Source organism: Buteo buteo, unplaced genomic scaffold (genome assembly GCF_964188355.1).
Source record: "Buteo buteo unplaced genomic scaffold, bButBut1.hap1.1 HAP1_SCAFFOLD_58, whole genome shotgun sequence".
NCBI classification, from domain to species: domain Eukaryota; kingdom Metazoa; phylum Chordata; class Aves; order Accipitriformes; family Accipitridae; genus Buteo; species Buteo buteo.
In genome coordinates, this window is record NW_027439224.1 from 335,517 (window position 1) to 404,624 (window position 69,108).

General features: G+C 52.4%; 3 protein-coding genes and 1 pseudogene across 3 annotated transcripts; 1 reads left to right on the forward strand and 3 right to left on the reverse strand.

Annotated features, from left to right (window-relative positions):
- Positions 1-19,313: 19,313 nt before the first annotated feature.
- Positions 19,314-20,578, reverse strand: LOC142027812 (olfactory receptor 2A2-like; annotated as a pseudogene).
- A 4,265-nt stretch (positions 20,579-24,843) lies between these two features.
- Positions 24,844-45,535, reverse strand: LOC142027802 (electroneutral sodium bicarbonate exchanger 1-like). Its single transcript, XM_075022008.1, has 22 exons — positions 45,525-45,535; positions 44,594-44,639; positions 37,018-37,213; positions 36,164-36,310; positions 35,572-35,707; positions 35,196-35,356; positions 34,076-34,261; positions 33,879-33,967; positions 33,589-33,746; positions 33,123-33,210; positions 32,471-32,617; positions 32,222-32,313; positions 31,714-31,888; positions 31,444-31,577; positions 30,656-30,901; positions 30,446-30,551; positions 28,509-28,622; positions 28,009-28,170; positions 27,139-27,390; positions 26,264-26,332; positions 25,549-25,722; positions 24,844-25,449 (listed from the first exon to the last, which is right to left on the reverse strand). The coding sequence occupies exons 1-22, from the start codon at positions 45,533-45,535 to the stop codon at positions 25,264-25,266; spliced, it is 3,075 nt and encodes a 1,024-aa protein (XP_074878109.1). The 3' UTR covers positions 24,844-25,263.
- Positions 45,536-48,099: 2,564 nt separating this feature from the next.
- Positions 48,100-50,182, reverse strand: LOC142027803 (T-cell activation Rho GTPase-activating protein-like). Its single transcript, XM_075022009.1, has 6 exons — positions 49,963-50,182; positions 49,568-49,729; positions 49,374-49,483; positions 48,832-49,027; positions 48,487-48,604; positions 48,100-48,329 (listed from the first exon to the last, which is right to left on the reverse strand). The coding sequence occupies exons 1-6, from the start codon at positions 50,110-50,112 to the stop codon at positions 48,100-48,102; spliced, it is 966 nt and encodes a 321-aa protein (XP_074878110.1). The 5' UTR covers positions 50,113-50,182.
- Positions 50,183-62,199: 12,017 nt separating this feature from the next.
- On the forward strand, positions 62,200-63,885 carry LOC142027804 (proline-rich protein 22-like). Its single transcript, XM_075022011.1, has 2 exons — positions 62,200-62,302; positions 62,777-63,885. Exons 1-2 carry the CDS (start codon positions 62,200-62,202, stop codon positions 63,883-63,885), a joined length of 1,212 nt encoding a protein of 403 aa, XP_074878112.1.
- Positions 63,886-69,108: the final 5,223 nt, after the last annotated feature.

Here is a 69,108-nt window from a genome sequence, read left to right on the forward strand (position 1 = left end):
CTCATCTCGGCTGGGCTGGGCTCGGCTCGGCTCCCTTCGGCTGGGCTGGGCTCGGCTCATCTCGGCTGGGCTCGGCTCCCTTCGGCTGGGCTGGGCTCGGCTCCCCTCGGCTGGGCTGGGCTCGGCTCCCCTCGGCTGGGCTGGGCTCGGCTCCCCTCGGCTGGGCTGGGCTCGGCTCCCTTCGGCTGGGCTGGGCTCGGCTCATCTCGGCTGGGCTGGGCTCGGCTCCCCTCGGCTGGGCTGGGCTCGGCTCCCTTCGGCTGGGCTGGGCTCGGCTCCCTTCGGCTGGGCTGGGCTCGGCTCCCTTCGGCTGGGCTCGGCTCCCTTCGGCTGGGCTCGGCTCGGCTCCCCTCGGCTGGGCTCGGCTCGGCTCGGCTGGGCTGGGCTCGGCTCCCCTCGGCTGGGCTGGGCTCGGCTCCCTTCGGCTGGGCTGGGCTCGGCTCCCCTCGGCTGGGCTGGGCTCGGCTCCCTTCGGCTGGGCTGGGCTCGGCTCATCTCGGCTGGTCTGGGCTCGGCTCCCTTCGGCTGGGCTCGGCTCAGCTCCCTTCGGCTGGGCTCGGCTCGGCTCATCTCGGCTGGGCTCGGCTCCCTTCGGCTGGGCTGGGCTCGGCTCCCCTCGGCTGGGCTGGGCTCGGCTCCCCTCGGCTGGGCTCGGCTCCCTTCGGCTGGGCTGGGCTCGGCTCATCTCGGCTGGGCTCGGCTTCCCTCGGCTCGGTTCGGCTCATGTCGTTGCGGCGGCGCTCGCCTCCCCTCGGCTCCGCTCGGCTCGGTTCGGCTCATCTCGTTTGGGCTCGGCTGCCCTCGGCTCCGCTCCGGCCGCAGCCCCGGCCCGGCCCCGCCTGAGGCAAGGGCGGGCGGCGGGCGCGGCGGGGCCGGTGGCCGTGGCGGGGGCTCCTCCCCGTCCGTGGAGCGGTGGGCTGCCCGGCGGTCGCCAGCGCCGGGGCTGCCCGGGGGCCTCGCAGGCCGGCAGCGGGGCTGAGGCGGCGGCGGCGGTGGCGGCATCTCCCCTCGCGGCAGGCCGGGGCGCCGGGACCCGGCCTTCCCCCCGCAGGCCCGGCCAGCCCCGGCCCCTCCCTGCCGCCCCCGGGGCTGCGGGGGCAGCAGGGGACTGCCTGCCGCTGGTGGCTGTCCGGCGGAGGCCGGCGGGCACCGCGGAGACGTGCGGCTGTGGAGAGAAAGGGGTTTCTGCCGGCTGTCCCCGCGGGGACCCGCAGCCGGCGGGGGTGTCCGTCCCTCCCTCACAGCCTGGCGTCGGTGGCGGGCTGCGACGCAGTCCTGCCCGGGCGTTCTTGGCAGCCCCCGGGGCAAGAGGCCTGTCAAGCTTCAGGGAGGTCGGCAGCGGCGTTTCCAGAGCAGTCGCGTCCCGTTGGCTCTCCTGCTTCCTTCCCTAGGCCGGGAGAAAGGAGGACGTCCTCGAAAGCAGGTACCTGTCGGTCGCCTGAAACCAGGTTTCTTCATGCAGGCAGGCGTGTGTACGGACTTAAAATCGGCAGGTGAGCGTGTTGAAGCTACAGCCTGCGGTTTGGGGCCTGCCGGTAGCAGTGAGTTCCTAGGAGACCCTAAATTCGGACGGGGGGGGCTGCTCTTTTCCTGCCTTCTTTCACTGACCGTGAAAGCGGTCACTTCCGAGGGGCTACTGCGCTTGCACGGGCTGAGCATCGAGTAATGGGAGCTGTAAAAAGCGCTCCTGTTTCACTGCCGCGCGTGGATTTCGTGCTTCAGTGGGAAAAGAGGCTGGTTTTACTGACGGTAGTTTGAAATTTTGCTTCAAGCGTTCAGCTGAGAAGCTCTAGAGCCTTTGTGTGTGAAGCCAGGACTGTTTTTCCCCACGTGCGCCACTTTGTACCTCTCTGCCATTTTATTGCTCCACGACCGAGTCTTGTAAGACCTTTCTATGGTTCTTTGCTACCTGCCCTTCTCCCTGTGTCAGTAATCTTGTAGGATTTGCAAGCTTTCTCACCTTGCTGCTCATGCCCCTTTCCCTGTCACGTCACGCTGTTTTTCTCTTTAACTGCTTGTTGGGCTTCCTAGAAAAGCAGAAAGCCTAATACTGGAGTGAGTGCCTATTGTCATTTTTTAGATGAGACTTTGAAACATGAGTACAAATACAGATTAAGGGTACCTGTCTTGTTGGCTTAGAGGGAGGTACTAAAACTCTGCTTTCTAATGAAATACTTGAGCAGCCATTTACAAGATTGCTTCCTTTTTGTGACTTTTGGTAAACTCAGTTCTTACCCGTTTGACTTATTTTCAGAACTGGAGCCGAGCGCGTTTGCCATACGAGTAAAGCAAAGCATGGATTTGAAACGATAAGCTACAGAATATTCAGAGACAACAGCATCTGTTTAGTCCTAGGTTCTTAAAGTGGCAAGCATAAAAATGCCTTCAGGTAACTTTTTTTCCCTTTTCACCTGCATCACCTGCATGGAGACATTTGTGATTCCTGCTCATCAAACTTAGCCACGGGGTGAGTTTTACCGGGAACCAACACAGGCTTTTCTGACTGTGAAGCTACAAGCTCTAGGGGTGAACTTAGCCTCTCGCAGCTGAACCTGAAGGTTGCCCTGCCTTGTCCTCAAGAGACTCCAGTCCTCTTTTACCTCACATGCTCCTTTGTGCAGAACTCCATGAAGGGCCAACAGTGGGTGCTGACACCTTGACGCTGGCTTCGGTGCGAGTACTTGCCACTCCTCAGCAGTGTCCTTTCTCTGTGCAGATGGCCTTGCAGGCATCTCCCTCTTCTTGAAACAGTGTCATGTTTTTTTCTCGCTATGTCCTCAGAAGGCAGATTTACGACAGGATTGTCCCAGAGGGATTGGCAGTTGCTTTCTAAACCCACTGTTCTCCAGAGAGCTTGTCAGGAGGGCAAGATTCTTCCTCTTGTAGCCCACAAGCTAAAAGGCTGCTCTGACAGAGCTGCTGTTAGGCACACCCTTTAGGTAAGAGGGTCTTCCCTCACCCCCCTGTTCTCCTCCTCTTGGCTGTTGCCCATCCTCCCAGTGCATTTCATCCATTTTCTGGATCCTGATAGCCATTCTGCATTTAATTCAAACCCCTGCCACACTATTGCCTTCCTGGCCACCTTACCTCTCCAGCTCTTTGGAGAGAGTCTTCTCAAAGGAGGCAAACTCATTCCTCTTGGGGTTGTCCACAAAGGAAGTTGCCTGGTGGTATAAAAGGAACAGCTTCTTCTCCCACTGTTCCTTGGGAGGGGAAGAGTTGCATCAGATGCCCAGGTTTCTGCGTGTTTCTGCATGATGACGTGCTGCCCCCATTTCAGAAACCTTTTGGACCTCTCCACAACTGGCTGAGCCTTTACGCAAATATCGTCTGTGGGCTTGGTGCCTGCTGGCCAGGGCATGCTGCCTGCTTGCTGCTGTAGGACTAGTTTCAAAGGGCCAATCTTTGGGGCATAATTGCTCAGCAGGGATCCCCTGCATGTACAGTGGCCTGCAATTTCAGGTGCTGCTAGCTGCATGGTTACCTTCAGCCTGCCCAGGTAAACTCCTGTATTGAAAGAGCCCTCACCTTGTTGTAAGCCCAAAACTTTCTTTCAGAAGAGGGGTTTTTGACAGGTTTGTTGGATTTTCAAGATAGGAAGGAGACTGTCTGGTAACTCCTCAGGAGCCTTCAGTACAGAACTTCTCTAAAACAAGTAGGCTGATTTGTCTCCAAAACCTGTATCCCTTTTTTTCCCTTCAGCTTACCTTTGCAGGATTAGCGACAGGTCTCTCTACGCGTGCCCTTTCTGGCTTCTTTCCTCAGGTGCTCCAAACACTCTGTTGGTGGGATAAGGGTCATCCTCTGAAAGATGCTTTTTTTTATTCCCCGCTTTGCCATAACTGCTGTCCCCAGAATGCCTCCGCTCCTTGTACAGTGGCTGAATTTCCCAAACATTAGGGTCCTTGGAAGCTGGAGCTCCGGGTTAGAATGTTGGACCCTGAGAAATGATGTGGTAGGTGGCAGACATCACCGTAACCTCCTATTGTGTTAACTGATGTGGGAGGACATGTCCTGAGCTCTTTCCAGGTAATCTGGAACTATGATGAGTGAATCATCAAGTCGGCAAATACCAGTTCAGGTGAGAAGAACCTTCTCCAGAAGAGATGCTTGTGCCACCATGACTCGTACCTGCAATTTGCACTAGTCAGGGCACTGTTACGCTGAGAGGGAGCTCCAGACACAAACTGGTGTCTTTATGAATACCAGACCAGATGTCAGGAGCACCGCATGGAATCCTGAGCAGATGACCTCTCCCTCGTGTGCTTTCTTAGGAGATCAGGGCCAGGTGCTTCTGTGACACGCCTTCCGTTTGGTTTGCTTTCCATTTGTTTTCTTTTGGTATTCAGGATGAGAAGAAAGATCAGGTTTAGGAAAAACCATCTCAGTAGCGCCTGTGCTTTCTCAGGATTCTTCTGGTCATTCCTCCAGGGCTCTTGTTCAGTTTATGAGCAGTGTATGACTTTGGATCCAAATCCAGCTGGTGTTTTAGAGTGCATCTCGAAAAGGGAAGGCTCTCGTTAAAACATGAAGGAAATCTGTCTGCTTAGTACGCGTAGGACTGACTTTACAGCATCGGCAGTCGATTCAGAAGGAGGAGCGTGGGAGTGCTGCAGTTGCATGGCTTTTAAACAGATTGCATTTTCAGCTCTCATCCAAATGCCTTCCAGGCCTGTGATTTTGACAGGAGGCTGTCTGGTCAGGGTGACTGGAGTTGAGCCTGTGCATCTTTCTGCTTACCAAGAGCACCAGTAGAAGTCCAAGGAAGAAAGAACTGGGAGACGCTCAGCCTGTCACTGCAGATAATTTTCCTACCTTAGTTAATGCTCTGAGACTAAACTGCAAAGATCTCTGGCCATCTAAAGTCTGGAATTTCAGGTGAACCTGAGCTTAGTGCAAGAGAAGCACCATCAGGGAGGGATCTATTCTTTGCTTATCTTATCTCTGTGACAGAGTTGTTTCACTTTCTCCTAAAGAAGCTTACGGGGTGGTTTTGTTGTTTGTGGTCCTTTGTATTGCTGATAGCCTTGTGAATGGGTATTGCTGGCTCACCTCTTGCTTCTGGCACTTTTCACTTTTGTCCCTGCCCTGTTACTCTGCTTCCTATGAGTGTGTCTTAGCAGGGCTGATGTCTAGGGGCCTGTATTGTCCAGCGGCTGTTATTTCCCACAGCACCTCTGTCGATGTTTTTTAAAATGTCTGTCTGTGCCGTAGCTGGTGTCCCGCTTTCACTATCTGCTATATTAAAGTCTAGTCAATGAATTCCAGCTTTATGTTAGGCCTGGGAACGTCCTGAGGAGGGAGGGGCAGAAAGATATTGGTGAAGAAGGTCCTCATAGTAGCAGGAAAGAAAATACAGTCACAGAACAAGAGAGCAGACCCTGCCTTTTAGTTCTTCAAGCAAGCAAGCAAAGAAACAAAGATCTCCTGTAGAACAGAATTTTACATGGTGTGAAAGTTCTTGGGTTCCTTTTCCTTTCAGAATTCCTCCAAAGAAGATGAGCGTGAGTTTAGTCCAGCATCCCTTACTGTGGGCTGTAACCGGGTGAGTTTGTGTAAGTAAGGAATTCCTGGCTTGTTTCATTCGAATTGGTCATATGAAGTCAAAAGCCGCAAGGATGACATTGGTAATAGTTTTCCTTTAAAAGTGGTGTTTGGTATTTTCCAGCACGTGAGACTAGGAATTAGAACCACCAAAGAGCAGTAGGTCAGCAATGATTTTGGCTGTAAGCAATTCCCACCCACAGAGCCAGGCTACGTAGCTCTTTCAGAGCCGGGCTGTGAGATGGGAGCCTACCTCCAACCAGTCTGCACTGTGATTGCTTTGAAAGCTCCCAGGCGTGATGTCAGTCAGAGTCTGGACCGACCTCTCGGTTTCAGGGTCTGCCGTTGGGTGTGCAGGGAGTGTGGAGAGAGCGAGCTTGTGTTTTTGTTCTTGCTGCTGTTTCTGACAGGGGCGCCTGTGGGATCGAACCTTGAACAAAGAACAGGAACCGGTCAGGCTGAGGGTGCGGTGCAGCTACTGCAGCAACTGGACCAAACGGTAAACAAAGGAAACGTGGAGTCAGAAGGAAGAGGTCTGTCCAGGTTCTGGAGAAGGTACAAATACTGCAGCTACGAGCAGATGCAGTCCTGGCTCTGTCCGAGCCTGTGCCTGATTCTGGCAGTTCAGGTGATTCTACGTTCTCTTGAAGAATGGGTCCCTCTTTTCTGTGGTTAAACAAAAAAGTCTGCCAAGGCAAAGGAGCATTCAGGGGTGTCCTTTTGTCTTGTGGTAAGGTGCAGCATTCCCAGGAAACGTTCCTCTTCTGGGCTGTCTTTGGGGAAAAAACTCCTCATGGGGGGCTGGGGTTGGGGAGATGGGGGGGTGTTACTGACCTCAGTCACAGCCCTCATAGGATGTGGCTTTTATCAGCTGCGGAGTGCCGTCTCCAGCCCGGTTTCTAAAGGACTTTTACACACTGCCCCTTCTCGAGGGGCCTTCCTGGGAGGGACCTTCAGTCCCCTTAAGGCAAGTATGGCCTTTATTTGCCCGCTTAGCAACTGTGGCCTTTGTAACTGACTCCCAAAGACACCATTTTAAACTGAAATGAAAGTAGCCCCGCCAGCAGTTGCTGGGCATTGCTGACTAAAGGAGTGCTCTAAAGCTGTCGAAACAAGAGTGGTCTGTTCACTGCACAGCCCGTGTTGAACGTTGGCAGTAACTGTTTGATAGGTGGGTTGGTTTTGGAAGGAATAAAACTCCTTGTTAATCATAATGTATGCCAGTCCCCTTAACTATTGAGACTAGACTGTTATGGCACAGGTTGTTCTCTATGTTTCCTCTACATTTTTGGTCTTCCTCTGTATTATTTTGTGCTGGGGATGTGTCTTTCTGGTGGACAGAAATTACCTTGTTGTTACAATTGTCAGAGAAGTATTTTAGGTACAGCGTGGTGGGGTTTTGTTGTTGTTGTTTCCCCAGCATAATCTTCTCGCCACTACAGCATCTCTTTGTTGGAAAGAACTGACCTGGAAGTACTACTGGTTGTGGAAAGGTAAACTTGTAGCATGAATGTCGGGTTGTATTGTTTCTTTTGTAATTCAGCTTTACACATGGCTTGTCTCCGCTATTAAATGCTTTAAAATGAAATTCTACTTTGTTTACGTTTTCAAATTAACATACTGAAGATGTTGGGTTAGAATGTCTTTTTCTTCACAACCTAGAGGTTTTGGAAAAAAGAGCGACAAGCTTTACGATGTTGATCCTTGAGTGTCATAAATGGGGAATTTTACATTTGAAAATCATTGTATGAGACTCTAATAAAACAAGCATCGGCTTGGCACTGTGTGTTACTTTAATCAGTCTTACCCTGGCAGAAAGCACTCCTTCCCTCCAAGAAGAAGAAGTAGAGGTTTCTTGTCTTGGATGGACTGCTGCCCTATGCTTCACAGCATTAAAAAGGTCAAAATTGGTGAAAATGTTTTGGATTAGCTTTTGCCACTCTGCTACAAGTTGTGTAATTATTTATGCCTTTGATAGGTAGTGGGATGAGGCTGGGAGTTAAGATTTCAGACGCGCCTAGGGCATGCTGAGGCAGCTTTTTGCCATCACGCTAGCGCATTTGCAATAAACCGTCATTCTTCAGCCCTCTCCCGAGCTGAGGCACCGTCAGCACCTACACGCACAATGCTGGTCTAACACATAACACCGTGTTACTGGTGGTTACTTTAGCAGTAGCGACGTGTGGCCGTCTGATGGGGTAACGTGTCTGGCAGAATGAGGCGATGTTCTAAAAGAGTCAGATGATAACGCAACACGGGGTCTGTTTGGCTTGTTCCCACCATGATGCACGGATTATCCACCCTATATGCCTCTGTATTCATTCCCGGGCTCCCATCAGCAGTGAAAGAATGCTTTCCCTCCAAGAAGAAATGGGGTTGAGAAACTGGTTCCATTTACGGCGTTCTCCTCAGTCCTGTCCCACAAACCGTGGTACAGGCGGAGTGCACCAGGTTTCGGTCCCTTCTGCTGGGGGGCTGTACAATGAGATGGACAGCGGTGAGGACCAGGGAATGGCTAGAGAGTTGACCAGATGGAGAACAAGCCATAAATAAGGGAAGATATCCATGAGTTGATCTTCTTTAGCACTGGTTCTGTCAGGAGCAGGAGGATGTCCCACTTCCCTGATCTTAGATGCAGCTGCATAAGAAAGGGCCTTTACCCTGCAAGAGCTGGGCTGGCTGAGGCTACAACCTACACACAAAGACATTTTGATGTCTCAGTCCGGAAAATGCCATTACAGAATTACGGGCAAGATGCGCATCCATTTTGGAAAATCATTTTAGACGATAAAGAACATGGGTTAATGAAATCTAAACAAAAATGGTTTTTATTTTAACTGGGATAGGCATTCTTTTAACTTTGAGAAAGCACCTTGTTCTTTAAAGCAGTGGCCGCCTTCTAAAAGGAAAGGGAAAGGTACTTAAAGAAGAACAAGCAGAAACAAGCAAGCTCTTCCCTCTCTTCCCCTTGGCATCCCATAAACCCTGGAAAAAGCCACATGCTTGCTTCTGTTGTCCTAAAAGCGGATTTGGTACACGGTGTGCAAGAGAGCAATCTCACACAGGCGGAAGAGATACTGTTTTATTCTGCGCAGGGTGCTCCGTGGACTTTGCACAAATCAAGCAGGGCGGATTCATCAGTTGTGTCCCTTTTATACGGTAACAATTGCATCTAATTTATTAAACTACTCCTACCTAATACATATTCAAACTATCTGGTGCATGTGCCTAGCATTGTGTAACCCTGACGCATCAGACGCCCTCTCCGCACGCGCGGGGGTCTCGGCTGGCCTTCGGTGGTCTTTTGAGGAGGTGTCCCCTCCTCGCTTTGACCGCTCAGTCGCTCTGTATCGGGTCAGCGGTCCGTTTTCCTGCCAAGAGGGACGCGCCATCCATGAGGAAGAGCAGAAGGGATCGGCACTGGTGCTCCAGGTGAGGCACCGTTAAACAGGAAGACTAGAACCGATCGGACTGGTCTTGGCTAACTGACTGAATTTAAACCAGGACTTTCTCACCTACCACAGGGTTTTCTGTATTTGACATCACTTCCAGCGGTACCTGGGCTGGTGGCACCGGTCCCGTATTGCTGGCACTGGTGACTGTGGACCTTGATGCTCCTAGCTGCTGAAGTCAGCGTGATCAGGCTGGAGAGCTCGTGGGTGAGGAGGGAAGTCGGAACTGGGAAAGGCTTCTCCGTTTTTCCTCCTCCCGCAGGACATTTTTGTGCTACTTACCCGCTCCTTCCCCAAAAGGGGGATCTCCTCTGCCCCGGTGCTGCTTGTCCTGCTGCTGGCTTTGCTTTATTAGCGATTTACTTTCTTGGGGAGGATAAGTTTGTATGAAAATACTACACAGACACCCGGTGCTCCTCCGATTGATGGTTGCTGTTACGGCTTGTTGGCAATTACAGTTGCACTAGAGAGAGGGCGAGAGCTACCTCGCTAGATGCACAGCGTCCGTGTCCCCCCGGTCCCCCCCCCGCACACACACACAGACACACAGACACACACACACACCCCTGAGGCAATCCGTGGCAGAGCGGAGCGGTGCAGGGGAGGAAGCCCCCATGGCCGTGTGTCGCAGGGGAGGCGAGGGACCCCCCTTTGTCTGCCGCCTCGCCCCCCCCCCCCGCCGGGGCAGCTCCCCAGGGCTTTGTGCAGCGTGACGCCGCTGTCAGTCAGTCCCCCCCCGCTGTGAGGGCAGCGCTGTCAGTCAGTCCCGGGGCGGACCAAAGGGGGTCCTCCCGTGCCCCCGCCACAGGGGGGTCGCCGCCAGGACAGAGCCGGCCCCGGCCCCGGCCCCGGCCCCGGCCCCGGCCCCGGCCCAGCCCTGGGGCTCTCCCGCTGCCCTTCCCGGGCACCAGCGCAGCCTGCCGGGACAAGGGGACCCGAGGACGGACGGACGGACGGACGGACGGACGGACGGAGCGGCGGGTGGCTCCCGGCGGAGAGAGCTTCCTCCAGAGGAGAGCCCTCGTCTCCGGGAGCTTCCTTGGAGCAGCCTGGGGCCGCTGCCCGGCTGTCACTGCGGCTGGCAGTCGGTCGCCGAGGCGAGCTGCCCCGGAGCCGGCCCGGCCCGCAGCGGAGCGGAGCGGAGCGGAGCAGAGCGGCAGGTCTCGGCCCGGGGGCCGCGCTGTTGCCGAAATCCGGAATAAAACTCCTTGACGGCAATGAGAAGTTAAGAAGCAGGCACTCCTTTATTGCAGCGCTGGGCACACAGGGGATCACTGCACCTCGTGTGTGCACCCGTCTGGTTTGACCATGCAGGTTAAATACACACCTGTTATACATATTCGCTAGATGCCTGGGAAATGTCATACATAATCATCAACTGTCCGACAAATCATTAGCATATGTAAACGTCCCTTTACACAGGCGTGGTGAAGTCTCTGGTGGTCTTCAGGAGCCCTCTGGTGGTCTTCCGTAGTCGTCTTCACTTTGTCCGAGAGTTGACCTCTCTTATGGGATTCTGCGCAGTACGATTTTCGCCATCATGTGTTAGATTGACATAAAAAGGACATTCAATGTTAATTCTTGACTTTAACGTTTCTAGTGATTGGCCCTCAGTCACACCACCTTATCAATATTCTTATACTAAAACATTCATTGGTTAATCTTACTTAATGCCACTAACTGGAACCTTGATCAAAGTGGGGCTTCTAAGCAACAGAACTAAGGTCCACAACGATCTCTCTTAGTTTCTTAGGACAAAACACTACAAACTAACCAATCGGTCGAAGTTTCTATGGTTAACCAATCTTAGACACTACTTATTTCTTATGACTGTATACAGCACATTTTGTACGTTCCTAAGTTTCGACGACTACATTGCGAGCTTCAAACCCCTGTATTCTACAGTCTTCACCTTTTGATCGAACCCACTTTATATAAAATTTTAACTTACCAGATTATTTGTAACAGCGCCACCCCCACCCCTTTCCGAAGCGGCCTGGGGAGCGCCGCGGCCAGAGCGGGCAAAGAGAGCCGGGGGCGGCAGTTGGCGGGGAAGGGCGGCGTGCCCCTGCCCGCTCCAGAGGGGAGTTCGGCCGGGGGAAGGAGCCAGGCGACGGTAGCAGAAAGCCACGTCCTCTGCGCTCGCCAGCAGGGATGTGGCGACCCAGAGAGAGCTCCCACGCAGCCTCAGGGCGTGCCAGAGCCTGGCCCTGGGAAGGGCTGGCAGGAGCGGGACCAGCCCTGAGAGGTGGGACCGAGGGGACGACCTGCTCAGCTCAGCTCAGCTCAGCTCAGCTCAGCCCAGCTCAGCCCAGCTCAGCTCAGCCCAGCTCAGCCCAGCTCAGCTCAGCCCAGCTCAGCTCAGCTCAGCCCAGCTCAGCCCAGCTCAGCCCAGCTCAGCTCAGCTCAGCCCAGCCCGCCGGCAGAGCTCCGGGAGGCAGCAGGAAGGGGAAGGCGCACCCGGGACTCTGAGAGCCTCTGGCTGCTGGAACCGTGCTCTGCCCTCCCCGAGGCAGAAACGGGCGCCAGAAAGCACCCGAGAGCCGGGGGACCGGGAAAGGGAAAGGGAAAAAAGGGAAAAGGAAAGGGAAAAAAGGGAAAAGGAAGGGGGAAAGGAAAAAAGGGAAAAGGAAAGGGAAAGGGAAAGGGAAAAGGAAAGGGAAAGTGAAAGGGAATGGGAATGGGAAAGGGAAAAGGAAAGAAAAAAAGAAAGGGGAAAGGAAAAAGGAAAAAGGAAAGGAAAAAGGAAAGGGAAAAGTAAAGGAAAGGAAAAAAGGGAAAAGGAAAGGGAAAGGGAAAGGGAAAGGAAAAAGGAAAAGGAAAAGGAAAGAAAAAAAGAAAGGGGAAAGGAAAAAGAAAAGAGGAAAGGGAAAAGGAAAGGGAAAAGGAAAGGAAAGGGAAAAGGAAAGGGAAAGGAAAGGGAAGAGGAAAAAGGAAAAAAGAAAAAGGAGGCCAGGCTGGGGGCAGCAGGCAAACCCCCTCCTCACCTTCCCAGGTGCCTCTCAACAAGAGCTGTGAGGCTCCGGAGGTGGAAGGCCAGTCCAGGGAGGATGTGGAGCTCGGGCCAGCTGCGCCAGAGGTGTTGCCACGGTCAGAAAGGCCTACCCCCGTATCACGACCGCCTCCCCGAGGAAGCCAAGACAGCTTAGGGGTGTGGGTGACTCCCTTCTGAGGGGAACAGAGGGGCCGAGATGCCGGACAGAGCCTCCTCTTAGGGAAGCCTGCTGCCTCCCAGGGGCCCAGGTTCAGGGCAGCACTGGGAAACTTCCCAGCCTGGGACAGCCCACGGGCTATTGCCCACTACTGCTCTTCCGTCTGGGTGGCGACGAAGCTGCAATGCGTGGTCCAAGGGCGATCGAAAGAGACTTCGGGGCCTTGGGATGGTTGGGAGGGGAATCTGGAACACGGCTTATTTTTCCCTCTCTCCTTCCAGCTGCGGGCAGCAACACTGGAAGAAAGAGACGGACCCGGTCTGTTAATACGTGGGTCGCGGCTGGTGTCACTGCCAGAGTTTTGGGTTTTTCAATAATGGGGTGGCCGGCACGGCCCCAGGCCTGCTGGTGTCAGATGGGATTCGCCTTTCTCAAAGGGGGAAGGGGGTCTTGGCTCACGAGCTAACGGGGCTCATTGGCAGAGCTTTAACCTACACTCGAAGGGATGTTATGGAGGCACACACAGTCAAATCCAACAGGTGTTAAAGCTCAGCTTTATTCTTTCGTAAAAAGTTAGTTAGAACTCCAGTAACATTTTGTAAACCACAGGCTCAGTGATGTAAGGGGAATTAATACTACACAGCCGACTTAAGAATTTAAAATGATGACTCAAAATGCACGTATCACTCACCTAAAAGTTGAGGGCTCTCTACCTTGAGGAGTTACCTCGGGCGGCGTCCCGACCCAAGGGGGAGTCCCTGACTGCAGATCCGCTGCTCTTGGGAGGACTGATTCCAAAATGTCCTCCGGCGGGACCCTCTTTACACCCTTGTTGAATCTGATCTGTGATCTCCGGTACTGAAAGCAGAGGTCAAAAGACTGGGAGATGCCTGGGAGTCACAGGTGGATCCCGGAGGGGAGAGCTTCCTCCAAAAAAGAAAAAATCCTCAAGGGTAGCTTACTTGGAGGATTCTGGGGCTGATACCTGAGATCTTAGGTAGGTAAAGCAGAGGACAAAAGCCTCTGGGAGATGACTGGGAGGAGGCTCAGGCAGCTGCCGGAGCTGAGCTGTATCTAAAGGAGAAAAAAAATACCTGGAGTAACGTACTTGGAGGAGTCTGGGGCTGCTACCTGGGATCTCTGGTCCTGAAAGCAGAGGTCAAAAGACTCTGGGAGATACCTGGGAGAAGTCTCAGGTGGCTGGCAGAGTTGAGAGATTTATCTAAAGGAGAAAAAAATATTTCGAGTAACTTACTTGGAGGAGTCTGAGGCAGGTAGCTGCAATCTCCGGTACTGAAAGCAGAGGTCGGAAGACTCTGAGAGAGAACTGGGAGGAGTCTTGGGTTGATCCCAGAGGAGACAGTTTCCTGCAAAAGAGAAAAATCATCTTGTGTACCTGCCTTGGAGAATCCAGGGCTGCTACCTGGGATCTGAGGTCCCTATAAGAAAAGGCCAAAAGACTCTGGGAGATGCCTCCGGGGAGCCTCAGGTGGACCCTGGAGGAAAGAGCTTCCTCCAAAGGAGAAAAATCATCTTGGGTGGGTGCCTTGGGGAAGTCTGGGGCTGCTACCCGGGATCTCAGGTGCCTAAAAGGGAGGTTAAAAGCCTCTCGTGGTTGCTGGGAGGAGTCACAGGTGGATCCTGGAGGGGAGAGCTTCCTCCGAAAAAGAAAAAAAAATCTCAAGGATATCTTCCTTGGAGGAGGCTGCGGCTGCTACCTAGGATCTGATGTCCCTGTAAGAAAAGGAGAAGGGTGAATGTTAAATTTCCCTGAGCAGAACTAGCACAACAGTTTAGGGGGAAAAAAAAAAAATCAAAACTGGGACTATAATGGTGTAGGAGACTGAGCTGTTTGTCAGACAGGGCTCTGAAATTTAATAGAAGCCATTAGGGCATGTGGAGAACTAGGGGTAAATTGGTAAACTGAACTAAAAGTACAAGAATGCAGGCAGAGACCTGATGAGTGTCCCAGTGATTTTGGGGGACTCAGACAAGCTCTGCTAACAAAATTTTAATGATGCACTTGCAATTAGTGTCCTTGTGGGTCAAATGGCCCCTGATAGCAGAAACAAAACAAACAAAAAAACAAAAAAAAAAAACAAAAAAAAAAGAAAAAGAAAGAGAGAAAAAAGAAGAGGAGCAAAGCAACAAGAGGCTGATTTATTGGCAGTCGCTTTTGCAAAGAGTTTACAAGTGAGATAAGGATTAGGAAGAAAGATGATCAGGTGCAGGGTCTGAACTAAGACCTAGAAAAAGAGAAGGAGAATGTGAAGGAACACTAGAAGAAAATGTTACTCTTGTGGAAATCTGGGATATGTGCACCAATAAAAATATTTTTCTAAACATGTCCCTGAATGACCAGGGAAGTTAATGGATGAGGTAGTGTGTTTGGCTACAGTGGTCAAGAAGAGGAAAGGGTTAAGGAAGAGGGATGTTAAAGGAAAGAGGAATCAAGTGTATTTGTGGCTGTGCTGAGAGAAGCCTTTGGAGTAAGCAGGGGGAGAGGACTGATGGGGACCAGAGCAACCTCTCCCAGCAGAACCTCTGGTTAAAGCAAAGCTGGGAGATGAGGAAACAGAATTTTTAGTCAACACTGGGGCTACGTATTCAGTCTTAAATACACTAGAAGGAAATTTAAGTAACAAAAGCATAAATGTCATTGGTGCGACAGGGACTCGTGAGACCTGGCCATTTTTCAAATCCCTGAAATTTAAACTTGGAAAACAATGGGTTACTCACCGGTTTTATATTTGCCAAATTCTCTGAAAACTTTACTGGGTAGAGATTTACTTGAAAAGGTAGAAGCTGAAATCAGATTCAAGGATGGGGAAGTTGAAATTTTAATCCCAGAATCTAAATATGTCGAAGCCATAGCCTTGTTGTTACAGGATACAAACCCCAAAAGGGACAAGATACCTTGAGAAATAGAAGATGCAGCGATCCCCATCGTTTGGGCAGGAGAAGGTCCAAGAAGGTCTAAGAGAGCGGAACCAGTAAGAATTGATCTAAATCTAGGATCGTCACCGGTAAGAATTAAACAATACCCTTTAAAATTAGAAGCGAGAACTGGCTTGGTACCAATAGTTCAAAAATTCTGAAAATATAAGTTGCTAACAGAATGTGAGTCAAAATATAATACACCTATCTCACCAGTAAAGAAAGCTAACGGAAAAGATTACCGTTTAGTCCAGGATCTTAGAGCAATAAATCAGAGAGTACAAGATATACATCCAGTTGTTGCAAACCTGTGTACGTTACTAACTACCCTCACCAGTGAACAAAACTTTTTGCTTTTGAGTGGGAAAATCCTGAACCAGGGCAAAAGACACAATATACTTGGACAGTTCTACCACAAGGCTTCAAGAATAGCCCAACTATTTTTGGAAATCAGCTGGTGAATGAATTAGAGATTTGGAGAAAAGAAAATGGACAGGGAACTGTATTACAATATGTAGATGACATCTTAATTGCAGCGGGATCTCGGGAAATTACTGTGTGTGTACCACATACGGTAGTCACAGTTTCGGAACAAAAAGGGGGGCATTGGTTGTCCCTCAGCCGTACACTGAAATACCAAGTAGTACTACTAGAACAAGATGACATCGATCTCAAGACCACTTCAGTTACAAATCCTGCAGTGTTCCTCTCCACTGATTGAGCGGAGAGTTCACCAGAACACAATTGCTTACAAACTGTAGAGGAAATATATGCTAGCCGTCCGGATCTTAAAGATGTTCTGTTAGAAAATCCAGACTGGGAGTTATATACTGACGGCGGTGGTTTTGTTCACGATGGGAAGAGACTGTCAGGATACGCTGTGATGACCTTAGATGGCATAGTAGAGGCACGAGCCTTACCTCCCAAAACATCAGCCCGAAAGGCAGAACTAATAGCCTTAACTCAAGCATTGAACTGAGTGAAGGGAGAAAGGTTAATATCTGGACAGAGTCTAAGTATGCTTTTGGAGTTGTACATGCCCATGGAGCCATCTGGAAAGAGAGAGGACTACTATCAGCACAAGGAACTGAAATCAAGCGTGCTGCACAAATTCAAGAACTATTACAGAGCATTCAAAAGCCGACGGCAGTAGCAATAATGCATTGCAAAGCCCACCAAACAGGAAAAAACCCACCAGAAATAGGTAACCAATTGGCACACGAAGCTGCCAAAGAGGCTGCAGAAACAGGCATCATGGCATTATTACCAGAAAAAGAAATAACTTTACCAGAAACACCACCTACATATGATAGTAAAGATGCTAGCTTAATAAAGGCCTTACAGGCACAAGAACAAACAGATGGGTGGGCTGTCACGCCCACAGGGCAAATAATAATCCCACCCTCATTAATGAGAGAAATTGCTAAACCAGAACATTGCTAAATAAAGAACATTGGGGAACTGAAAATTTAGTAAAACATCTTCAAAAGATAGTTATAAGCCGAGCGATGACAGAAATTATCCGATCTATCATGGAAAAATGTGAAATTTGTTGTAAAAATAACCCAAATACCAGTAATAAATTAATATTGGGGGTTACAAAAGGAGGAAATTCCCCAGGAGACTATTGGCAAATGGATTTTACAGAACTGCCTAGAAAAGGGGGATATGGATACATTCTTCTTCTAGTTGATACTTTTACTGGATGGCCAGAAGCTTTTCCCTGTCACACAAATTAAGCTAGAGAAGTAACTAAAATCTTGTTGAAAGAAATTATCCCAAGGTTCATGTGGTCCTCTGCCTGAGGACATTCCTAAAGGGATACATTTTGTTGCTGAAGTTATAAAACAGTTGAGTAAAAACTTAGCCATAACATGAGATCTCCATACCCCTTATAGGCCACAATGAAGTGGAAAAGTAGAAAGAATGAACCATACACTTACATTGCAGATCGGGAAAATATGTCAGGAAGCATCAATGACTTGGATACAAGCGCTACCTTGAGCGCTGTTAAGAATTGGAATATAACCTCGTGGTAAAACCAGCTTGAGCCCTTGCAACTTACTTTCTGGAAGGCCTTACCAGGCCCCACATATACCAGGAACAATTCACATTAAAGGGGAAATGGACTTTAATTACTTAATGTCCTTGGGAAAGACTGTACAGGAATTGCACAAGTACGTGACGACAAGCAGGCCCTTGGAACTGGATACACCAGCCCATCCATTTCAACCTGGAAACTTGGTCTACATCAAGTCGTGGAATTTGGAGCAGCTAACTGAGAAGTGGAAGGGGCCATTCCAGGTGTTCCTGACTACTCATACAGCTGTCAAGGTCCAAGGGAAAGGCCCGTGGATTCATTATTCCAAGATTAAAAGGGCTCCAACCTCATGGACAGTTGAACAAGAGTCTCCCCTTAAACTGAAATTGATAAAGTTACGACTGATTTTTATGATTTGTTTGTATCAATTACGGTAGCAATGAGTCAAGTGTGCCAGATACCATCTTGGGATCGGAACCTCCATTTAATCTTAACACAGAATATAGCTCGAATATTCCGCAAAAGTGATTGTTGGATTTCTACCCAAATGCCAGCCTCTGGACAAAGCTAAGTCCTACCCTTGATAGGGGTGCCACTGCCAATAAATGTATCATTATTTAACAATCCACAATATGGTAAAGGACATCCAGACAATGCATGGTGGCCAGGTCTCTCTGGGAAAAGACAAGAAGGAAGGTTACAAGTTACCATCAAAAAAGATAACCTATAAAAGATAAGCCCTTCCCTGCAGCCCAGGCACCCCAGGCCCCACCAGCAGGTATGGCACCCCAGTCTGCTCTGGCACCTTCGCCATCCCCATCACACCCGTTCCCCCGGCACTTTTCGCATGGGGGTTCAGCAAGCCCGCGGGAGCATCCCCCCAGGGCCGAGTCACCACCAGCGGGGCAGGCAACGGTGGGGCGGGACGCGGACGACTCCCCTCTCCCCTTCCCCAGGGGGAGCAGCCCTTTGGTGGGGAAGCCAGGACAGACAGGTCCCTGCAGGACTCACGGACACGGCCCCACGCAGAAAGCAGCACAGAGCCCCTGCGACAACGACAGACCTTGGGGGCCGGGGGGGACGCGGGCACACACGACAGCAAGGGCTGCAAGGCCTTCGTCTTGAACACCACCAGCGTCCCCTCCAGCGGGGACGGGGCTCGCTGCAAAGCCCTTCAAAGCCTCAAGACCGTCACGGCCTTCCTCGGGTCCCACTGACCTCAGCCCCGGAGAGCCCAGCTTTGCCTCACTGACACAGCAAAATAACCCCAAATCACCCCAAGAATGGCGAGGGAGGGAGCTGCAGGCCAGGCAGGGACCCTCCTCCCCTTCTCTGGCTGCACCTTGGGCAGCCACAAGACCGGGAAGTGGCGGGGGGAGCGGAAATCAGAAGGAAAAAAACCCCAACCAACCCCCCAAAAAACCCCAAATCACTGCACCGGCCAGAAAGTGCCTGGAAACTTCATCCCTCTTTATTGCCCATTTCCCAAGCGAGCTCCACGACCTGGGAGCAACGCAGCCAACGGCATCTTTGAGAACCAGACTCACAACCTGCTGCAGCTGACCCTGCTTGAGCAGCCGAGGTGGGCTGGATGATCTCTAGAGGTCCCTTTCAGCATCCATTCTGTGCTGCTGTGACTCTGTCTCCGTCGTGGTTTAACCCCAGCCAGCAACTAAGCACCACGCAGCCGCTCACTCACTCCCCCCCCTCCAGTGGGATGGGGGAGAAAATCGGGAAAAAGAAGTAAAACTCCTGGGTTGAGATAAGAACGGTTTAATAGAACAGAAAAGGAGAAACTAATAATGATAATGATAACACTACTAAAATGACAACAGCAATAATAAAAGGATTGGAATGTACAAATGATGCGCAGTGCAATTGCTCACCACCCGCCCATCGACACCCAGCTAGTCCCCGAGCAGCGATTTCCCGCCCCCCACTCCCCAGTTCCTATAGTAGATGGGACGTCGCATGGTATGGAATACCCTGTTGGCCAGTTTGGGTCAGCTGCCCTGGCTGTGTCCTGTGCCTACTTCTTGTGCCCTGGCTGGGCAGGAGAAGCTGAAAAATCCTTGACTTTAGTCTAAACGCTACTTAGCAACAACTGCAAACATCAGTGTTATCAAGGTTCTTTGCAAACTGAACTCAAAACATAGCACTGTACCAGCTACTAGGAAGACAGTGAACTCTATCCCAGCTGAAACCAGGACACTTTTAACCACTTAACATTCCCTGAGAAATTCCCCAAGAGCTCAAGAAGAAAGAGCAGAAAGACAGGAGACAGGTGAAAGCCTAGAGCGCCAGCTAGACGGAATGAAAGACCCTCTTCCTTCTCTGAAGCTTCAGCAAGGCTTCCTTCACCTGCTTGTTCCTCCGACTGTAAATGACGGGCTTCAAACTGGGGCTGACGAGAGTGTAGAAAAGGGAAAGAACTGTCTCCCTCCCAGAGGACTTACCGCTCCCGGGCCCCGCGTACATGAAGATGGCGTTTCCATAAAAGACACCCACCACGGTCGGGTGAGAGCCACATGTGGACAAGGTTTCGTGCCATCCTGGCACAGAGCGGATGCGCAGATCGGTGGCTGGGATGTCCAGGGAGGAAATCAGGATTAAGGCTAAAGGGAAGAGGAAGAAGCACACACAAACAGCAAAGATCAGGACTTTATTGGCAGGAGCGGCAGTGCAGGCCAGCTTTAAGACAGCAAGAATTTCACAGGAGAAGTGGACAGCCTCGCAGGGGCCACAGAAAGGCAGGTGTAAAGCCAGAGAGGCTTGCAGTGTACCAAATACGAACGCCAAAGCCCACAAAACTGTGGCAAGGGTGAGGCGCAGCCTCCAGATCATGATGAGGGCACAGCAGAGGGGACGGCAGATTGCCACGTAGCGAACATGAGACATCACGGCCAGCAGCACGCACGCTGTAAGTGCAAAGATTAAATAAAGATGGATCTGTGCCCCACACCCAGCAACGGAGAGGGTTCTGCCTTGTCCAAGGAGGCTCCTTAGCATACGGGGACATTGCTGGAGGCGTAGCAGATGTCCGCGATGGAGAGGTGGCAGAGGAAGAAGTACCTGGGGCTGTGGAGGCAGTAGTCCAGGCAGATACGCAGAAAGACAAGTGTGTTTCCCATCCGAGTGGCAGAGCAGAGGGCAGAGAAAAGGCCAAAGAGGCAGCGCTGCAGGGCTGGGGTGCTGCAGAACCCCAGGAAGACGAATTCTGTGACAGTCTTTTCATTCTGCACGCTGTGCTGGAGGTGAGGCAGCACAAACTGCGACCACGGAGATCTGGAAGCGAAGGAGCAAGGAAAAGGAAAGAAAAAGGAGAGTTTTCCTAAGAATGTTGTGTCCTTTACTCTTTACGCTGCAGCTCCCTTCTCCCTGTTTTTCCCTCTGACTCCAGTGAAAGGTGCGTACTACCCTCCCCACGCTGAGCGACGTACATCTGAATTGCAAGCTCCAATCTCCCTGCAAACTTTGAGCAGTTTGACCAATCTCGCACAACTTTGCTGCCTAGCTTGCCCTTGAAGTCTTTCTTTTCCTGGGTTGGTTTTGGTTTTTTTTTGCAGGGGGTGGGGAGGGGCAGGGTGTGGTGTCGCTGTTGGAGAAGATAAGATGATGAAGATTGCAGGTGTCGATTAAGGTGAAGCCAGAACAACTTCAAAGCAGCCGTTTTAAATTAAGTCCATATTAAAAGGAATGCACAGTTCACAGAATAATTCCAGTTTTACCATTAAACCAACCAGCATTTCCAAGCCACTGCTGTGTCCTCTTTACCTTGGTGAAATGCATTCCTATTGAATCCTGCAGTTGCTTGAGCCAACTCCCCTATCCCAGCAGGGAGGCTACTGCAGGTCCAGGAAGGTCAGGCAGAACATCACCTTGGTTCCTGCTGTGCAGCTGCTCGCCGTTACCAGTTTCGCAGGGTGCTGGTCAAGGTCCCTGGGCATCCCCTGGCACTTGTCTCCACGCAGCTCTCTGGTCTCCAAGATCTTCCGCCACTTCCAGGATACTTCCTCCAGCCAGGATCTTCACCTTTTCCTTCCTGGGTCCCCTCCTTCTCTTCAAGATCCCTTCTTCTTTCTGGGAACCCTTCTTTTTGCCACCACCTCTTCTTTCTGGAACCCCACGCCCCCAGTGTTCCCAATCTAAGTTGTCTATGGGAGCAGTACAATGCCTGATCAGCCTCCGAATTAAGGCTTCTCTCTCCTAGCTCGTTATTAACTGTAGGATTCGGGACATGCCACTTTTGCTTATTCCAGGTGTTACCCAAATTTACAACCAGCCCACGCTGGCTGCGTGTAGCGAGAAGCAGGCTTCTGCTTGACAGCTCAGAATCCAGTTTCAGACATTCACATGCACAGACCTTGCCACACACGTGCACCCAGTCACGTCTTGCCTGGTAACCTTCACAGTTTGAGCCAGTTTTTTGTCTACGGCCGGGCTTCAGAGGCAGGGCATGGCCACAGAAGCGCATTCCCCCCGTCAGTCTGTGAGGTGAGCAAGGGAGAGTCAATACTTGTCTGGTGAGCCTCATACCCAGACAAGCTGGGCGATCCCTCTCCTGCGACAGCCCTGGGAAAAGCCACAGCAGGGTGCTCCCTTGCCTCTGCCTAGGTCCCTGGGGTTCCCCTGCCTGCCATTGCTCCTTTGTCCTCCTCTGTGTTTGTGGAGATGAACCTTTAACCACACAACCTAACACCTACAACATCGGGAAAAAGAGAGGCTGCAGAGGGTCCAGCGGGGAAGGTCGCCGATGTCAAATGCTCTTTGTGAGAGGCAGCACACCCAGCTCACCTCCTTGCTCCTGAGCTGCTCTATCGGAAGCACTGCGTGCAGGACGCTCTGTTCAACAGGCTGTGTCTGTATCTGACTGCCTTGTCCTCGCTACAGCACCGTGTGCTGGGGGAATGCCACGGAGAGCAAGGAGGACGCTCTTTCCCCAGGAGCAACGGAGGGTGCTCAGCTGAGTGCTGCTGCAGGGGCCACAGTGGGGCAGGCAGGCAGGGAGGGGAAGGCAGGAACGAGGGAGCTGGGAGTCACCGGCCAGTCTGGGAGATGCCCCCCGAGAGGCTCGAGAACCCTGGAAGCACAGGACGAGCTTAGAGGAGGTTCAACGTGAGGCCCTGTGGTTAACCATCCCCTCCAGATCTGGATCTTCTCTGGTTCCCAAGTTACCGTGCAGTTTAACAGCCTGCTGCAGAGATCCTGACTGGGAGATCACTGTACCTCCAGGAGTTGGGGATCCACCTAACAGTTCACCGGAGCGGGTGCAGGTCTGTGCTGCACCGTACGTACGGCGTGGCCTTCAGGCTGTGTCCCTACACATGGCCCTTGGCCGCAGGATAAACGGAGCTGGTTGACTGTGACAGAGGAGCCTCCAGGCAGCTCCTGCTTGGTACCAGCGATTACGCCACCTGCGCGGCCCTGCCGTTATCTAAAGTGCAGCAAGAAGTCCGCGCGTGAACATCCTTTACGCATAGAGTTGTTTTCTTCTAAGAAAAGTTGTATAACACCGTGAATGACCAAAAGGAGGAACTTCTCCACAGGCAGGATCTGTACAGTGTGCCAAGGGAAAATCCATCTGGGGTCTGCCCAATGCTGCATGAACGCAGGGTCCCCAGCATCTGAAGGGACCTAAGATTTACTTGCTACCGAGATGCCTCTTCTTGCTGCCTGTATGCCTTCTTCCTGGCTACGTTGCCTCCCAAGATCTTGCCCACCCCCAGCCTACTGGGGAGGGGGGGAATGTTAGAGAGACAGCCTTGATGCTGTGCCAGCACTGCTCAGCCATGGCCAAAACACTGCTGTGTTATCAACAGCTTTCTAGCTACCAGTACAGAGCACAGCACTACGAGGGCTGCTATGGGGTAAAAGAACTCCAACTCAGCCAGACCCAATACAGAAGGAAAGTGGAGGAACAACAGAGGGGGCAGCCCAGGGACACAGAGCCCCCCCCAGGTCTCATCTGGCCGCTCCTGTGACCATACGGTGTACTCAAAATCAAATACCTGAAGTGCTCCCTTAGATGCAGTGTACAGCCAGGGGACAAGAAGGTGGCAGTTCTGCATTTTGCAGCTCCCAGGCTGATGGCAGAGCCAAAGCAAAAAAACCAAAACCAAAACCAAACCAAGCAAGAGAGGTAAAACTGAAGCGCAGGGAGCAAATGCTTCTCTTTCACCTTAGGCCAACTGCTCGGACGCTCTCTATGCTGCCCTGCCACAGAGGGCATCCCTCTCGTACCAGTAAGAGACAGAAGAGTGAATTAAAGCCAGGACCCCAAACCAGACCAAAAACCCGGTCGTGATGAAGAAGAAAGTGGAGAATGCATCAAATATAACAGAAAATTATTTTGGACATTCCCAGTTTACATTTGGAAAAAAGAGGAAAAAAAAAAAAGCGGAGGAATTAGGTATTAAAAGAAGAGCACTGAATGATAAAGCAGTAGCAGTCCCTCTACCACTACAAACCCACACCCCCACACGCACACGTACGCACACAGACTTAACACCACCAAACTCCCATTGACTGTGACGTTCACCTCAGCTTGCTGGTCTAGAGATACTGAATGCCTGAAGCACACCAAGGATAACTGAAAACATCTGCATGGCTTTAATGGGAATCCTCCAACTGAAACAAAGCGCTTTCTCCCTCTGTCTGCGTTGGCACATCCCCGAGTCACGCTCTCGCTCCTCTCCTTCCAAGTCAAGATTCCTAAACGTGAAAAGCGGGAGTGGGGAAAGGCAAAGGGAAGAGAAAAAGAGGGAGAGCATCATCAGTGGAAGACCTGCCAGCTGCTGCTGATTCAGCCCTGTTTGGGGGACCACCCCAGCAGAGAGGAGCTGGTTTGCATGCCACGGTCCTCACTGCCTGTTCCCAGGGACAGGCTGTTTGCTCAGCCTTGCCGGCCAAAGCGTGGGAAAAGCGTAGGCGTGCACCGTCGCCTGCAGAGGAGCACGGACACGTTCGTGTGCAATCCTTTACCTTTTTCCTCCCTGGATTCAAAGGGTTTCTGTCTTCAAAGTGAGAGCCTTCCATACGGTCGTTTGTGACATTTCATCCAGGATAATAATCTCAGAAGGATCAGTCCTGCAATAAATATTTTACACAGCAATCCGTGATTATGGGAACTGATGCCACCAAGGGCATTAGCATCAGCAAGAGGAACAGCGGAGCCCCGAGAATCAAAGCTGCGCATAAGCATGGGAGGTTTTGCTGGATGAGGAGTTTTGGGAGGCAAGCTGGGGAGCTGCAGAGCAACAGCTCTGTGCAAAGGCTCTTGCTGGGGTTTAGCCCTGGTCCGGGTTCCTAAGCCACTGCTGGTACAGATCACGCCTGCAACTCCTCATGTGTAAGTATGAGGAACTCCAGCTACCGTAAAGGCGCTGATGATGCAAGGTTTGGGGGTCAAACGCGAGTGCTGCAGCCACTCTGCTTGGGGTCAGAGCCCTGCGATCACCTCCTGCAGCCCTGCCCCCGAATTTGATTTTCCCACCAAGCTGCCTGCTGGTTTCTGTGGGATGCCCCACAAAGAGGCAAGTGGAGAAAACTCTGCCAAACCCCTTCAAGCTAATCTTGCCAGGGGTCCTAGCGCTTGGTGGGGCTTTACCTGTCACTGCCTTGCTTTGGGATATCCATGTCACTGGTCTTCCCCACGTTCAGCTGAACTGAACTTGCAGCAGCAGCAGCTTCCATCGCCCTCCTGGACTCCTGAGGTAAAAAAGGGACAAATCACGTTCTCTGTCTTTGGTCAAAGTGGAGATAAGCTGAATGCCCAGCACAAAGTTAGCAGTCTGCCCTCCCCTTCTGCCCCTTGGCAGCTATAGGTATTAGTGCAGCAGGGTAGAAACCGTTCACTCCAAAGGTTTTGGGGCAGGGGGATTGGGTGTTCAAAACACGATTATGAGCAAATCTTGCCAGCAGCAGCAGCAGCACCTTCTAATAATAATCATCGTAATGATAATGACCTTTGTGAAAAACGACTCGTTTTAAAAATTACACCTGTATTCAAGCGTTCAGCTCACTGCTACTTGAGGAAACAAAGGTTACAACGTGGGATCCAGGCTATTGGGATCTATTTCGATTGAGTGCTGATCTTCCCCCAACGTTTCCAGACAAGCTGTAAGAGAAACAGGCAACCTCACAGCCCGACGGAGGTGTCCAGCCCCGAGGACCCAGCAAGCCTTACCTCTTCTTCTTCTCTGGCTTCATTTCTGGCATTGTCCAACTTCTTCTTCCTTTCTGGCATAAGGTCATCCAGAAAGCTGAGCTCGCGCTTTGAGAAGCAGAAATCCATCGCTTTCCGGACAAAGACGAGAGCCAAAACCTTCACGAATAAGAGGGAAGATGCGGTGAGCTCAGAGACGATGCCACCTCTCACTCCAACGCTGCAAACACCCCGCTGCTGAGCGGCGGCAGCTCTTACCATCATGGGAAAGATGATGGCGGCACGGGACACCTTGATGGTCCAGAGCAGGACGAGGCAGGTCAGCTGGATCACCGTGAACAAATGCACCTTTTGCAAGGGCACGTGCCGCAGGTAGATGAAATCCGGCTGGTGTTTCGCTGGCATCCAAAACAGCTTCAAGCGATCAAAGAACTGCAAAATAAAAGGGAAAGTTGCCGCCTTGGGACTGCGGCAAGTTTCTGGCCCTCTCGAGACGTGGAGGCGGTTTGCAGCATCTCGCTTGCCGTCAGAAATCCTGGATCCCACCGCGTTCCTCCTGGGAGCAGCACCCATTTTCCCTTCGCTCCATCTATCAACCGGCTTGCCCCTGAGAGCTGCCCACCAAACGGCAACTATTCCGTGCCATTCCATTATTAGCATTTCTCGGCCCACTGAATCCCCCAGCGAGGATTTCCACCAGTGGCAGAAACTGCCTTCCCTTTGCACTGAATTCCCCCGCTTTCACGTAACCAAACACTGACCTGCCCTAAACCCTGAAACAGAGAGCGCTGAACTTGCCTGGTCCTCCCAGCCCTATATACCTCCTGTGCCTCCACCAATCTTTTTCTTACACAAAAGAGTTTCATTGCTTGCTCTGCAAGAAGTTTTTCCCATGCCACTGCTTTTTTCCCTGCTGCTACGGAGACAAAATACCAGGGAAACGACATGCCGCACGCTGTAAAAGAGTCCGTACCTGAATTCCTCTGAGCGACGACACACCCATGTAGAGAAAGACGCCATAAAGCACAGGCATTGGTATAAACTGGGGGGGAAAAGAGAAAAAAAAAAAAGAATGCAATCGTTTCTTTCTCCATATTGCATTTTCAGTATTACCACCCTCTTCCACAGGCACTGCCTAAAATTGCTTGAAGCCTTCCAGCTTCCATTCAGGCTTACAGATGGGTCAGGTTTTAACCATTAAAGATTTTGTGCGCACGAGTGAGCTAAGGCTCTGCTTTAGGCTGAACTTTGGAGTTACCTCTCCTCAGAATACTCCTATTTTCCAGAAAGGTTGGAGGAAAATAGGCGATTTCACCCGTGCTACCCTATGCCGCATTCTGTGGCGGTAGAAAAACACTTCTGCCTAATCTTGGGGCAACAGGCAAAGGCCACAGGCCTCCTTTTAGCCTAGAGACGAGATTACTTTGTGGGAGGAACGTGCAAGGAAGCCCACGGGGATGACCTCAGTGTGTTTAGCTCCTGGGAACAGCTGCTCCGGGGCATTTGGGGAGCAAATTGCAGCCCGTAAAGGGCTGCCTGTTTGAAAGAGAGCAGACGTGCTGGTCTGAATATGCTCAGCTGTAACCCATAAACATGGGCGGGCCTGAAAGACACCCGAAAATTCAAGCAGTTGCGTTGCTCGCTTGCCTCGAGCACACCAAACGGGGGCCCGAAGGGCTGCAAAGCCTAACCGAGGCTGGTTCCCACCGTGGGTCAAGCCCCAAGGGTTGGGATCACCCCCTCCTCCTCCGCTCCACAACTAACTACTCAGGCCTGCAGAGAGGGGACTGTTTTTCTGTAACCTCCAACAAGCTCGCGGTTGTCGGGTGGTTTGCATTTTCCTCTCACCTTTAACACGGAAGTGAAGAAGACGGAGCAGCCCATGAGCCCAAAGATCAGCAAGCCAGTGACTCTCTGCTCTCGTATCCCCAGAAACTTGGGTTGTTCTCCTGGAGCTGAGCAGTCAGACTCTACTTTGAGGCTATTCACGTGGGTGATGGACAGGACGGTCGCAGCCACAAACCAGGGCAGCCCCATCACCGAGCACACCCCCAGCATCACGGCCACCACGAAAAGGTCCAGGTGGTACCCGCATCCTTTCTGCAGGCAGGAAAACAAGAAACAGAGCATCCCATAGCACAAGAGCAAGGATAACGTCGCAAGTCAGACTCAAACCCTGCTCGAGCACAGGTCAACTTCTTCAGAATTTAAAACAAGAAATGGAAGCAAGTAAGGGTGTACGCAGGCTTTGCACAAGCACCTGGCATGAAAATCTGGCAGGAGTTCAGACACAAGGGATATGGGGAGCTTGTGCGATACATACTTCTCCAAAAAAAACCCACCCACAACCCAAAACCACCAAACCGTTTTTTTCACTCACAAAGAAAATTCTACCACTTGCGAGGAATGTGTGACTCTGAGTTATCCCTGGCAGCGCATCAAAACAATGCATTCCCCGCACCTGCTGCCGCTGCCGTTTCAAAACAAAAACGCGCTTCCATATTGCTCCAAGATTAATTTGCTCCTCCAAAAGGTTGCTCATCTGAACTGCCCTGTCACTTGCTCCCTGCATCATCGTTAATCCAGGAGAGCATCCTGCCACGCAGCCTGACCTTGTCCCAAACCAATGCCTTCAGAAAGCATCGGCAATAAGAGCTTCTCCCCAGACCTGCAGCCCAGAAGGGGCTGGGGCCGGGGTCATCTCTCGCAGGCCCTTACCTTCAGCTTGTGCTCCTTCCTGTTCACAATAACGGCACTGATCTGCTGGTCCATGAATATCAAGATGGTGCAGAGCAGAGCTGGGACGAGCGCAGCCAACACCGTCCACCAAGGGTTGGGTCCTATGGGGTTGATGAACCACCCGCGGTCGTCTCTGGTAGGCTGCAACAAAGCCCACACATCAGCATCGTCTCCCAGCCCAGGCACTCCACTGGCTTTCCTTTTCCCCTCCCTCCCTGTGTCAGAGCACCTCCCAGCCCTGGCTTCATGTCCCCCTCTCCCGTGGGCTTCAGCAGTGCCAGTCTCCTCTTTGCAAGCACCTCTAGGTACTTCTCCTGTAGGTATCTAGTTTTGGGGCCATCTTCTCGTTGCCAGGAGGAAGCAAGGCACTTGGAGGTGGAAGAGGAGATGGTCACACCACCAGCATCTCCTCCAGACTCAGCCCTGCCCTGCCCCGGCATCACCTTGTGGCACCCCCACGTGCCAAAACACCCCATTACCTTGAACGTGTGGGGGACCTGGAGCTTTGGCGATGGGATCCCAACCACAAAGTCAAGGAGCACCATGATGGCGATGGTGAGGAAAACAGCAAAGTCGCTCACCGTGGACCGTACCTGGGGCGAGAAACCAGAGGTGAAAGGGGCATGGCAAACAGGGCCGTAACGTGAGATGCAAGAGTTGCGGACATCCACAACATTCAGGCTGGTTAACCAAATCCCACCACCCCTCTGAGCACATGCAGCCTGATCCCTTGCTTAGATACTGTTGCTGTGTTTGTCCCCGTGAGATCTGGTGTCAGATAATAAAAAAAGCTTAATTAGGCGGACAAGGGTTGGTTTAAGTCAAAACCTAAAAATAATAATAATAATATTAAAAATAAGAAAAGAGATGTCTGCCACTACAGCTACACTCACAGCTACAACGGCAACAAGGCACTGAGGCATCCTTTAGTCCTCAAAAGGAACCTCCTCATTCGAATCTACTTTCCGCTCGAGCACATAATGCGCAGAAGGTAGGGAAAAAAACCCACAACCCCAACCCCCAAAACTTTGGGAAACCTGACTTCCTACTACCTGAGGAGGGGGAAAAAAAAAAAAATTAAAAAAAATCAAACCCCAAAAATCTTCAATCTGGGGCAGATCGCGAGGCAGGTGGGAAATGCTACGATGATTTTGCACTCACGGAAATGAGTGCGGGACATCCAAGCTCTTGGAGAGCTTGGCCTGCAAGGCCAACGTTTCCCAGCTTGACCATGGCGGGGCTAATACTGCTTAGTGCTCCAGGAAAGCCATTTTGGGAAACGAGTGTGGAGATGGACGCTGGCCACCATCTTCTACTTACTCTGGTTGGAAAGTAGCGGCTGGTTTTAAACTTCTTCAAGAAGCTTGACAGGGCAAAGGTGGCGAAGAAGAGGATGCAGCACCAGAGGAACACATCAGGCGTGTAGGGGCCGTCGCGTCCACAGGCAGGTCCTTGAAACTCCCCACGCAAATGCCGACATTCCTGGAGAAACAGAGCGTCAGGACACAAAGGCAGTGCACGTGCGGCAGGGAAACCTCGCGTAGCTAGGGGGTTTTGAGGATCTTGGTCCAAGATCCACGACCCTCTAACTGCTCCTGCCAATGGAGATTTATATGTAATGAGCAGCAGCAGCTGAACAAGTGACACATCGAACTATAGAGCGGAGAAACGAGATGTGAGGGGACACCATACCACGCACCCTCGGCACATCCTCTGCCTGCCATTCGAGCAATCGTGGCTAAAGAAGACACCAGAGGGGAAGGAAACACTGGAAACTCTTGGGGAGAGAGAGAGAGGGAAGAGGGAAGGAGGGCTAAAGACAACCATGATAGGAAAGGAGGAGAAGAGACAAATCGTCCCTTCCCAGGGGAGGGCTCGCAGAACCTGGCCAAGAGGGGATGAAGGCCACCATAAGAGCCTGCCGCCCTAGGCCCGGGCTCTGCTTCCAGCAACAACAGCCTGAGAGGCTGCTCAGACATGCAAATTTATGCATGTACCTACAGACAGCACTGAACGAGAAAGCAAGGCCCAGAGTTACTAGGAACCCATTAAGGAGGCCAATTACTACCTTTCAAGCATGAACTTAAGTCCTACCTACAACTTCTACAATAATCAAACCACCCACTACTTAACCTTCCTCCCAGTCAGAAATACTGTCCGGCAACAGGCTTGAGGGGGACACTTGCTACCTACCCACAACGTTGGGGACCAGGTAGACTGGGACAAGGTGGACTCTCCTCCCGAGGACCAAGCGGTTTTAACAAACCACACGCTAGATTTAAGCAAGGACTTTTCCGAGCAGCACTAGCACAGTTTGAAGCCCATCATTCCCTGAAGGGCTCTGACTTTTGCACCATGCAAATGCCCCTGGACCCCGTGGCCGCGGCGCGAGGAAGCAGTGGCTCGGGGCACTTACGGTCACCGTGAGGTTTTCCCAGGCGATGCCAGACACGTTGATCCCGTTGCTCGCCCAGAAACGCAGCGTTTCGTTGCTGGGATGGGTCGGTGCCTCACACTTACAGCTGGGAGGAGAGAAGCCAAGACAGGGGTAAGAGAAAGGCGATGGAGGTGCAGCCCGCAGCTCCTGCCAAGGGGCAGCAGCTTTCTCAGGGGGAAAAAAACCCACTAGTAGCTGGTGAGGAAGTCCAGCTTGCTGTGCATGTGCACAGGGTAGGTGTCTCGCAGGTGACTCAGCTTCTCCAGAGCCTCGTAGATGAAGATGATGCAGATGAGGGAGGCAAAGGCTTCTTCCGTGAAGCGGGTGACGTAGCACACCAAACAGCTGGCATCGGTGGCCACCAGCACTATGCACAAGAAGGCGGTCCACAGCCCAATGCACGCCCGCAGAGACAGATAGGAGAGCGTGTACTCCCTGGGAAAGCAAAATGAAACAAAGGCTGCAAAGGCCAGCAAGAGGCCCTGAGACATGCCTGCCTTCGGGGAAAACAGGGAGCAATTCTGGAGCGTGTCAAGGCTGCGGATGGGAAATGCAGTTTCCATGTACTACTACAGAGAGCCTCGGGGCTGTGGTGCAGGGTGTAGACCCACAGGAGGAGAGGCCAATTATTTAGTTACCACTGTTGAACAAGGATCTTGTGTTAACACCTTGGAGGCTGCTTGAGGTCAGGTCCCTCTTGGGCCAGGTGGTGTTCTCCCACATCACCCTGATGCCCTGACACTGAAACCAGCTGGGTTTGCACCCAGTCACCTGCTGCCAGCAAGCTGGGGCTTAATGATAAACCTTATGGCAATAAGGGTGGTTTATCTCCCATCAAAGCCATAGCAACAAAAGGACTGTCACTAAAATCTAGCAACTACCCCTAAGAAACAGAAAAGCAAAGCAAAGCATCTTTTCTCCATCACTGCCCCCTTCTGAAGGCTCTCGCAGCACCCAGCTGCGGCAGCCAGCCTTACTTGCAGAATTTGTAGAGGATCTTCTCAAACACGAGGACGGGTCCGGTGCTGCCGAGGATGGTGAGAGGTTGGCCGGCAAAGAGGCAATACACCACGCCGGCCATGGACGCGCCCAGCAGCGACTCCATGGCACTCTGTCCGGGGAAGAGAGGCAGCCGTGAGTAAATAAATCGTTAGGGAGAAACAAAAACCAAAGCCGATTCACTGCAGCGAGGACTTTGGCCTGACTTTTATCCTCCCCCATGCCCCCCAACAGAGAGACGTGCTCACTATCTGGCCATTGGTCGCCTCCCCCAGCAGTCCCCCAAAGGTGATGACAGGGGACATGCAGGCACAGTAGAGGAAGAGGAAGGACGCCAGGCACTGCAGGCTCAGACCATCCCGGAAGTCGCTCCAGAACCACGGGGCTTTCCGCTTCACGTCCAGGGTCAAACCTCCAAAGAGCCTGCAGGAAGGAAAAAGAAGAGAGTCTGTTCTCTTGGAGGAACATGGTGACTTTGCTTTGCTGCAGAAGGGCAATCAGAAGCACGGAGTCACTTTCGTGGCTAAAAAGAAGCACTCTCCTTCCTCCCAAATCAAGGAAACCTGCGTGCAATGGTGATGGCTGGGGCTGAGCCCAGCTGCCCAGATCTCCCCCCTGCCCAGCCCAGGGGACCAAGCTGGCAATGCGGAGCCCCTTCGTTGAACCAGCTAACCCCAAAGACCTGCTAGAAGGGAGGGTGCATGCTCAGATTTGAGAAGCAAACAGAAAAAAAACCCAAACTATTAAAGCTCCCACCTTCCCGTCCGCTGCAGTTCAGGGCCACTGTGTTTCTCCAGCGTGCTGTGAGAAGCACTGTCGTCAAGAGCTCCTGGCATCTTCCTTTTTTCCTGTTAAAATGGAAGTAAGATAAAGCTATGGACTTGTAACCGCTGGCTTGTTTTGCTTCTGGTCTGGCTCTGTGACTGTGTCAGAGTGGGACCTTGTGAATTTGGGCCCCTGAACAGCATCCCCAGCCGTCCTGCCCATCCCCCTCGCGCCTCCCACCTGCGAAGGGACGTTTTTCGGGGGCTCGATTCGGATCGATGGATCCCACTCTCCTGGCGGCAAGACCGTGACCTGATCCAGAAACTCGTCGATGCCAGCCACGAGGTCAGCCCCGTTCTTGGCTTTATAGGCAACGTCACGGAAAACCTGCCAAGAGAAGACAACCTGGTGAGAGGACAACCCAGCTCGGAGGTCCTAACCAGTGCAATAAGCTCTTGGCTAAACGCAAGGCTTTTTCCCCAAAATTTCCTGCTGGAAAGGGCAGGAAATACTCCCCCAAAAGGAAAAATCTGTGCGTCAGGGCATTTGTAATCATCTCCCCCACGAGGCCCCCGTCCCCCATGGCACACCATACCCTTCTGCTTAAAGAGCAAGAGAAGTTTGACTGGCCCTGGCAATGCCACCACTGGGGACAGCGTGCTGGGGACCCCGGCAAGAAGGATGAGATACAGGATGCACCCCGGGTGGGATTTCAGCCTCCAGGATGTGGGGTGATGCAAATCTGCGTGTTCGCTTCGGGGTGAGAAAGAGGGCTGGGCTATTTGGAGAGCTGCGGGCAGCTGGGACAGCAAATCCTCTTCCTCACTACTTCAGAGACAGGGAGAGCTGAAGAAAGGCAAAAATGACCCGGAGCTATCTCATCTTGTCGCACCTCATCTGTCATGATAGTGGCCATGGACCTGCCGATCTCATGGTACTGATGGGCTTTTCCTTCTGGTCCAAGCAAAACAAACAGGAACCTGGGCAAGAAAAACAAAATGAGAGAGAGAAGAAGGTGTCCTTGCTCCAAGAGCACCCAAGGAAAGCCCTGGCAGCTCCCAGCCCGGAGCGTGGCTCAAGACGGGACACGTAGGCTCAGCGACGCCACGATGAATTTGAAATTCTTCAAAACCGACGGCAAATTTCATTTGGGGGCCAACTTTCATTACAATTGGCCGATGGGTTTAAAAGCTACAGCAGGGAATGGAGAAACGAAGGCGAGGAGATGTGGGTGGGGGAAACGTGCTTGCTCCCCCTCCCACTCGCCTTGTTCCCTTGGGACACCAAACTGATGCCTGCAACTCGATCTTTGGTTGGGTGTCTTTTTTACGGAAAAAATTTGCGCTTCTCATTCGCACCTTGTTGGGATGGGAACTTCCGTCATGCCCGAGAGGCGGACAGCCGGGCTCAGGCGGACAAATGCCACGATGGGCTGGTGAAGGAAATCCAGCTCTCCTACGAGCACGTTGGATGCTTCAGCCCCGGTGGGAATTTTCTTCATGAAGTGCAGCTCCGCCTGGGCACGACAAGCGATTTTCAGGCAATTACCCCAAAAGCAAAGCCCACAGCGCTCTGCAGCACACTCTCCAGCCAAGTTTGCAAGAGCAAATCTGGCCCTAAAGGCGTGAGAAAGCTACGAGTGTCTCACCTTGCTTAAATCCGTTGCTCTGCTCTCAGGGTTCACCCCATCTTTAGCTTCTGCAGCGGTGGGAGAAGGACAAGAGGTGATTGTTTGGGCTGGTAGGAAAAAGAAAGACACTCAGAAAGATGGACGAGGAGCAACTGGGACGCTTCTCCTTTGCCCGGACAAGTCTAATGGGGCCACAGCCCTGCAGAAAGCCTCACCTGGCTTGTAGAGGAGGTGCAGGTCTGACTGCCTCTTGCTCACATCAGCAAACGAGCAGACAGCGGGCAGAAGGTTGGTTGTCTTCTCGTTCTGATGGTGGTGCTTCCTCAAAAGGACTTCTCGAACTTGCGCCCGCACGTGCTCGTCAAACTCCGTGGACTGTTCTTGCTGGGCCAGGATCGTATCTGAGGATGGCAAAGGGAAACAAAGCCATCAGAGCAGAAACCCCAACAAGTCCCGACCCCCAAAGCCCCCAGGGAAGGCTGTGCCACACAGGCTGCACCCTAATGCCGGCTCAGCCTTGCATAGCAAGGCCTTTTAATAATGTTCAGCCTTTGCAGCCAAAACGAGAATTTTCTTCTGCTAAGAAACATGGCATCCAAGTGCTTATTCATCATTCCGCTAAGATAAATATTTCCCATTCTAAATGACACAATTTTCTTGCCCGACCTGGCCTTTCTGACTCTACACGTTCACCCAAATTATAAGCGATCTATAGCACAGACGTTCCCAGAGCTTCCCGTGCTGATCGAGTGCAATTTGCCGAGCCCAGGGAGAAACGTGCTAAGAACGGCTCCGACTTCTCCAGCCCTTGAAAGGGCTGAATGGAGACCTGCCGCCAGTCAAAGATAACTTCTCCAAAGCGGCTTTTGCAATTAACTTCAAGTATCTTCCCCACAGAAATACACTGCTTGGTCATCGCCAGATAAACTCTGCCTTAAAACTCTTACATGCTGGATCTTAAGGCAAAAGCAAAAAAAAGAATGTGAGGAAACAGCTTGTAAGAAATAGTTCCTTTAAGGAGGTTCAGCTCTTACGCAGACTCTGTATTTCTAAGAGCAGCCTGCTAAGCCCTGACACACGCTCCTTTTTGGCTGCAGAATATTCTCTAGTGGCTTCTCCAACCCCACAAACTGCTTTCAAAAGGACCCCGCATTGGAATAAAAAAACGGTGCGACTGTTGCATGCCCAGTCTACATCCAAAAACAGCTCATGAGAAAAACACAGTGGCACTTCTGGAAAAGGACGTGCCATTGGGGCAGGGTTTGATTTGGGAGTGAAGAGCACCGTGGCGAGCTGAGCTCGGCTGTTCCCGGAGGGATGCAGCGCCCATGGTACCTGCAATCTCTTCGATGCTGTTGGCACAAATGTCCAGCAGCACCGACCCGTTGCTGATGCAGCTCCTCAGCTCGGAGAGGCTGTGCAAGGACAGCGTGCCAACGTAGGGCTTGCTCCAGCGCTCGCCGCCATCTTCCACGTCCTCCTCAAACTTCAGCCACCTGCGGACATCGGGTGCGATCAGCCCCATTGCAAGAAAACAGCCCCAGCTCTGCAACCCCTTTGACAGAGCCACGGGGTGGCAAGAGGAGAAGGCTCCTCGTGCCGCCACCTGCAGCTGCAAAAGCTTCGCATCCTGGAGAGGAGAAAGCAGAGCCCACGGGCGCTGCCGGTGCAGGGACTCCTCTCCCACCGCAGCCAAGCAGCAGGGATTTACCTTGCCGTTTCCTTCCACTCGCCATCTCGGCCCTCTTTTACACAGATCTCATCCAGCTCGGAGAACAAGTGGTGAGAGAGGTGCTGCTCGTCCTCCTTGCTCCTGAGAATGAACTGCACCCGCTGGGACGGGGAGCCTGGGGGCAGAAGGCAAAGACCCATCCCGTTACTGCGCCTGAACACAGCTCGTCACGCTCACGTGCAAAGTGGCCATCAGCACCAGTGCAGCCATAAACACTGGGCTGGCCCCTCTCCTCTGCATCTGTCTGGGCTTGCACAGAGCCGTGGAGAAGGAGAAGCATCTAGTCCACCTCTGCGTGAGGATGGGCTGCTTTCCTTCCCCACATTGCCATTTTTAAAGCCAGGATCCCTCTAAGGAAGACGAGCCTAAACCCATTATGCATTTAACTGCATTAAAAAAAACACAAACAAAAAAAAACAACAAAAAAAAAGAAAACTTGGGAAAAAGAGGGTGTTGCTCAATACGGCCACTTTCCCTCGGAAGAACAGCAACTCACTCAAACTAGCCACGGGGACCTGCTTGCAGAAGGCCCCAGCGCCCACGTTGCCCCCAGGAGTTTAGCAAATGCCGCGGTGGGACTTACAGTGGTAGCCCTGCTCCATCGGGGCAGAGTCCTTCTCCCGTTCCCCTTCCCGATGCTTCTGGCTGTGGCGTCGGTGATGCCGGTGGCTCTGCCTAACCAGTGGCATCCGCGCGCCCACGTACAGGGTCCGGTGGCCTGCGAAAAAGCAGCGGTTTTTGCAGCACTCTCGGCATTGCGGCAATGGTTGAGGTGGCCGGTGCCTTGCTAAGCCACGGTTATATATCCCAGGAGCAACGCCAGCTTCCCTGAATGTTATTTTCACTGGACCTCCTTTTTTCCAAGCCTATTTTACTCGAGCTTTGCAACAACACAGCAACAACAAGTGTTGGCTCTGGGTCATCTAAAAGTGCCCCCAAAGTATTGGACCTCTTCTCAAATTCCAGCTTCGGCTGGACAACACTCAGACTTGCTCATTAAGCAGCAACACAAGCTAATTATTTTCAAAATCTCTGTATGGCACGAGGCGACAAGAGACGATCAAATCAGTCCCATCGTAATGAACTCCAGAACAAAAAAAGAAAATCACAGCCCCGCGTCTGCAGCCCTGAAATGATTCTCCTGACCTCTCCAAGCCAGGAGCAGCCTCTGCGAGAAAAAAAGCCGTGAATTATCGAGCCCTGTGGCTACAACTCACACCGTGGCCTCCCGGGGGGCTTTTTCCCTCCGTTTAAAAAGCCGTAATAGTAAAAAACGTGACAATAACTGTGCTGCTTCATTGAGAAGCGCGGCACGTTTTGCTGCACATGATGTGACACCCGACAAGGCACACAGGAGAGACTTTGTGCAATGGGAAAACGCGCTGGGCTGGTGGCTCCTCTCCCAGGATCTCAGCAGAGACTCACCTTCCAACTCCTCCTCCTCATAGCGAACACTGACAGTGTTGCTCCTTCTTCCCCGGTCAATCACTGCCTCCTCGTCATGTCTCTGTTTAGCAACGACAAGAAGGGAAAAGTTGGGGCTGGGGGTGGAGAGCTCCCTTACGTCCTCCCAGCCATCACCCACCCCTGCGTCCACGCGAGTCCACGAGCCATCACGCCTCTACGTGCCGCCTCCTCCTCCTTCAGGCACAGCCCTAAAACCACGGACTTGTAGGAGGTTTTCCTTCCCATACGCAAATAAAACAGCCCATAACATCACCTCTACTGTATACCACGAGAGTCTGGACGTCTTTAATACAGCAGGAGAGGGATGAGTGTTTCAGACCAAAAAAACCCACCTCCTGCTTTGTTCTTGAGGTTCCTGTCTAAAAAAGTGATTTCCAAACTGGAAAAAAACCAACCCCAACCCACAAAACTGCACTTTTGAGCCCCGGCCGTGCTACCTGTAACTCTTCCAGAAGTGTCATTTTGTAACCCCCGTTTGGGTTCATCCTCACGTCAGTCACTGGGTTTCGGGGACAACTGAACCTCCAGGTCAGTCAGGGGGCCCGATTCCCCAGGGACTGATGGAGTAGCCCTCACGGGAGGAGCTAAGTGGCACCCAGTGTGCACCAACTCCAGAGACACAATAGGGACCATTGTGAAATCACAAGCTATGATGCGGATCCAGGCAGCTACTTAAAGCCATGCACCCCTAGAGCCTTCCCGCTTGGAAAACTTAGTGCCTGGGGAGAAGCCAGCTCTGCTTGGAGCAAAAACTCTCCAGAACAGAGAAACTTCCTGCATGAGAGGTGTCAGGCTCAAAAGTGTGCAGAAGGAAAACCCTTCACAGGCTCGTTCACCCTCCTGAGAAGCAAAGCCCACTAGCAGCATCATGTTTTCTCTCTTTTTCTTTCTAACAGTAGAGCTGAAGCTCTAGCATCCTGAGGATAACAGGAGGCACAAATACGGTAGGGAAAAAGAATATCTTATTGGATCAATGGGTAGATTCAGAAAAAAACCCTGCTACACAGTAGTTTATCCTGGCTGCTAGCTAGAACCGAGAAGACTGTTTTTTCCACCTGGGTCAACAGTTCCGGTGAAACATACTACCCGCCTAGGACAGCTGCATCTGAGGAACAAGAATTAGTTATCTGCAATACAAGGAATAACAATGAGTCATTTAGTGCCATGATATTCATCAGGCTGCACAGAGAAACAAGAGACAAATGCATTTGAATAACCATGTCTTGTGTTACGTTTTAACCACTTAACATTCCGTGAGAAATAGCCCAAGAGCTCAAGAAGAAAGAGCAGCAAGGCAGGAGACAGGTGAAAGCCTAGAGCGCCAGCTAGACGGAATGAAAGACCCTTCCAGCAACAACAGCCTGAGAGGCTGCTCAGACATGCAAATTTATGCATGTACCTACAGACAGCACTGAATGAGAAAGCAAGGCCTGGGGGGATCATTTCCCCTCTGCTCAGGGCTGCTGGGGCCAGTCTGTGTGCTCTGTCCAGACTGGGCTCCCCAGGACAAGACTGGGACTCACTGGGGCGAGCCCAGCAAAGGGCCACAAAGGTGACGAAGGGACTGGAGCACTTTTCATATGCGGAGAGGCTGGGAGAGCTGGGACCCTTCAGCCTGGAGAAGGCTCAGGGAGCTCTTATCCATGTACATCTGATGGGAGGGAATGAAGAAGAGGGAACCGGGCTCTTCTCAGCAGCGCCTTCTGGCAGGACAAGAGGCAAAGGGCACAAACTGCAAAACATGAAATTAAAGCTGAACACAAGAAAAACTTTCTGACTGCAACTGTGGTCGAGCACTGCAACCGGTTGCCCACAGAAGTTGTGGTGTCTCCACCCTTGGAGTCCACTCAAAACCTGAGGGGACACGTCCTGGGCAACCTGCTCTGGGTGACCCTGCTTGAGCAGGAGGGCTTGGACTCAATGATATCAAAGGTCCCGAAAACCTCAACGGTTCTGTGAAAGCCACAGACAGAGATCTCTGCCTCAAGCCGAGAGGCAGCAGTCATCAGCCGACTCAGAGGAGCAGGCTGGGAGGCAGCTAGGAAACTCTTCCCAGTTCCTCCCTTGTCATCCCTGCCTCAGGTGTGCAAGCCAGTGCACCGCTTTGTTGAGCCGCCCAGTTCTCATCCCGCTGTGATTCTGCAGGTAACGTTAACACAAAGGAGTGAGAGGGGAAGAGCTTTAGTTAACGGCATGGGAACCTGAAAGCACAGGACAACTTTTCCCCAAACGTGGGCAATGCTGCTTAGATTCTGTCACCTAGGGAAGAGAAGGAAGACGACAAATGGGCCAAAGGGTTACACAGGAATGAAATACAAGGAAGGTGCAAGAGACATCAAAAACATCGATATGTGCCCCAGAAGACTATTTTGTAGTCAACTGACCTGCCCACACCCGACTGTGGGCATGAGGCCTCCGCTCCGACTTCCACTCTTCTCCTCTTCACCATTTCTTCCACTGCAGCACTATCTGACACTTCTTTTCTTCTCTTGACCTTCAAAACATTGCAAACTTGGTATTGATAAAATTTGATTTTGACTTTTCTATTTTAGAACAAAAGTCAGACTTAATATACATCTGTGTTTCGCAACATTGTCCAGGCTTATACAACCAAAACCAAAAAATGACTCAGGAATAAAAGATTAGCTGCCTTATTCAAACAGAAGGTAAGCACTGAGAGGCCATCCAGAGAATTATGCTCAACAGTTTTAAAGAAGAACTACTGCTTCCCAGGACATCCTATTGGCTCCATTTTTAGAGGAGGGCCTAGGAACATCATTAGCAGGAACGTAATGCTAGCAGAGAGAGCGGGATTTCCTCGGGGGGAATTTGGACAGGACACCTTCACTAATTCACTCCATCTTCAGACACTTACCTGTATTGAAAACAAACCCACCCTGAGATCTCACTAAACAATTACTTTCCAAAGAAGCTTAACTTGGTTGTTTTCGACACATGCAGCACTTAGGAAACTACTTCATTATTCAGCACTATTGACCTCATACAGACTCTCACAGCGAAGAAACCATTTGACAGCTCAGCTCAGACTTGGCGAAAACACATTTAACTGAAGCCAGCACGGCTCTCACGTCCTCAGGCAGGACTTCATTCAAAGTCCGCTGGAATTGACAGGAAGGTTTCCCTCAACTTGGATGGTTCTAGGTGAGAATTCACTCCCACCTTACACTGCCTGACTGACACCCAGAAACAGGACAACTACAGCATTGCCTAGATATATCTTCTGCTTCTCCAGACTACTTGGAATATCACTTTTTTTTAAAAAAAAAAACAACACACAAAAGAGAACCACACACGCAACTTAAAAGCTCATCACTGCCCTTGTTTACTTCTTTACCTGTAACAGAGGTATTGTAAAATCTGGTGAATATTTGGTGACTGGACTTTCTTTAACCAACTTTATAGTACTTTTTTGCATTGCACCACACGTCCTGAGAACAAGATAAATGACTTAGAAACAATGCTGGACTTGCATATGATATCTTGAAACCGAAGAACTGCAAATACAGCTCTTTCAGAATTCCTGGCTGTGAATAACACAAGCCAGTGGGATGGGGACAATTGCTTTGGACTACTTGTCCATTTGATAAGGGAGACCAGAATATCTACTAAGTGCTCACAAGACAGACCAGCAGCAGCCTTTCCCAGGGACCAATCATCAGAACAGGAAACAGTAAGAAAAAAACCTCAGTTTTCACAACAGAGGAGGTTCAATGCAGAGTCCCACAGAGGTCTCAGCTGGGGCCTGAGGCTCTTCAGGGAATTCATAGAAAACCTGGAAAATGAGACACTAGGGAGGTGACAACATTTGCTAATTATACAAAAGACATTATTACCATTATTACTATCATTATTTAGAAAAACAAATGCATTCTTTCTTTAGGAAAACAGAAACAAAGAGCGTGAAATTCAACGTCAACAAATGTAGTCAAGCATAAGGAAGAAAAACACATGTTCCATATATATATGTGCTGGCTCCAGCCTAGTTACCGACATTCAAGAATGAAGGCTGGGAGCCACTGGGCATTGCTTCATAAAAATACTAGCTGAAGAGTCAGCAGTGGGTGAAAAGGCAAAGAGAAATTCCAGACATTTTCAAAAAAAGCAATACAGGACAAAAGAGAACACATTGCTATGCTCTATTTCAAATCCATGGTACAGCCATACCGCACGCAGTTTTGCTCCCTCTCATTCAAAGACACAGTGGAGGAAGGGAAAGGGAAAAGCAAGACATAGATCATAGATGTTTCCAGACATTATCCAAACATAACCATAGTGAATTACCACAAGATACGCCGTGCTGAAATAGAGCCGAGTTCTAGATACATCGTGCAAATGTAGGGATAAGGCACGAGGTGGACATTCTCATGTTTGAATCTCATCTTCGATACTCTCTCCCATTTACTGACATCTGAGAACAACAATAAGACTTAAGAACATAGCACTAACATTTCAAAGGAGCAGGAGTCCTCTTGTAAAGCTTCAAAAGTCATACCACACTGAACGTATATGCAGAAGGGAGCACCTACAATCTGTCCGTATGAACTTGGTGAAAAAGCGCTAGTAACACATTACAAGAAACACTCACCCAGGTGACACTCTCCCATCAGTTGCTTGCATTAATAGCATTGTGTTTCCTTAACTGTATCTGGCTTCAGTCCTGACATCTTCCCGCAAGAAACAACATGCCAGGCGCTCCCAACCCTGTGAATAAAACCTCATCAGCTTTCCTAACTAAAAAGTAATTTTTTTAAAAACTGAAAAGGACTAGGATTCACAGGAGTAGCGTCATTACATTCACTTCACAGTTCAAAATGGGAGGACAAAAGATAATTGACATGACAAACGCCACAGTTACAGACGTTCCTTCCTGGGGGTGCAGTTCGCACACCTAGGAGCTCATGCGTGCAAGAATGGGTGACGCCAGGCAGCAGTCTCCTTACGTGCCTCTGATCTCAGGAAGAAACAGGTAACATGAATACTTTTACTCCATTTGCTAGCAGAAACTAACATCCTGAGGACCAGAGATGGAGCCCAAGATTTGCCTAGATGAAACGCTGACGCAATCAGTTCCTTTAAGGGATGAAATTGTTCGTTTGAGTTTGGCTTCAAGGACTCCCACAGCTGGTGATTAACTAAGAGGTATGCTACAGCGAGGAGCCCGACACACAGATTGCAGGACAACTCATCACGCCAGGCCTCTGAGCTTGCAGTTCTCCGCAGGGCCCGGTGCTGGCTGAGCAGGTGGATGGACTTCCCAGTTCTAGAAATACAAGCTCGGGAATCAAACCCTCCTCAAGCACGCAGGCAAAACTGGCTGCGCTTTAGCGAAGCAAACCAACAACGAGGCTTCGTTTGTTTGGGTGCCTCCTCTCTGACAATGCTCTGGGCTACTTTCTCTTCCTGGCAGTAAGAGGAATAAGTTGCTCTCATACATACCAGCTTCTGACAGGGAAAGAGGATGACCTCGTTCTTGCCTGCTAGGACCAGGGGTGGCAATAACGCAGTCTGCCGAGACTGGAAGGGAATGCCTTGGAGGCGGAAACACGTGGGTGTTCATTACTCCTGGGCACTCGGAATCACGGGAGGTGATGATGCCAAAGGGCCTGATCCGATTCACAAACTGACACACCTTAGGACTGAAAAGGCTTCTCCTTCAACTAACTTACTTTTCTCTGCAACAACAGCCTCAGGAGAGTAACTTCTTCTTAACCCTTTACACTACAGCAACTACAATGTTTAATCCTAATGTACCTTACAAGAAAACTACTGCGGTCTTCTCTACTAGTGGGCCAACACTGCTGCGCCTGTAAGGAGCGCTTTACGTTTTATTAACCTTTTGAAACAACGCACTAGCTTTCCTTGCAATCGCATTACGTGGGCTTCCTGGGACTTTACATATACACGTTTGTTTTCTCTGGCTAAATCAGATTTGGAACGCAGGGGTGGCCATCTGAAAACACTGCAAAACATTCTTTTTACGTACATCAGTTCTCTGGTGAAGGCAACAACTGAGGAGGATCTTCAGCTAGTGTAAAACTGCAAAGCTCAAAGGACTCGTACTCCAGCTAAAGATCTGCGCACTACTAGGCAGGAATGTCAAATTAAGCAATGCCCAACAGATACAAGTCATTGGATCTTTTCTTTTACAAGTAGGAAAGAAAGGGTACACAGAAAGATAGTGAAGTGGTCTGTAGAAAATGGATGTAAATCATCAAGATTTCCGAGGATTACTCGAATTGCTTCCTGGAGAGGCCAAAATAAGAAAGGAAGGAAGAATATTAACAAGATAGCCACAATTCCACTGTCAAGTACAGTTTTCAGGCTTGGGAAAAAAATAACATTGCAGTTTGCAGGAGTCATGGAAGAGCAGGTTCCAGATATTTTGCTTTTCCTCTTCCCCTTCTTCCCCCTGCTCCCTCCCATCACCTCAGAGCATGCTGCCCTAACAGATTCACAGAAACTGAAGTGAATGAATATCTTAACCCTGAATTAACATGGAAGCATTACTATGGAGAGTGGAGGTGTGCTTTTAAATTTAAGAAGTTCTACATTTAAGAAGCCTCCTCCTTGCCAGCACAACACATGCACTATTGACCTGTTTCAAAAATAAACATATTCCCCTTTTTCAGAATATTGACCCAATTCAGTTACAAAGGAACTGTAATTCAGCTCCAACAAACTCCTGCTTTATAAAGGGGAAACTTTTTCTAGGAATACCTTTCAGTATTTTCAAAAGTGAAAAAGAAAAAAAAAAAAGAACCAATAATTTTCTGTATCAGTTAAGATCAGCACACTTTCTTCAATACTATTTACAATGCTACTACTGTACTCTGAAGATTTGTTTAAACTTAACTAACAGGAGCATTTTTAAGCAGGCAGTATATTGGTCTCATTTCCTCGGGAATGGCAGGGGCTTTCTTCTGTCTCAGGAAGAAGATGACAACAACAGAACTCATCAGCTGTCACCGAGCTTGGCCACAAAGTAATGGCGTCATTAAAAGAACGTCCCCTGGCTCCCACAGCTATGAGGAAAGCACATGCAATTGAGCATTAGATTAGCTGCTATCAAGCTAGCTCACCAGTACTGCCACAGCTCCTGAAAAACTAGGAGGGTCTGACAGCTAGTCAAGCCTGAGAAGTTCAAAGCAGTGGTCAGGTCTGGGGCTGAGAGCGAAACCACGGGAAAGTGCTACTGCAGAACGAATCTGAACAGGAACCAGCAAGGCACGGAGTGCAACGAGCTCCACAAATAGGAGTTTTCATTTGTCCAATTTCAACAGGCAGTAGCTTCTTTGAAGTATTTCTGATAAAAGCATTACTCGCGCTAATGCTGCCTGTTGATGACACTTTTCATTTACGTCATTTTTTTCACCCTCGTACTCTCTAGAGAAGTTCCCCATTACTCGCACTTGAAATGCTGCATTTGACAAAACGTCCTCCGTCCCATAACAAACAAAAGATTTGCTCAGCCTAACATTCAGCTAAGCTCCCGTGGACCTGCTTCATCTCCTACCTCTAACTCCTTGACAGCACTTTCAGTGGTGTCGAGATCCAGACCGCTGTGAAACAAACAGAGAGTTAGTCCCACCCCAGCCAAAAAGCAACAGAGCTACGTTCCTTGTAAGAGTTTAAACAACAACAAAACATCATTCCCATTGCACAGAGAAAATACTTAGCAGGCAGATGAATTCCCAGTTTATTGTTCTTAAAAAACATCCAGTCTTCCACAAGGACTGTTCCTTTTCAATTTTCTGCCCATTTGTATTTTGTGCATCTGAGGATACAAAGGATGAGAGATCAGATCTTTTCAGTCAGTCCTCACTAACCTTTAGGACTGGGGTTTTTGACAAGGTGCCCTCAAACCAGCACCTCTCTCTTCCAGCCTATCGCAATGCCATTCTGCTCAAGGGACTAAAAGAAGGAACCGGCAGGACGTGTCTCTCAATCCCCTCCACAGTGCAAACCTGCAGAGGAACGGGCCTTCACAGCATTGGAGCTAGGCCCTGTGATGCTGGGAGTTGGGTACTGCCTGCATCAAACTGTGTTCGCACCTATTAACGACATCTTTTGTAAGCCAGCTTCTCAAAAGTTGTTCATTGCCAGGTATCGGCCCACAATACAATGCACAGGGAGAGAGAAGGTCTCAAAGAAAAGCTGAACCCATTAAGAAGTAAACAAATGTCGCACAAGTGTCACTTGGAAATAAGGAAATAGGGTGGAGTGTAAGGAATTACGGCATGCAAGTATTCGCTGGTATATGGTCTGGCAGGCAGCCACTCTCATATCCTCCACATTCAGGGGCCCCAGCCAGAACTCGGTCAGAGATGAGAACTTTCCTTCCTCTTCAGAAAGGCCCTCTCCTTGCTTAATATGGAAGAAGTTAATGAAAGGAGTTACACAGCGCGCCACAGCAGAAGGACAGATATCACCCACCCAAGACTTACGCTGTGGTCATGAAGTCTTCAGGAATCAGCAGGGACACAAAAGTACGATTCAGGAAGGGACGCTGAAGCGGCGATGAGGGGAAGAGGGTGGAAAGAATGGAAGAAAGCAAGGCGCGATGACAGGCTGCCAAACTCAAACAAATGCAGTGCTCTCTCTACCATCGGGAGATCAAACACCTGCAGGCTGCTCAGAAACGTACGCACACTACTGGCAGTGCTGTCCAAAGGGATTACGCTGAGGGAAAGAGCTCGGTCACAGACAAGAGCAACGTTTCAAGCATCTTCTGAACACCACACGACACCACAAGACAGACAACACGCCTTCCTCTCCAAAATCAACTCAGAGAACAAAACAAGGAGGAAGGTTAATCCTCCTGGATCTGACACTATTCCAGCAGAATGCTAATAAGCAAAGCTAAAGAAACAACTGCATTTCAATTCATCCCAAAATAAAGTCATGTGGCAGAATTTCAAAGACTCGGCCTACTTCTCCAAAGGAAAAAGGAGACTAGTGTGGCACGAGATTTAATGCAGCTTCAGGTCTGGAGACAGCCTAATTGGCGTGGTGTTCATAGCACAGTCTCTTCAATTCTGCAGCAGCTAACAACAGTCACTTCCAGAGTAAAGCCAGGCCCTGGCAATGCCTGTACACATCTCATTGCAAAAGCAAATTCACTCACACTCATAAAACCACTCTCTAGGTCCCTGGCTGCCGACCCCAAACGCGCTCCCCCGCAGGAGCTCCCCGGACCCTGCTCGGGGCACCAGGGCTGGGCTCAGGAAGGAGTTTTTCCCCCGGGCAGATTGGCACAGGTCCCGGGGGGGTTCGCCTTCCTCTGCAGCACTGAGCACAGCCCCTTGCCGGGGTCCTCGGGGCCATTTCTGGCCAGCGAGTCCCTGCTGTTGCAGGAGCAGGAGTCCAGCTGTGCCCTCCAGCCCTCCGCCTCTCTTCCCTGGGCCAGCTTGGCAGGGGAACCTCACGTCTCCAGGTCACCTGCAAAACAAGGAGCCTCAAGGAAGCCGACTTTTCCCTGCTGCTTTTAAGCTGGCACACTTCCGTGGGGAGAAGAGAAAGCCTGGGGGTGTGTGGGGGGGTGTCTTAGCTATCTATCTATCTCTCTAAATCTGCTGGGAGGGAATGAAGACGAGGGAGCCAGGCTCTTCTCAAGAGTGCCCACTGAGAGCACCAGAGGCAACAGGCACAAATGAAAACACATGATATGCTCCAGCTGCACATGAGAAAACAACTTTTTCCTGTCTGGGTGGTCAAACACTGGCACAGGTTGCCCAGCGAGTTTGCGGAGTCTCCGTCCTTGGCGATGTTCAAAACCCAAGGGCACGTTGTCCAGGGCAAGCTGCTCTAGGTGAGCCTGCTTGAGCAGGCGGGTTGGACCAGAGGAACTCTACAGGTCCCTTCCAACCTCCACCCTCCTGTGTGAGTCTGTGCTTTGGTTTCACTCCTAAAGCACCTGAACTCAACCCTGATGCCTGCGGGAAAGGATGCTGGGACAAGGCAAGATCCCAGACTCCTCCCCGAGGACTCACCACAAAACCCCATCTACCTAGTCCAGAATATCGTATGGCAGACACACTCAGAAGAGAGAAAAGATCCTTTTATTGCAAACATCAACTGCGGCGGGGGGCGGGCCCGGGAGTCACAGGGCTTCAGCCCGTAACAGGGAAACGGCACCTACAACGACAGAGTCAGAGAGCACTGATAAACCCATGAAGGCAGGAATAGGCATGACTTGGTTCCCCTTTCTTTGGGGAACACCGTTGACGAGGAATTGTTCATAGCCCAGAAGAGAGAGCTATGGCTGGCATCAACCAGGGGATGGCTCTGGCACCTTATCCCCACGGGTAATGCACTTGGAGACCTGCATGCGTGCACAGATGCACAGGGCCCCTGTGCCACGCAGCAGGGCTCGATGGGGAGCCCCTGGGGAGTGGCCATGGAGTTATTTCCAAGCCCCGCGCAGCACCGTCCCTTGCCAGCGGGTCGGACTGACTTGGAGCAGCGCTGAGAGTTGGGAAAGATGGGCAGCAGAGCCTGGTACACACCTGGGCTTCCTGACCTGCTGGACCTTCCTGCTTCTTTTAAGTCCCCATCTCCTTCTCTCTTCCTTCTTTTCTTTTCTCGTTGGCATTCCTTCTCCTCTGCCCAGGCCTGTTTTCTCTTTCTTTTCTTTCCGTTTTCCTTCTCCTGGGGGGAGCCTGCAAACCTTTCCATCCCCCAGTATGATTAGGTAGGTAAAGCCAGGATCAACTAGAATCAGTTCTTGATTTACCCAAAGCTGACTCATTTCACCTTCTTTCCTCTGAAACGCTCTTTAGTCCTTCTGTGCATCCCAGGGAGTCTACTGTGCTCCCTGGGGTGGCTGGAGCCAAAGCAACGGGTGCCTACAACAGAAATGTCAGAGTCAGCAGGTGGCAAGGGACACCCTGGAGTAGCAGGCGACTGTTTGGCAAAATGCTGCCTTAGCCCTACAGAGAAGATCCCTCTGGCTGGTTTGCATTAGCCCGTTCTTCCAAGGGCCTCACTTTGGAACACAGGGTTCACACGGGTGTGTGACACTCAGTTCGTTTCTGGCAGCTCAGCAAACACGGGGATACCGTGTCTCGGGTAGGAGGGTAGCCCCTGATGGAGCTGCCATACCTCTGACATTTCGGACTCCACCACCGCGTCTCCCCCAGCTTCTTTGAGGACATCCAGCAGAGAAGCGGGTGGTGTGTGCAGCAAGGCTTCTGCCTGGTGGTCCTTGTCTGCTCTGCCTGCAGGGCCACTTTGCTCTTCCAAATGCAGGTCTAGAAAGGAAAAGCACGTGCAGCAAAGTGACTCCTTGGAAGTAAAGCACACCTAAAGCAAAACCCACCCAAAGCCCTACACCAGCTGTCTTCTCGACATTGAGGTTTCTGGTAGCCCAAGCCCCAGCCTGGGACAGCCCTCAGTTCCTCCTCATACCTGTGGCTCTGTCCATGGGGGCTGCCGACTCCCCGGCTGATGGACAGGAGCGGCCAGCCATCTCCTCCACAAAGATGTCACCGCAGTTTTCAATGAGAAACGCCACCAGCACGTTCACCTGCACACATCAAACCCTCAGTCTCAACCCAGGTGCCTGAAAATGTATCACACAGCCTTTCCCACTCCCGACCCTTGCCTCTGCGCAGGAGGCTGTGGTTGTGGGGCTGCTCTTGCAGGCAGCCACCCCACCAGCATTCGCTCAAGAGAGGAGGCAGCCAGGGACCTCTGAGCAGCCAAGCTCGGATGGGCCGGCAAGGCTGCAGCCGGCTGCTCAGTACAGCGCACCTTCTCAGTCACCGCCAGCATGGCCTCGAGGGGGAGCACGTCCTCGTTAGGTGGGCTCAGCAGATTTGGCCCAAGGCAGATGGCCAGGTTGCTGGCGGTCATTCTGCTGCTGGAGGCGTTGTGGCCGATGTGCTGGAGGAGGGCCAGCAGCCGCTTGAGGAGGACGAGATTGGCTCCAGGCAACTTCTTGGCCACCCTGAGGGAACAGGAACTCAACGTTAATAGAGCAGATGTTGCCCACAGCCGTCCCCGAAGCTTGCCCAAGGCAGGTGGGTTGCGCAGCTTTCCGGGTGCTCTCAGCCAGCGGCCAGTGCTCCTGCGCTTCAGGAAGGAAGCACGGCGTTGCTTCCCAGCTCCTCATTTCCCCCAAGCCCAGGCAAGGGAAGGCTCCCTGTCCATGCCCTTTCCCCCGAAATCTAAGCCCACCCCAGCAAAAGCAAGCTGTCAGAAGACACAGCTTTTTAAGGAGACCGTCCCTTTTCAGGCAAGTCCCAGGCCTCTACCAGTCCCTCCTCAACAGGCAGGCTGCTGCCCACACTTACGCTTTCAGCTCTTCAACCTTCTCCTCCTTGCCGCTCTTCTGCATCGCTGCCATCCAGTCCTCGTAGAGGTCTGTCACGAGGAGCTTGGCGGGGATGCTTCGGAGGAAGTCCTGCAATGCCAGGGGCTCCAGGTGAGCCTCTAAACACTCCAGGCCAGCCAGGAGCTCTTCCAGCTGCAGGTCAGAAGCGCTCACCTTCAAGATGACGGCCAGCAGCAGCGCAGGCTGGCTGCCCAGGTCGACATCCGCACCGTGGTCCAGGGCCTCCCGCAGCTCACGAAACTCTGTCCTGCCGGCAGCTCTTCGGAATATCCCTTCTGTCGACGGTCCTTCCTTGTGCAGGACAGCCAGCATCTCCTGCAGGAGGGGCAGGAGGACAGTTGCTTGGCTGAGAAGCTGCCTTCCAACAGCAGTGACCAAAGCACTGCCCCAGATCCTGCTCCTTGCCCCCCGCAAAGGGGGCTGGCACCAGAAGCGTCTTCTGGGGGTGAAGGGCCCAATCCCCCATCCCCGGAGCTCCTGGGGACACCCACCTCCCCTCTGGAGCAGCGGGAGGGAGGGCTGGGGACCCCCTGCCCAGGCTGGCTTACCTGGATGGGCCGGGGCAGGGAGCCGTCCTCCCCGCAGAGGGCTGCCAGGGGCTGGCCAAAGAGCGCCCTGCTGCAGCCGGAGCCCACCTGCCCTGGCGCCTGGGCAGCGGCCAGGGTCCTCCGATGAGCAAAGGGCCAGGGCAGCCCCATCCTCTTCCTCCTCCTGATGGTGTTCCCTCCTTCCGAAAAGGAAAATGGAGCAAGAGCGTGTCAATGGAGACAGCCGGGCCAGCACTCCCGGAGCCTGCCCTGCCTGCAGCACGGTGCTGAGGGCTGAGGCAGGATGGGCAGGGAGCCAGCAGCTGGAACCACAGCTCCAGCTCAGCGGCGCCAGCTCGGAAGCTCTTGAGAGCCGGCATGCCACCGGGACAACCTGTCCGAGCCCTCGCCCTGCCCTCCTCCAAACTGTGGGCAGCAGGAGAGGCTCTGGGTCCCCGCAGAACCACATCCAGCGGCTGCTGCCCAGCAGGTGTCCTTGCTCGTCCAGGTGACGTCCTCCCTTGGGGTGCCGCACCTGCATGGAGACACTCAAAGGACAAGTGAGCACAGCTCAACCATTTGCAGGACAATGTGCTTCTTTCCAGAACTCACCTGGTGAGCCGCAAAGTCCCCCAGCTTTGATAGATGGGGCTGTCGGTGGCCTTTGCCCTTGCTTGGGACGATCCTGCAAGAAGCAGGCTGCGCTTAGAGAGCAGCCCCGCAGCAGAAAGGGCCACCGGCGAGCTGCCACCCGGCACCAGCAGCCTGAGCGCGGCAGAGCTGGGACCCTCTGCCCTCCTGGGCTCTCTGCCCCACACGGCAGGCTTCCCCCCAGCGCCGCCAGCGAGGATGTGCTGGCATGCCTGGTGGCTCCCCAACCCTCTACGCTCCCCGAGTGGCACCGCGGGACGCTCCCTCCCTCCATCTCTGCCTTACAAGCTCACCCCGCTGGCCGCAGACGCCGGCGCAGCCAGAGACGGGTGAAAGGCAGCCATTCTCACCTCTGCCTGGCCCTCCATCAGCCTCTCCAGGCTCCTGGTGCTGAATGTCCTCCACTGGGCAAGAGAGAAGGAGCGGAGGAAGGTGAGCAGCAATGCCTAAGGACCAGGGCTCGGGGACAGAGCCCAGACCGGGGAGACACTCACGGTGTGGCGGCAGCTCAGCTCCTTCTCCAGGGGTCTGAGGGAGGGGAGACGGGTCACGCGGGCTCTCTTGGCTCCTCCTGGTGTCCTGTGCACCGGCAAGGGACAGGGAGAGAGCAGGCTGAGCCCCAAGCTGCCCCTTCTCTCCTGTGAGGCAGCTCTGCCCGAGAGCTGCCCGCAGCCGCAAGGGCACCTCTCCCCAGCTGGGGAGCTGTGTTCCCCCGTCCGGCTGTGCCTGCAGCATCCCCGCGGCTTACCCCAGCAGCGTGCCCACCCACAGCTCCTTCAGCGCCCGGGAGCTGCAGAAAGAGAGGAGAACCAGCGTCAGGACCCGCTGCCCCCCAGCCCGTGGGCAGAGGCGGGCGCCTGTGCAGCCCTGCCCCGTGGGGAAGGACGCCGGAGTGGGACGAAGCCCCGTGGGGCAGGACAGAGACGCTGCCCAAGCCCTGGCTCCCCGTGTCCTGCCAGAGCAGCTGCTTTTGCCCTTCTCTTCTGGGGACCCAAAGGGCACCAAGGGATGCAGGACCTGGCAATGCCCCCATCCCTCCCTGCCAGCGTGCTTCCCGCTCCCTGCCCAGGCTCTCCACACAGGGCAGAGGCCGTTCACAGGATGGCGTGGGCACGGTTGTGAACCTCTCCTGCCCGACCATGGGACGTGGCACCACGACTCACCCAAAAGCGGCAACACAGGAGCCGGTGGACCAGACGAGGATGACGGAGGTCCTGTCCTCATCGCCGCCTTCCTCCTCTTCCTCGTCCCCCGCCGCCTCCTTTCCGCCGCTCAGCACCCACAGCTGGTCCAGGGCCAGGCGGAGCTGTGGGCGCACGCTGGTGCCACGTCTGCAGAGAGCAGACAGGAGAGGCAGGCGGTGAGCTGGAGGTGACCTCCTGGGGATCCCCCCGGGCAGAGCCCCGTCCCCCACTTGCCCTTGGGACAGACGGACGGACAGCGATGGGCGCCTCCAGCACCCACCAAGGTGCCGGGGCCTGGGGCTGGTGCTGGGGTGTCCCTGCCCCGGGGCCAGGGCCAGGGCTGGGGGAAAGGCAGCTGGGCTCTGAGGGTCTTACTGCAACTTGGCGATCACCAGTTCCTCCTGGAGGAGGAGAAGGCGTCTCTCGCTCCTCTTGCGGCCCCGGGTCAGCCGCACGTCCGCGCTCAGCACCGCCTCGGCGTCGGCGAGAGCCTCCCTGCAGAGCAGAGAGCGGCGGGCATGAGAAAGGCCGCTGCCACCGCGGGTCCCAGCCGTGCCCCCGAGGCACAGGGAGAGCTCACCTGGAGCCGCAGCAGCAGTTGGCCTGGCCCATCCTGCCCGGGAGAGGAGGACCCTCGCCGTGGACCAAGGACGCGGGCCACTCGGCGACAGCGGGGATGGGAGGCGAGGTGCCGGTGCCGGCGAGGTGCTGCTCGGCCGGATCCTGCCTCCTCCCAGCGCTCCTGTGTGCCAGCACAGCTCCGTGCTGCTGTCTCTGGTGGCTGTGGGCTCCAACTGACCAACATTCCGAGCCCAACGACCAACATTCTGAGCCCAACGACCAACATTCTAAGCCCAACGACCAACATTCTGAGCCCAACGGAAAGTGGGAGGGGCACCCACCCAGTGGGTGAGAGTTCTCTCCAGTATGGCCGTCTCTGCCTGGCACTGGGGAGCCCCGGGCGGGCTGGACGGACCCAGCAGAGGGGAAGGACCGTCTCCCTCCACCTCTTGCCAACGCTTTGCCTCCTGCAGCCCAGGAGGCAGGGAGCCGCCTTTGCCCCAGGGGCACTTTTCTGGCTCGAAATCGCTCCACTTGGCGTCCACCATCACCCCAGGTGTCTGCACAGCTGCTTTCCAGCTGGGTGTCCCCCAGCATTTACTGGCGCAAGGGCTTCTTCGTCCCCAGGTCTCCAGGACTTTGCTCTTCCCCTTGGGGAACTACAGGAGGTTCCTGTCAGCCCCTTTCTCCAGCCTGTCAAGATCCTCCAGGTTGACAGCAGGACCCTCCGGCGCATGAGCCTCTCCTCCCGCTTCTGTGCCACAAGCTGCAAGCTGCCGGAGGGTCCGCTCTGCCCCATCTCCCAGACCAGGGAATGTGAACAGATCCCACGTGGTGCAGCGCAGGGGGGGGCAGACATGCACTTTGATAGGCCATCACTTGTCACAGGAGGTTCAGAAATTTAGGGGAAAAATCCATATTGGTTTGGGTATTATTTACACAGTGCTTCCCCTTTGTATTCCTGCAAGCTATTACAAGGTGTTCAAAATGTCTCCTTTTTCATTTGAATGTCACAGCTCTTCACAGTGCTGATGTTGCGTGTAACACTGGATCAGGTTGTACTCTCACATAGATTGTTAGGTAGTATGTAGCCTAGATTATTAGGGAGAAGATAGCAGATTATCTGCATTAATTGTGCTAACACCAACGACAGAAGGTTGTGTCTAGCTCTTGAGCCGAAGGATAGAAATCCAAGGCGTCTATTGAACGCAGTGGGCTATTGATCAGCAGATTGAACTCACCGTGTTCAAAAAAGAAAAGGTACGTGAGAAAGGCGTATTCCATCTTGACTGCTACAATGCGTGGTTTTGTAGGTATGAAGATAAATTATCCATGCCCCTCCCGCCACCCCCTTCCAAAAAAAAAAAGGACTAGAGAAAAAAGATTCAACTTCTGGAGCAATGGGGCTTTTAATAGCCAAGTAAATTTCCCTAGATCATTCCCATTCGATGAGCCACTTTGCCTTACATTCTGCCTCTACTTGGTACCAACAGAAGACTCGGTACCTGTGCCATGCTAGAGGAGACGTAGAATTTCGTGCTGATCCAGAGCTTTCCACCTACAGCCAAAACCGGGGCGAAGCTTTCCTCCACCTCAGCCACTCCCTGGTGCCTCTTCCCCAGGGAAAGTCTTTCCTCTGTCACTCTGTGCTCATAGCTGGTCACAGGCAATGCAAGCCCCAAGCCTCAGCCACCGTCCCAGGTCACCAACCCCCTTTAGCCATAAGCAAGCTCTCAAACTCCTTTGCGGCTGCAGGAGAAGGGTTGTTAATAGAAATGGATGCACACGGCACAGTCTATTCCAGAATAGCCACAGCGGTTAAAAGCTTTCTGTGTCCTGGATTGGTGGTTTTCAGGACCAGCTCCTGGGTGCCGTTGCACGAGGCTAGCAATAGCTCTATTTCATGCAGGTAATTCAGGCTTAATCCTTTGTCCCCACAGGCCCAGCGGCACAGAAAGTCACCGTGGGCTGTGTTTGAGCAGCCTGCTCCACTGGACTTGTGGCAAACGGCCGCATCCTTGCTCTTCTGTTGTCCGCGTAGGGTCCTGGTCAATACCACAAGCTGTTTTCCCTGGAAATGACCATCGTGGCTAAAGACAGACTCCTCCTTGTGGACGCCAGCCAAGCTGTGGGAACGTCTCTGGCACCCATGCTGTGCCAGCTTTCAACCCCCAAGAGACTGGAACTGAGGCGGGTCCAACAGGAAGAAAATCTGCTATTTTCACTGAAAGAGGGGAGCGACCACCGGCACTGAAGAGCCATTCATATCCTGCCGAAAGCCACAGGGAAATGCAATGTGTGGTGAGCTTAGGCAGGAATACTCCTGTCCGAGGAGCAGCACGCTTGGTTATTAAGGCTTTATCACACTTGGGTGATAAGGCTTTATCCTTGGCTTTCCCGCCGTGCTGACCGCTGTGGCTGCTGCCTGTTCTTTCCTGCCATGCTGGCTGCACCCACCTGTGGGGCTGTCCTTGGGAAGGGCACCAGAACCGAGAAAGCCCCTGGGAGAGGGGCGGGAAGAAGCTTTTCTCCAGAGATTTGCCAGAAACTCTCCAGAGCATCCCTTTTCCAGCCCATGAGATGCTCTGTGTGACAAGGGAAGGTGCCTGTCGGTCCAATGGATGAGGCCCTGCAGGGCTCCCATCAGGGTCCTTTGACCTACCCATCTTCCAGCCACCACTCCAGGGGCTGGGGGTCTCACGAAGGGCAGAGCCCTGTCCCCCACCTGCCGTTGGGACAGACATTGGTGCATCCAGCCATTAAAACCTGCCGAGGTCAGCTAACTAGGAAAAAGAGATGAGCCACACTGCGCATGCCCAAAGGGCGGACACTATGTCAAGGATAACATAAATAAGTATACGATTAGAACAATATAAGCTTGCCTTGCTGTAGGTAACGGTATGCACGATAGGCAGAACGATCCCCCATGCATCCAGCGCTGCAATAAAGAATGCCTGCTTTCTAAAACTCCAAAATTGAGCCTCAGAGAGTTTCTTCGACTGGCTTTTTCGGTTACACACCCCTACCTCTGACTGGCAGGACAGAAGAGAAGATCACTCGGGCACCTGTCCCTTTCACTCGTGCCACTCGAGTCCTGCTTGACCTTGCCCGGGTTTTGCTTTACCGTGTCCTGGTGCCCGCGTGGAAAAGGAGCAGGGGAAAGCGGTCTGTGCTTCAAACCAGCGTGCCAGCCTCCCCGTGACATCCCGGAGCACTCCTGGGCGGTCAGCACCACAGGGGCCTCCTATTTCTTCTGGCAAAGTCTCAGCTCCTCCTCTCTTGCTTGCTCCTCCTCCCCCATCCAGATGCTCCTTCTCTAGGTGGTGGAAAGCATATTCTGCTTTCCTTGACTTCCACATGGCCCCTCGGTTTCCAGCAGGCTTCCCACCAGTGCCTCTGCAAGCCTGTTCTTAAGCGCAACCGAAAGGAGAATTTTCTCTTTATTATTCCCACACCTCAGAGGCAATTCTGCTTTCACTGATCTGAATGGAAATTTGTGAGTAAAGATGATGTTTAGATTTGTCTGCAGTGCCACAGTAGACTTCACAGGGCCCTGCCCACCTTCAATAAATGTCAGCTTTGCGTTGCGGTTTTCACTGGAGTGACAGCTACTGAATTGGAGAAGACCCATGGGAGAAAATAAACTGATGACAGAAGTTTTGAACGATGGGCTTGGGAACCACAGATGCGCGTGTTTATGGAGTACCTCTCTTTCAATCTCCTGAGAGGATTTTTTCCTCTCATCACTTGAGTAGGATGGAAATCTTTTCGGTCTGGTGGATTTGGTATTTTTAACTTCACTTTTTACTGTGTTGCGAAAAAAATGCACGCAGCCTTACCGTTTACATCCCACAGTGTTACCCGCTGGGCAGAAACGTCTGAGGCTTTCACATCTGTTCCATACCTCTGCTAACACTCTGCCAGTCTTGATCCGGTCAAATGAGAGCAGCTACTGCGAATAACGTTCTCGACTTCCCCATCTCCTCACTCTGGTTTTCCTCTGTTTCTCAGGCATATGCTTTCTCGAGACTGCATATGAGGGTGAGAGATTACTAAAGTCCTTCCTTTTTCCTAAAGGCATCTGAAAACTCTGTTAGGAGTCACTTGCTGTAAGATTATCTCCTGAAGTCATCGCAGAAATATCTAAGATTTCGCAGAAATTCTTTTGAGGCTCAGGAAGGTATGATTCTTTTCTTATGCTCAGTTTCACAAAAGTCTCTGTAGCCTTGGTCTCATCTTCTTTAATGCTACGTTTGAGGATTAGTGGTTCTCCCAAACAGGGTGCCCTGCTGTTGAATTAGCCAGGCACAGCACAGAACCCTTGGTCTGGCCACGGTGAATACTTTTTTGGATAGGCTCAGATGAGCACAGTGAGTTTATGTTGTTTCAAGGATTTGCTGCAACATCTGTGCCTTTTTTGACCCAATACTGCAAGCTGTTTAAAGCCATACACTTCCCCCCCGCCCCGCTCCAATGAACCAGTCTGAGACTCTGTAGAGCACAGGATTATTGCACTATAATATAAGGTATTAATATAGCAGCAAAGCAGTCTTCCTTGCTGGAATACCTACCTAGCCTTCCTACCACGATAATATTGTTTCATAATGGGTGTACTGGAATGAAGATGCTCATAAATGCAACGTGAATATTTGCTGACTGCAGGTATTTTTACAGTGCTGATCCCTCTAATATGGAGGCAGATGTAACAATAGTCACCCGTGTACTTCTACGAGCCTGTGCAATGTTTAGTTTGTTAATGGGCTGGAGAGTGATTTCTGATGATGATTCATGCCTTATCAGAAAGGGAAGAAGTGGATGTGGAAAGGGCAGGAGAGACTGGGAGCTTAAGCTTATAAATCATGGTAGCATCTGACAGTTCATCCAGTCTCAGTGGAAACTGTTTGGGAACAGCGCTAAGCACTGGATCTCGGTGAATGGTCAGAGTCGGGTGGGAGAAGGCACCGTGGCTTTATTCAGATCTTCCCTTCAGTTGACTTCAGGAAGAGTGGACGAAAACCCTCTTGCAAAGAAGCACTTTTGCATCTTCCTCCAGACTTTGAGGGGTTTTGCCTTTTGATTTCTACTAATGGACAGTCTTTAAAATATTTTCCCCTGGAAAAGTATATTGATCTATGTGTTCCTTACTTATCGAAGGGTGTTGCCATTAACTATTAGATAAAGAAGCTCTGTTGTATCAGAACCACTAGAGGAATATTGTTACAGAACTGTATGGAAGTGGTGGTATAATTTAACTATGATTGCTCAGACAATCGTAGCAGGTTATTTTTATCAAAAGAATTGGTGCTGACTTGGAGTTGCTAACACTTATGGAAGCTCATTTTATGAAGCATAAATCATGGGTAAAACAAGTGTGTTAAAGGTGATGGTAGGATGGGATTCAATGTGAGCCTTACAGGCCAGGGGAGATTTCATAAAGCAGACAACCAAGTAGATGGCTTCCTTGTGAACTGGTATGCATCTGGGATTAATTTAGGGACTAATGCCATTGGGATCAACTTTGGGACTAATGCTATTGCACACTTGTGGCCTGATGGTACATTTCCCTTACAGACATTTTTAAATAGGAAGCTGAGGATTCAACTCAATTTGTACAAGTTCCTGTGTCCTCTGAGAAATACTAAGTTTTTGCTCTAAAACTAAAAGATGCCCAAGCTGAAAGAGCCTTAGCTTTCAAACAAGATCAGTGCTTTCCATGGGAAACACCCACAGACTCTTTAAAGATGTTTTTCTAGAGGCCTTCACACATCCTCCGCAAAACTACTCCTTTTTCTTCCTAAACAGCTCTATTGGCAGTGTAATTTCTTCAACTGCCAAAACACCGTTTTGAAATGCAATTGCTAAACTGCTGTGCAACTTTGGACAAGGCATCTTTAATTTACTTTCTGTCAAATTCCAACAAAGTGGGAAAAACCTGTTTCTTTTTCTCTTTTCACGTTCTGAATGAGAGTAGCATAGTTCAGCTGGAAGGGACCTACAAGTCCCTACTAGTCCTCCTGCCTGACCACTTCATGGCTGACCAAAAGTTCAAGCATGGTATTAAGGGCATTGTCCAAAAGCCTCTTCAACACTGACAGGCATGGGGCATCCACCACCTCTCCAGGAAGCCTGTTTCAGGGTGTGACCACCCTCTTGGGAAAGAAATGTCTCCTCACGTCAAGTCCAAACCTCCCCTGACAGTGTGGTAGCAAATGTCCCTTGGTGCCTTGGTAAGGAACGGTGAGGAAACCGTGCATGCTCTCTACATCTCTGCAGAGTTCCTGCAGAGGGAACCAAACCCCTGTCTTTCACCTCTGGCAGCACCACAACCAAAGGAACGTCTGTGGCCTAGATGCCCTCATTTACAGAGTCTGAAGGTACAGATCCATTTTGGCACCAACGCACAAAATGGCAAGGAGAGTACCTCTCTTAATCTCTCAGTACTCAAAATACTAAATCCTAAAGGAAAAGGAGACTTGCCAGGGTTTCAGATAAGATCTGAACATCTTCCCACAAACCGAGGTAGGCAAAGAACTCTCGGAAAGGTTCAAGTCACAGGTGAGCTGTGGAAGTTTCACCCATGGCTGAAGCGCCTTTGGTATCCCCTATAAACACGGCCAGTGGGTGTGTTTAATAGAAAGGCTGCACAGCTGGGTTTCAGTGGGACAAGGGGATGTGACGGCAATAGCAGCAATGGGCTATTTTGACAGTTTGGAAGAGCTGTCTGTCCTTTGCCTGGCTGGCCTTTGGTCACGGATCCAAATGGTCCACGTCTGAATACCACCAACCTTTCCTTCCACCACACCGGGGTCACCTCCGCGCACTTGTTTCTCAAAGCCTGACTTACTTCCGTGGCGGGCTGTTGGCACCCACCACCCCAACCTATGGCTCTGGTTACGCTTTGGCTTGCCTCCAGGCTGCAGCTGCCGAAATCACCCCCCTTACGCCCCACGAAAAGGGGTTGTGTCCAGCCACATCAAGTCCCTGCTCCTCCTGGCTGCGGGGCCGCATAGGCTGTAGCTCTGGCACAGAGAGGGGACGGCTAATAAGGGCGGTCTCTGCGCTGCACGCTTGGTTCCTGCCATGACCCGACAGAAGAGGAACAGCACCAGCCGTCTCCTTGCGAGCCGAGCGGCAGAGGAGGCGCCAGGGACACCCAGCGGCTGGGCCCAGGGCATGGCCGCCAAGGGCAGGGAGAGACCCCCGGGCCTCCTGGGCACAGCGACAGCCCGTGCAATGATTGCTGGAGGTGACTTGTCGGTATGACGCACGCCCCCCGCCGCCCCTCAAGGGAAGGTGAACCTCCGGGGAGGAACGCAGTGCACACATAAAGGATCGGTTCCATGGTGGCTCCCTAAGCAACGTGACCTGCAACTTTGGACGTCAGCAACACCGGGGAAGCTTGGTACGCTGACTCTGAAAAGTAACACGGAGGGTGGAGCGGAGCCGAGACCCCGCGGCCAGGCTCTGTGATCGCAGGGGTAGGCAACCGGAACGATCGGAATGAGAGCGCTTGGTCCCTGCATTGAATCCACTGAAGCAAGGAGGTAAAATAACGGCGGTTCTGTCGAGCTAATGCCCTACACTTCTGGTTTCTATCACACGTGCCCACTTCTGGGGTACTCACACACAACAGCAGGTCTTTTGGGTGAACTCTGCTCATTATAATACCAAAACACACCTCCACCCCCAAAGGTACCCACCTCCAAGGTGCGACCACCCCCCCACTGAGCACATGCTCTGAATTTTCTCCAGCGTATACCTTTAAAAGCAAACCGAGAGAACTTTATACCAATCAAAGGAAAGGTATGTATGACTAGAGTCACTCAAGCTCCACCGAAAAACTCAGAAAACATAAAAGGGCTTAAGAGAGGAGAAATGTCAGGGAAGACACCATCACAGACAAGTCGGGAGGACATCGCTGACTTCTGGGATCAGTCGATGAGCTGAGCCTCTCTCCCCCCCCGCCACAGGGATGCCTATTGCATGAGATTCAAACACTCGGCTGTACCGAGTGCTTCCCCGGGAAACTTAGAATTCTTTAGAGCTCTTTTCTTTCATCATTTCATGCGCTTGTAGGCAACTGTATTGCCACCTGCACGTGCTTTGCAGACAGTCTATTTATCACGGGCAATCCAAAAGCACCTGTACCGTTGCTTTAATAAACTGCGCTGCTCATTCATCTAGTCGTGATGAAAAACAAAAGAAAAGAGAAAGCCCCAAACCCAAACGTAAAGGAGCCTCACCACCAGAGGACGAGCTCTCCTCTCTCACAGCAGCCTGGGGGAACCACGGGCAGAAGAGGTGAAGCCAGCCCTGGGCTTGGGGTTTGAGGACTGCTCACCGCTTCCCCAGCCACCCTCCCTGGGTGGAGAACTGCTGCAGCACGTCGAAGGCAGAGAGCAGGGCCCAGCTCTGCACCACCAGCGCTTTGCCGGGACACAGGCAGCCTGAGCAGAGCCTGGACCTCCCCGTACACCTCACCGCAGACAGCCAGAGCACACCCAGACACCCAGGCATCCTCCACGTGGAGGCCACTTCCCACCCCGGCTGGCCAACGCGACGGGCTGCCTACCTTCTTCAAGGACGGCAGCAGTTTGATGCTGACGAAGCCCATCTTGTTCTTCTGGACATGTTTCAGGAGGAAAGCATCCTTGGCCAGGTTCTCGTCAGAGAGCTGGAATTCCACCTGGGACACAACCCTCCTGACCAGCTGCCGGTCAGGGACGGAGTAGCTGCAGTCCAAGAGATCAGCCCCCAGAACATCGCTCGCATCGCAGAAGCTCCCGGCAAAGCAGCAGGGACGCGGGTGTGACTTGGTGGCCTTTGGGATGTGCAGCACTGCCCGGTCCCAGCCACAGCGGTGCAGATGGCAGAGTGTTGAGGAGCGGGGCGGCTCAGCTGCACTCTGAAATGAAACGGAGTTTTATGGTTTTAGAAGCGCGCTTGCCTTCACGCCCCCAGCATCGGTCCCTGCCACAAGTTACGCAGCAGATGGCCTTGCACAATCTTGCAGTCAGAGGTGCCTCACGAACAGAGTGCAATCTCTTTAATTAACAGGATACAGGCCAGGAGAGATCTTTGGCCTCCGGTTCACGGCAGTTGTCCCGACTCCCCAGGCCACACACTGTTCGCACAGCGGGAGCGAGAGGCCTGTGTCCTTGGTACCAGGGTGTCCTTGCTAGTGCCGAATCCTCCAAGCACGAGGAGGGGATGTACTAGCCCCATCCCTGGGGTCCCGTAGAGCGCAAACAGCCTCAGCGCCCCGACACCAGACGTTGGGCAGAATCCAGTGCTTTTCTGGGAGCACGCGGCAGTGGGTACCGTCTCCTCCTGGGTGTCACGCACCCAGGGAAAGCGCCGCCCCCTCCGAGGGGGATCCAGAGCTGCTGCTTTTCCCATCAGGAGACTAAAAGACCTGACAGCACTACTGGAGCAAGGGCTGGGGGAAAGCGTGCCACCGAGCAACACCGCGTGACCTTCCTTTGCGCCCTCGAGGTCCTTTTTCCTATTTCTGCCTCGCTCCGGTCAACGCAGCGAACAGAAGCACGGGCAACAGTCACAAATGCATTTGCCATCTGGCGCAAGGAGGCTGCGGCTGCAGCTTGGTCCCCGCTCGGCTTGGCTGCATCAACTTGTTCTTCTTCCCCCACCGGAAAAATACTGTTGAAAGCAAAGAGGATTTGCACCCGCAGACCCCGGGAGCCGCCTGTAGGCCCCAGGGGCACCCCAGCCTCCCTTAACCCTTTCCCTCCCCAGGACGAGCTGGGGAGGCTCTTGGGGGTGGGGCGGAACACAGGGAGCCTCCGCATTCCTTCCGGGGAGACGCCAAAGAGTCCTTGGCAGCCAACGGCCAGAAGGGACCATGGCGCGGCCACCAGTGCAGCTCCCACCGCGTGGGCCCTGGGGCCCCCCGGCGCCCCAGCTTTTCCAGCCCTTCGTGCTCCCCAAAACCTTCTACCCTCAAGGTAGGGACCAACCACAACCCCTGCAGGCCAGGGATGCTTTTGGGGACCAAGAGCGGAGGTGACCGCCGGCCATCGCTCCTGTCTCTCTCTTTTAGGCTCAGCCAACCTGTGCCGCCTGCCCGCGTGGGAGCAGCCCTTCCCTGCAGCCCAGGCACCCCAGGCCCCCCAGGCACCACCAGCAGGTATGGCACCCCAGTCTGCTCTGGCACCTTCGCCATCCCCATCACACCCGTTCCCCCGGCACTTTTCGCATGGGGGTTCAGCAAGCCCCGGTGAGCATCCTTGCCCTCGCCTGGGCGGTGCGTGCCCAGGAAAGCTCATCTGCAGAGAATTCCCCAAATATTTGGGGCCACATCTCCCATTTCACCTCCTAGATGCGAGCCTCCTCCCTGATTTGCAACCCCGTCCCACCGGCACAGCAGCTCACCCCATGGGGATTGCCCCAGCCACAAGCTCCCCACGCCCCTGGCCCAGAGCTGGGGGATGTCGGCCATCGGGGGCCGGCTCGGCGGGTGCCCCTGGAGAGTCCCCCCGGCCCAGCACGGCTCCCCCTCACCCACACAGGTCTGCAGAGGGCTCCATGTGGCTGCCTCTTCGATCCCCGGGTCTTTGGCATCCAGTGGACAACCACCCACCTGCCTCCACCGGCCACCGCCACGCTCGGCCAAGGCGCCGCTTCTCTGCCGGGTGCTGCCCTGTGGGGTCCCGGGGGCTGCGGGGCCCCCCTGGCCTGGACAGCCCCAGGGACCCCCCAGAGCCAACCACAATACCTCGCACCCTACAAAAATCAGAGGAGTGGGGTGGCCCCAGCCCCTCTGGAGCTGCCAGTGTCCATCCCCGGCTACCAGCACATCGAGGGGCAGTTGGCACAGATCAACATCCCCAGCACGGCCACCCCTGTGGGGGCACCCCTGGGCAGCGATGTCTCCCCCAGCCCCTGCGCTGCCACCCACAATCAAGCCACTGGGGACACCGCAGGCGACCTTGCAGTGTCCGAGGAGATGCTCCTGGAAGAGGCCCTAAGGCTCTTCGATTGCTCCCTGGATGGAGTGGGGGTCAGCCAGGATGGTCCCAGCAGCGGCCCCATGCCTGGGGACCCTGCTGGCACCAGCGGAGAGGGGAGAGGGATGGCCCCAGCCCCCCCAGCGATGCCAACACCCATCCCCAGCCACAAGGACATCGAGGGGCCGTTGGCCAAGATCAACACCTGTGGCATGGCCACCCATGTGGGGGCACCCCCAGGCAGTGACGTCCCCCCCAGCCCCTGCGCTGACCCCCACAATCAAGCCCTTGGGGAGCCTGTAGGTGAACTTGCAGCGTCTGAGAAAGTGCCTCTCCAAGAGGCCCTAGTGCTCTTTGGTTGCTCCCCGGATGGAGTGGGGGTCAACCAGGATGCTCCCAGCAGGAGCTCCATGCCCGGGGACACTGGTGGCACCGGCGCAGCCACCCCCAACCGCAACTTCAGCTCGCTCTCGCTGCCTGAGGAGCTGCTCACCCCTGACTACTGCATCCCCGAGCTCAGCAACATCATGCTGAGCCTAGAAATATTCAACATCATCAGGATGGAGCCCCAGGAGCTGTGAGAGGATGCCGGGATGGACCTGCCACCATCCCCACCTGCCACGGCAGGCAAGCGGAGGAAGAGGCAGGCGCAGAGCTCCTTGCCAATGCCACCCAGCAAGCGCAGGGCTCTTGCGGCCAACGTGGGTGTGTGTGTGGGGGGTGGGGATTAGACAGGGGTGAGAGGGATGGAGATGGGGGGAGTGGGGGGTGGGAGAGGAGGCGTGGGTATTTGTTGAAGGGGAGGTCGGGGAGGGGGGTAGGGAGGGGTTAGACCAGCTTGGATGGGACCTTTTCTCTTGTCTTTTCAACTAAAAGCTCCTTCTCCAGAACCGCTCCCTGCCTGTGTGGGAGGGGGAGGGAGAGCAGGGGGCACCAAAAAACAGCACCCGAGAGGTGCAAAAGCCCTGCTGAGCCCCAGATCCGAGCCGGGGAAAGCCCTGAGGGGAACCGAGCCACCCCCAGGGCCGAGTCACCACCAGCGGGGCAGGCAACGGTGGGGCGGCACACGGACGACTCCCCTCTCCCCTTCCCCAGGGGGAGCAGCCCTTTGGTGGGGAAGCCAGGACAGACAGGTCCCTGCAGGACTCACGGGCACGGCCCCACACAGAAAGCAGCACGCAGCCCCTGCGACAACGACAGACCTTGGGGGCCGGGGGGGACACAGGCACACACGACAGCAAGGGCTCCAATGCCTTCATCTTGAACCCCAACAGCGTCCCCTCCAGCGGGGACGGGGCTCGCTGCAGAGCCCTTCAAAGCCTCAAGACCATCACAGCCTTCCTCAGGTCCCACTGACCTCAGCCCCGGAGAGCCCAGCTTTGCCTCACTGACACAGCAAAATAACCCCAAATCACCCCAAGAATGGCGAGGGAGGGAGCTGCGGGCCAGGCAGGGACCCTCCTCCCCTTGTCTGCCTGCACCCATTTACACCCATTTACCAGCAAAACTCTCCCTGCAGGATGCAATTTGGTGGGAGCAAGATTTGTGGGTATGTCTGCACCCAAAACGCAGCAGTACGTGGCACCCTTTAACTGGTGTTCTTCCCAAGCCCATTCACCTTTGCAGAAAAAGGGATTGTCATCCTGCACATGGCACAAAGCAGGACACACACAGCCCATGGTGGCTGAGAGGGTTATAAGGGAATAAAGGCACTGAGCTGGTAAATTCAGCCACCAGCACTTGAAATCAGACAGTGAGTCCCAACTCAAGAAGCGCTTGCTCTCCTCCCTGCCATCACGCCTCACCATCGAGCTATTCAAGCCGTGCCATTGTACCAGCTGTCCCAAGGGTGGCCCACAGCATCTGCCCAGCTTCAGCAGGCACCAAGGCCAACCCTTACGCTTCCCCTGCCTGACCCTCCGACTCAGCTCCAGCCCTTCTGGGGCAGCCCGTGCAATTTGCCATGAGCTGCTGTTAACACTCACGGGCCCACTGACAGTACTGGATTTACTCCAGTTTATGTCAGGAACAGTGAGCTCACCCAGGACATTCGGATTCTTCCCATCCTCCCACCAACCTTATTCATAAACAGCGGTTGGTTTGGTTTTTTTTAAACATTACCGTGAAATGCAGCAAGAGGTCAGCAGACTGCATCATCACACAGACGGTCCAGGAGATGAGACGCGGTGAGCCGGGAGGACAGAGTCAGCCCCTTCCACCGTTCAGCCCCTGGAAACACTTTGAGACAACCAGAGGGTCGGGCTGCTCCAATACAGCTCTCTCACTCCTGGCTCTGGAGCCTTCATCTCACATTCCCCACATCCCTTCGGCCTTTCTAATCACAGGCTTTAGGGTCCCTACATACGTCCGTGAGCAAATATGGATTTGCCTGCACTGCCTACAGATCATAATCTAACTCCACACACCTTAAAGAAGCTCAGCGCACACTCCACGTTCTTACAGCTGCTTTGATTGCAATTCAGTCTCTAGTACATTACCCTTATTTATAATGCCAGGGCTTCAGCATGGTGCCTCAGGCACTCTAAAATTATTACAGGGCCCTTTTGACTTGCAATTCCCTTCCATTCAATTCCATTTTTAGTTGTCAGCAGGGACTCCCATTGACCAGCGGTGGAAGCCAACCGTGCGCAGGCAGACAGCACTACTGCATGTTAAGCCAATCCTATAGAAATTACTTGCACGCGGCTCAACGCGACGGGTCATCTCAGTTTGAATGAGAAACACCGGGTCTGGAAGAGCAGGTGGCAGAGTGCTCCTGGGTGCAGCTTCCTTGGAGAGGTGAGACATCCAGGCTTGGAGCAGCACCAGGGGTGCTCAGCTGCAGCCCCTCGACAGTGCCATCCGTCCGGCTGATGCAGCCATCATTTAAAAAAATGGCGAAGGAAAGTGACTTTAACAATCAGAGCTCTGGTGAAATCAAACTTCAATTATTTACCAAATCTCACTTTTACAGTCACCTAGCAGCAAACCAGTTTCCACGGCTGGTACAAAATATTAAAACCATCAAAATATTTAGACATACCATACAGAATGTATGGAAATATGCTATCAGTTCCCCCCTTTCTGTTTGAGGCTACTAATTCTTTTAGTAGTCTCACTTGAACATAGCTTGTGTCACAGTTGCGCACAGCGTTCTTTATCTCCTTCCTTCCGTTCATTTATGCTAACATTAACAGGCTGTATTTAAGAGAAATGCTACTAACTTAGACAAATCTTTAAGTTGACAACTTACTTAGCTGTATTTAGGAATACATGAACTAATCTACAACCATGCTGTTTTAGAAGAAGGTACCTTTCATATTCCTGGGTAAAAAAAACATTATATACAAAGACATTCTATGTAAATTTTATTTAATGGATATATCCTTTCAGCATTTTTTTTTTCAATATAATGACACCATTTCTTCAGCTAGAGAAAACAGTGAATTGCAGAACTACAAGAAATGGATTCCTGAGGATGACAGGGAGGTAAGTATTTTGTTGGCGAGTTATCGATGGGTTTATTTGCTTTTTTCTTATTTAATCTAGTGATGACTTTCCCCTTTGCCTGTTCTCAGCCAGGATTCACTCTAACAGCTGGTGACCAGGCAATCACACTCACTCAGTAAGTTATCAAACACCAGAGGCCTTCATTTGCATAGCCATGTTAATCTGCTGTTCACAGCACATCCTTCGGTTCACTTTTAATAAATAAATCCCACAAAGAAAATAGCAGAGGGGAAGAAAGGTTGCTGTGCTGCTTTCCAAAGCAAGCAGTAGCTCAGGCAGCCTCAGAAGGGATAGTTCTGCCCACTCTACTGAACAGAACAGCATCCTCCTCTGTGAGCACTACTGCTGCTTTCACGAATAGGCCCTCTGAAATAAGGTGCTCAGTCTAAGGGTGAAGAATCAAGCCCCAAATCAGTTAACTGCTGGGCCAGTTCCTGGCTTTGCATTTCCCATGACAGTCAAAAGGAAAACGCATTCCTGCACTCTAGAGACAACATTTTTGATTTTCAGGCAAACTTTTTTCTCCTGTACCACCAGACCCTGGAGCCTGATGCATAGTTAGATGTTGAGGATTTCTTGGCTGGGCAAAGGCATGTGAGCATTCCAGCCGCTATGTGGGAACGAAGCATAAGTTTACAAAATACTGTGTCCTTGTGCGCTGGGAAAAAAGAAGATAAGAAGAGCCTGTCCTGACAAGCAACACCTGGATGCTGAAGAATGAGATAAGTAACTGCATCCACTGTGACCTTGGCAAGGTTTCATAGACAACTTTGAGAAAGTTCCCATGAGAAAATTGCGGAACCTACATAGCTGCAAACCACAAGTAGGTGTGTTTTAGTAACGAATAAACATTAGCAATGTACCAATCATATTAGGACTAGTAGGCATAATTATCGTAAGCTGTATAAATATGACCTATCTGTGCAAATAAAGTGAATCACTTCTATCACTCATATTGAGTCGTCTTCAGTGCATTCCTCTGCCGCTCGCAGTTAGACTTTTTCTAACCTTGACACATCACTGCTATTGCAAAAGCTCCAACAAATTCCTTTTGCTTTCTGTTCAAGGAAAGTTTCACCAATCTCCAGGAGAAAACAGCAGCCCCAGTTTAAATCCAGCCTGTGCCTTCTCTGCACAGACAGTATGAAAGAAAAAACAAGAGGTGAAATGTAAGCCAAAGTACTGCTGCTTTCCTAACCGACTAAAAGCACGAAGACCTCATCCTTGAAACAACACAGTAAATGACCCTGTGACAACAAGCACAATCCCACAGAGGTCACCAGATGCAGAAACACATCCTTCTTTCTCCAACACCTTTTCCCTTGGCCCCCCCTCCAAACAGCGCTCGTGCGGGCTCCAGATGTCTCCTACCTCGGAAGCACCTTCTGCCACAGCAGCAATGTTCTTCTGCAGAGTTCGACACCTCTGTCACCCCAACCTTAATCACAGGATGAATAAAGGGCCTGACAAAGTCTACAAGGGGTCCATCTTTCTCAGCCTTGTCCTCTTTTTTTAAGCTGCGGGGCTCTTGTCTGAATGACATTTTTCTAAGTACAGCTGGTAGATGAGTGTTGGAAATCGGTGCCAGGAGCTGAGGCTGGAAGAGAAGACAGGATTTTTGAGCTGGAAGGCGCGGGAGCCTGGGAGGGGGCAGAAGAGGGGCTCTGCAGCAGAGCGAGGGGCTCTGCAGTGAGGGGCTGCCAAACAGGGCGAGGCGCAAAGACGCCTGCGATGACGACTCGCTGGGCAAGTCTGTATTAGCGACTATAGTCTCCGAAATCACTCCCCTTCCACCTTCTGGAAGGAGCGGGGCGGGAAGATTCTCCCTGTGGGAAGCAGTCTGGGACAGGACGTGGGGGACACGTGGGGTTTGCGGAAGGGCTCTGAGCGAGCAGCAGAGGCTGCCGAGGCAGTGGTGCATCAGGAGCTCGGGGCAACAGGGGCAAGGCCTTTCCCTCCGTGCTGTGCCCCCACACTTACATCTGGACACCTGTGGCCAGGGCTACACTTGGGGCTGGAGTACGCAGGCAGGAGCCCTGCTGCCAGCTCACCCCCTGCTTACACACCTACCCCACGCACAGCACTGCTGCCTCCTTCTCCTGACCAAGGAAGCAACAGCCATAAGCTACCTCTCCAGCACGTGCAAGCAGGCCAGTACACTTTCAAACGCGTTTCCTCTAAAAACATCCCAGACAAAACAGATGCCAAGAGCGACAGTGTCATTCTCTGCCTCCAGAGAAGCGGGGTACTGCTGAGACTGTCCACTGCACACAGAGAGAGCGCTTTCCACCAGC

What these genes read in the sequence shown, in the direction of transcription:
- LOC142027802 (XM_075022008.1), bottom strand. An exon ending in TGAGGAGGAGGAGTTGGAAG is followed by an intron (nt 36,311 to 37,017) that starts GTGAGTCTCTGC and finishes GCTTTTTCGCAG; the next exon opens with GCCACCGGACCCTGTACGTG. An exon ending in GAAGTTCCCATCCCAACAAG is followed by an intron (nt 33,211 to 33,588) that starts GTGCGAATGAGA and finishes TTTCTTGCCCAG; the next exon opens with GTTCCTGTTTGTTTTGCTTG.
- LOC142027803 (XM_075022009.1), bottom strand. Translation starts at nt 50,112, where the DNA reads ATGGGGCTGCCCTGGCCCTTTGCTCATCGGAGGACCCTGGCCGCTGCC. An exon ending in TGCTGGCGGTGACTGAGAAG is followed by an intron (nt 48,605 to 48,831) that starts GTGCGCTGTACT and finishes TGATGTGTGCAG; the next exon opens with GTGAACGTGCTGGTGGCGTT. An exon ending in CCCCATGGACAGAGCCACAG is followed by an intron (nt 48,330 to 48,486) that starts GTATGAGGAGGA and finishes TTTCCTTTCTAG; the next exon opens with ACCTGCATTTGGAAGAGCAA.
- LOC142027804 (XM_075022011.1), top strand. Translation starts at nt 62,200, where the DNA reads ATGGCGCGGCCACCAGTGCAGCTCCCACCGCGTGGGCCCTGGGGCCCC. An exon ending in CAAAACCTTCTACCCTCAAG is followed by an intron (nt 62,303 to 62,776) that starts GTAGGGACCAAC and finishes CCCCTGGCCCAG; the next exon opens with AGCTGGGGGATGTCGGCCAT.